The 72,089-nt window shown below is 43.8% G+C and overlaps 1 protein-coding gene across 1 annotated transcript; it reads left to right on the top strand.

Moving 5' to 3' along the window:
• Positions 1-28,145: 28,145 nt before the first annotated feature.
• On the top strand, positions 28,146-66,103 carry GC (GC vitamin D binding protein). The gene is made up of 13 exons (XM_081876999.1): positions 28,146-28,305; positions 45,969-46,038; positions 47,519-47,651; positions 48,881-49,092; positions 50,142-50,274; positions 53,080-53,174; positions 54,625-54,754; positions 57,690-57,898; positions 60,589-60,721; positions 62,974-63,065; positions 64,627-64,759; positions 65,070-65,170; positions 65,951-66,103. Exons 1-12 carry the CDS (start codon positions 28,242-28,244, stop codon positions 65,124-65,126), a joined length of 1,461 nt encoding a protein of 486 aa, XP_081733125.1. The 5' UTR covers positions 28,146-28,241; the 3' UTR covers positions 65,127-65,170; positions 65,951-66,103.
• The last annotated feature ends 5,986 nt before the right edge of the window (positions 66,104-72,089 follow it).

Raw genomic sequence — 72,089 nt, 5'->3', positions numbered from 1 at the left:
ATCACTACCCGAAGGAGTCTCAAAGCGGCTAACATTCTCCTTTCCCTTCCTCCCCCACAACAAACACTCTGTGAGGTGAGTGGGGCTGAGAGACTTCAGAGAAGTGTGACTGGCCCAAGGTCACCCAGCAGCTGCATGTGGAAGAGCGGAGACGCGAACCCGGTTCCCCAGATTGCAAGACTACCGCTCTTAACCACTACACCACACTGGCTCCCACTGGCTCCTTAAGGTTAAGGTTAAGGTTAAGGTTAAGGTTAAGGTTAGGGTATGAGATTTTAGTAATCAATTTTTGCATTCTTGGTGATGCCACTCTGTTCGCCAGACCAGAGACACTGGAAAATTAATACTGTCTCTGAAATATAACATCCAGGGAGCTATTTGCTTTGCTCCAGATGCCTGAGAGAGAAATACAATATCATGCACATGGACTATACATTTAGCCCTGTGTATAGGAGAGGGTAGACGATAACATGAGCAGAACCACAACACTATAAGGCACCAAAGCACAGTCCTTGTGCATGATTCTACCATTCCCACCTTCATGCCTGCATTACCAGAATGGCATGGGAAATGGCTGTCGAGAAGAGACCTTCACATGACTGCCAAAGATTCATATCCCACCATATCAGATGCAGCCTAGAGTGCAAGGCACAGGCTGGCGTGAGAAGCATTCACACTATAAATACCAGGATGCAGTATTTGCCCTGCTGTGAGGAAGCACAGCCACAAAAACATCCAAAGCTCTTACTGATTCATAATATGGAAAACGTACTCCTCAACTATTCCAAGATGACGAACAAAGGGGCATTGTTTGCTTGCAACATCTCTGTTCTTCCACCAAGAAACAAAATGGGCCAAACTTTCCGTATGGTGGTAGATGACTAACATTAGTCCTTCTTCCGCTGTTTCATTCTGTCATTAGGTATTACTTTATTAAATTTCCCAGCATTGTCCTGTCATTGGTTTCTTTAAAACTGCTTGAGTAATTGGAGCAAATGATGCATGCACTAATTAGAACGGTTTTCGTGACTCGGTTAACAGAGAGAGAAAACGCCAGGTTCTATGGGGAGGCATTCTGCCTCTCAAGGCACTCAGCGAATCATCCGTGGTACAGCACTAGCAGCTGCTGTAGCAGATTTGGCCACCCTCCTCAAGAAGATAAGAGAGAGAAGCTTAAGAAGGCAAGGAAGTATATAGCCACTGACAGGCTCCTCAAGGTAATCTTTGCTTTAGCTTAGCACAATTTCACCTGCAAGAGTTGTTACGTTCCATTGCTTCCACGTGTATTGGAACAGTGACACAATGTCTTCCTCCATATTCTGTCAGCCTGTGAAAGCTGCAGTCTATAAACTCCCCCCCCCCCCCCCGCTTGTTTGCAGCTTGCCTTTCTTGTCCCAAACAATTATTCAATTATCCCCGATGGATGAGCAATTGCAAGAAATCGTCTGCTCAGGGTCACCTCCAGGCTGTCAGTATTTTGCAGGTTAGATTCAGGTTCATCTCAGACCTTGAGGTTTGTGCAATGAAAGTGGATGACAGGTCCATGTTGCTCCTGTGCAACAGATCCATTTTTACAGTGGTACCTCGGGTTAAGTACTTAATTCGTTCCAGAGGTCCGTTCTTAACCTGAAAGTGTTCTTAACCTGAAGCACCACTTTAGCTAATGGGGCCGCCTGCTGCCGCCACGCCGCCAGAGCATGATTTCTGCATAAAGAAGTCAGTATCTTTGTGGTTTGGAAAGCGATGGGGAAACACGTTGAAAAATACGGGGTACATGATTAATGGGAGGGTGTATGTATACCCCACTAGCACATGGAGATTAATGCAAGATGAATGTGCATTGTTATATAATCATCCTACAAACAAATCATTGTGAATGCTCAATAAGACCCAATATAATCTATCATCCACACAGATGTGGGGGGATAAATTCAATACAGTCCTAACTTAAAGGCAAACCTACCTAATTCACTCCTGGCATCACATGGGGGACCCATGAAATTTGAGGTGCCAAGATCTGCCATTGCCTTTACCCACCAGCTCCTATGCAAGCTTCCATCTTGAGTTGTTCCACTGATGCAGCAACAGCTCTCTCCTAATCTCTCTCCTTCCTGATAAAAGAGACAAGAGGTGAACTCATAATCCATACTTATTATGCACTGTGCTAAGAAAAAAATGAGGCATAGCAATGCCCTTTGTGCCACAGTGTGCAAATTTTGTGTAATTATTTCTATTTCTGCAGTCATACGGAGCTATCCAAGGTGCTTAAAAAGCCTTGCCCGCTAGGAATCTTGCTCATTTCCCTTTCCGCCTTTGAAAGTTGAAATTAGCATCGTCTGCATAGGTTCATGCCTATTTTCGCAGCCCAATTTTCCCAAACAAAATAAAGAAGTTTTGTGACAGGTATGTGGCGTCAGAGTGCAGTCATTTCAAGTTGGGTATAGTCATACATTCATTACAATTAAAAGGAAAAGGAAAAAAAGATCTGTGTTCCACCTTGTCACTGATGCCCTCCAGACAGCTTAAGATAACAAACTAAAATACATAAAATATATAATAAGAAAGCCATGAAAGTTGCAGATGAAACAATTTTTGTCAAAATCCACTTGGTAAAAATTAATCAAACATCAGCAAGCAGCAGGAAGTATATTAAAGGACACTGCTAAGAGCAGTAAGGATGATGCCCAATGAGGAAATGTAGAAATAAGCTTTATATTGAGCAGGGCTGCATTTTGGTCTTTTGAATTTCTGCATCACCCTGTGGGAAGGCAAAATTTGCAAACCCTCCCACCTCTTGGCTTCTCTTCTGCACATTCACTACATCATATTTGTGCCACCCTGCAGCACCCCCCCCTTTAGCTCAGTGCTCACTGCATGGGAACCTGTCACGCTGCCCTAAGTCCGCTTCTGTACTGAGTCAAGCTATTGGTCCATCTAGTTGAATATTATCTGCAGTGACTGGCAGCTGCTCCCCGTGGATTTAGGCAGGAGTCCCTCCCAGCCCTACCTAGAGATGCCAGGAACTGAACCTGAGACCTTCTTCATTCAGAGTCAATAGTCTACCGTCTAGGGATGGAGCTTCATAGTTGAACACCATCCCCACTGAAAAGTCCACCTTGCTAGTAATGAGCTGGGACACTGAGAAAGGCATTGCTAAAGCAGATGTCAGCTGTTGGACAAGTTTATGTCCACTAAAGAGGTCCTTTAGATATTAAGAGCCAAATCTTCTTCTTCTTTTTTAAGATAACCAGCCCATTTCTACTTTAGCCACAACCCACAATCCACTTCCAATAGTATATTCTTCTTCCCTGCAGATTTCTTTACACAACTCTTCTCTACCTTTTAGGAACATAGGAAGCTGCCTTATACTAACCCTAAATTTTTTTTTTTTTTGCCTGTGCAGCATATTCTTTACCACTAAGCTATGGCCCCTCTCCTTTCAAGCAATCCATATTTAAGCTGCAGGACAGGGTTTTCACATCACACTAAGCCTTGTTTATGAAACTACAGTCCATTACCGCCTGCCAAATCCATCCACCAGCAAGTCCATTACTCACAATTCCTTCTTGCCAATGACTACCAGGCTAGATGCTAAATACAAGGCTGCCTTTGGGTCTTCTGCTAGACCAGCCACCCTTATCAATCCCCCAAATTCACATTTGGCACTCATATGCTGCCATCCATCCTACCTTTCATATCCCTCTTCTTTAATCTCCTTCCTCAACATAATATTGTGACATTCCCCACTCCATCCCTCAGAACAGGGATGGGAAACCACTGGTGCTCCAGATGTTGCTGGACTCCAACTCTGATTAGCCCAGATTTTTGGCTGCGTTTGGTGGGAGTTGGAGTCCTGCAACATCTAGACAGCTACAATCTCCACAACATAATCTAGATGAATGGGCTTTCCTGCTCATTATGGTACCTTGGAATATACTTGTTAACCACCACAGCAATGTAGAATGACACAATATGCAGGAGGAAGGTCAACCCATTTATAGTAAAGATCTGCTGAATTCACAGGCAAGGCTCCAGCTGCTCTATACATTTAAAGCTGTATCATATCACTTTTAACAGTCATCGCTTCCCCCAAAGAATCCTGGAATTTGTAGTTTCTTAAGGGTGGCGCTGTGGGTTAAACCACAGAGCCTAGGTCTTGCCAATCAGAAGGTCGGTGGTTCGAATCCCCGTGACAGGGTGAGCTCCCGTTGCTCAGACTCAGCTCCTGCCAACCTAGCAGTTCGAAAGCACCTCAAAGTGCAAGTAGATAGATAGGTACTGCTCCAGTGGGAAGGTAAACGGCGTTTCCCTGCGCTGCTCTGGTTCGCCAGAAGCGGCTTAGTCATGCTGGCCACATGACCCAGAAGCTGTACGCTGGCTCCCTCGGCCAATAAAGCGAGATGAGCGCCGAAACCCCAGAGTCAGTCACAACTGGACCTAATGGTCAGGGGTCCCTTTACCCTTTACCTTTAAGGGTGCTGGGAGATGTTAGGAGACTCCTATTCTCCTCACAGAGCTACAATTAACAGAGTGGTTTAACAGTCAGAGGGAACTCTGGCTATTGTAGCTCTGTGAGGGGATGGGAGGTGTGTCCTATGAATTCTTAGCACTCTTGACAAAGCACCATTCCCACGATTCCTTGCAGGATCTCATGACTACTAAAGGTTTTGTGCAGGTGTGGCCTTTGTTTGGTTGCCATTTCAGGGGGGAAATCTGAACATAGTATCATATCAGTCTCCCTTCATTCAAAGCAAGGGACAGCCTAGTTAGTACCACTGATTATGTCCACAGTTTGAAAGTTGGCTTGCACTCCTAACCTGCAGGGGAAGGTAAGAAAATGCCACTCTCAACAGCTGATGGGTGAAGAAATAACTGCATATAATGAAGCCTATTGTGCCCTGTCCTACTGAGATGTCTTAACGATTGCCGCCAAGGCAGGAAAGAAAATCTGTTCCACAAGTTTACTCTCTATTTCCGACTTGTAAGGATATGATGCTCCCTCTCTGTGATGAGGGAAAATTATATAACAATCGGAAATAGTCAAAATTGCAATTTATTTATTTATAATGTTTATTTTTTCCCAGGGGGCAGGAAGATGGGGGGGGAGGGAAATAATAGCCTATCTAAGCCAATACCTGGCCATTTCGCACCTTAGAAAAGTTACACCAGTACTAGCAGCTGAGCTGTAATGACCCTGCTATAATGAAGATTGCTTTCACTAGGGGAAATAGCTGGAATAAAAAATAAAAGAAAACAACCTCACGTATTCTTTTTCTTCTTAGGGAGCAGGGTGCGAAATTGTGTTCTTTTTTTCCTAGAACAAAACGAGCAAAATGAATCATGTGTAATGGAGGCTTAAGAAAGGAGAGGCTGTGAGCTTTTGTAACATGGCATCAGAGACAACACCAAAAAAGGCTTTCAGTAGATTATAATGTTAGCCAAGAAATTGGTCTGAATAAAATGGGCTGCTTGAATAGGTGATATGAGAGTGAGAGGGACAGAAGGATGTGAAGGGGGTGCACCAATATTTGGCCTCCTGGGCCAGTGGGCGGACAGATGGACACACACACACACACACACACACACACACACACACACACTGATTAGGTACTCCAGGCAACACCTTTTAAATTACCCACAATTCCCCTGAGAAGCATTGCTTGGATCTTTGCGGGAATTTTAAAGGGCGGTAGATATCTGCCCATTTCAGTTTCCTATTTCATAAATTCAGTTCTCCACATTTCTGCATCAATTTTGCAATTTTTTATTTCATGAAAATTTGCCAACATTTCACTGCAATTTTATCTTATTTGTATGCAGTTTTGACCAATGTGCACATTTTTCCCCTGATGTGATGCATTTCAGCTCCTTTTTTAAAAAAATAATAATATTTATTCAAATTTTAAAGATTACAAAGAGAAAATTAGAAAAAACAAAAAAGGAAAATAAAAAAATACAGAAAATACAATACAAAAATACAAACAATTCGAAAAAAGAAAAAAGAGGGAAAAAACAGCTCAAACTTTTACATAACTTTCTTTCCTTTGCTTATTTCCTTGACCTCCTCACACCTCCCTTTTTTGTATTCTAGTTCAATTAGATATTTCAGCAAGTCCTTTCCAGCTTTGTTTTTAACCTAATAATTTATCTTAATATACTGTAATTTTACATTCTCGTCTTTCTCCAATTAGAAAATCAATTTTTACCTAATCCTTTATATCATTTCCGCTAAAACCGCATTACTTCATTCCAACATCTTTCTAAACATTCCTTAATTTTGCAATGTTTCTGTAAATAAACTTTAAATTTTTTCCAATCTTCTTCCACCAACTCTTCACCTTGGTCTCGGATTCTGCCAGTCATTTCCGCCAGTTCCATATAGTCCATCACTTTCATCTGCCATTCTTCCTGAGTGGGTAAATCTTGTGTCTTCCAATACTTTGCGATGAGTATTCTTGCTGCTGTTGTTGCATACATTAAAAAGTTCTATCCTTCTTTGGCACCAATTGGCCAACCATGCCCAGGAGAAAGGCCTCTGGTTTCTTCAGAAAGGTATATTAGTTTTAGGATCTAACAATTCTGTTTCCAATTTTGATTTCTCCACCTGGAAACCAATTTTTTTATCCAAATTATAAGCCTCCATTATTTGATAATAAGCCAATCCCGTACTTTGTTTTTTAGTTTTTCAAAACTCTGCAGCTTTAATCTGTCTCCTTCTTGTTCCAATATTTCCCAATATTTCGGCCAATTGGCCTCCACATTGAGCTTTTTCAGAGCCGCATTTCGGCTCCTTTGAGAGAAACAGAGGAACAGAAATTTTATTAATATTAAAATGGAATAATTTTTGCATGTTCGTTTTCACTAACAGCTGCATATCTATGCATGTCTTTCTCAAATATATGCAGATTTTTTCCCTACACATTGATCGGGGAACGACATTGCAAAATTTGGAGACGTGTATGAGGACACTTGTGTTTCAGGTCTAATAATGGTTTATGAAGTGGGAATTAGGTAGATTCTCCTTGAAATGTGAACAAAATCAAATTTCTCCCCCATCCCTTGTTGCTAGTCCCACTCACATGGTTTGGAGCACTGCCACTGCAACCAGATAATCCTGCCAGGGACACCTGACAGAATGGGCCCATCAAGAGACATTTTGTCCTGGAAACATACCATAAAACCTGAAGCCAGTTCTAGAAACCTTGGTTCACACACATTGTTTATAATATAAACCACTCTGTGATCCTCAGGTGAAGAATGGTATATAAATATAATAAATAATTATTATCAAACCATGGCTTAGTGTTACATGGAGACCTTACCCAGCAGCTTAACTATGGTTTGTTTACTGCAAAGAAACCACAATCTGTAAACATGGTTTCTTGTTGGTTTATGGACCTTGGCTTGTTTTAACTATGACTTGGTGTTATGTGTGAACTGAAGACCATTCCTTAATCATGGTTTGTTTGGCCACCCCACTAAGTTACAAAGCCACAAGGCAGAAAAAAACCCCGAGAAATAAGCCATGGTTTGTTTAAACTTCATAGACTGCTAAATAAACCATGGTTTTAACAACTATGGCTAAGTGCTATGTATGGACCAGACCAAAGCAAGCACACCTTCCATAGCTGAGAACAGCAGAGGTTATTAGAACTATTAGTGTCCTGTCTGGAACATTTCCACAGTGAAATATCATGTATAGTCAATGTGATTTAATACATTTTCCAATGACATTTTTTGTCTTGGCCCTGGATGACAAAACCAGTGAACATGCTAGCAAAAATCTAGTGTTAATTCACAACAGAGATGGGGAACCTCAGGACCACAGGTCTAATAAGTCACTTCTCATTTAGCCCACAAGGCCGTTTTGGCCAAACCACACCTACCTGCCCTACCCCAGATATCAAATATGATGTAAAGTGCAGGGCAAGACCTGGCTCAGCAAAAAAGAGATCTGCAGGCATTGACAATCAGCTAATCAGGCCAAGGGGCTTCACATAGCCACCTTGGTTTATAATAGTGTTCCATTATTCTTTTAACAATTTTGTATATTTCAGTTTTGCTCCTTCGGATAAGTACCCTTAAGCAGTTCAAGCTGTTCATAATGTTCTCTGAAAACAAAAATTGCTACTGTTTCTCGGGAATTATAAATTAGCTCTGGAACTAGAAGCAACAGGAAGGACAGATATAAATAGGAAGAATAATTACAGAGAAAACCACCTATAAATTAATGACCTCTGTTAGAGACAGGGAGACGGGCAGTTTTTTAGGCCCTGAACCACTCAGGGACCCACCTACCAGGAGCTAGTATCATTGTCCTGGTTCTTAGTTGTTGCCAGGCCCACCTGCCTGATTAGAGTACTGCTCTGTTTTGAGCAATGGATTCAGCAGTACAGTACCTGGGACAGCTCTATGTAGAGTTCAGGCTGGACTAGAGTGTTGTTTCAGCAGCAGTCATCCTTGGACTGAGCCTTAAATAGGAGCTGTAGCTGTATCTCAGTAGCTGGCTCTGCCTTCCATGAAAGGAACCTCTTCATTGAAAGGGGATCAAGCCTGCTTTAGCAGTACAGTGGTACCTCAGGTTAAGTACTTAATTCGTTCCGGAGGTCCGTTCTTAACCTGAAACTGTTCTTAACCTGAAGCACCACTTTAGCTAATGGGGCCTCTTGCTGCCACTGCGCTGCCGCTGCACGATTTCTGTTCTCATCCTGAAGCCAAGTTCTTAACCTGAAGCACTATTTCTGGGTTAGCGGAGTCTGTAACCTGAAGCGTATGTAACCTGAAGCGTATGTAACCCGAGGTACCACTGTAATTGACTCTGATGGAGTGTGGGTGACTGAGGTTCCACTAGGGCTTCTGATGTGTATTCAGAGGAGGGCAATGCGACCATCCTGGGCCAAGGAAATGGCACAATGGCTTGCACAAATGCTTCCAATCTGCTATGTACCTCTGGGACCGATCCTGAGGGCAATTCCCTTTCACAGTCTGAATTCCCAGCCTCATCCCCTAAAGAAGAGGAGTCTTACCTCAGGGTCATGATGGCTCTGTTCTGCCTCCACTGTTGGAGAGAGTACTATTGTGCTCACATCCTTCTTGTGGGCTTCCCATAGGCATGGGTAGCCTATGATGGGCCACTGGTCTGATATAGCAGTTTCTTCTTATGTTCTTGATTTATCTGTGTGATTCAGCTCAGCATGCATCTCATTCTAGAAACCCTTTGAATCAACGTCCTTTGAGCCCGGTGATCCGGGATGCTGAGCCAAGTTTCCCTCATTGTTTGTGATGTGTTTTTGCAACAGGTGGCAGTCCCACACTCTCAAAACTAGCATGTTTGCTCCCTTCCTTGACCAACTGGTCATTAACTTTATGCCCAGCTGTGTCTTCTGGCAATTTAAAGACCATTTCAAACATGGCTTTTTGTTTGCACCTCCAGGCTCCCTGGAGCACCATTTCCCTAACATCATCGTTTAAAGCTGGATGTGGTGTCAGCGGGTTCAAGCAGACCCAGCCGCTGGGGAGTACCTTTTGAAAGGATGTTTATTAATGATTAGATCTAATGCTGTGTACTCACTGTGAAAACAGCCCAAAGGAGACCACAGGGAGAGAGAACGAGAGCCAGAAGTACATTGACCTCCTCCCTGTTTGCTGAATGGCGCTCTTACGGGATTTGAGCAAAGTGTCAGAGGAATGAGAAAATATTTAACCAGCTCTGCAAAAGCGCCACTGAAATGTTAACTTAGCAATGGAACTCCCCAGAGCTGCTAATGGTGCAAAGTGATGAACATAACCCTAGCTGGTTAAAAGGCTGTTATTATAAAGGTCCCTTGCATCTGTTAAGCACTTTTGCAGCTCAACATTTTGCAACACAATTCTCCTTCTTTCTTTAGGTGGGGAAAGAGTAGCCTGGAAAGCCTCAGTTGTCCCAAAGCTCTTCAGGAAGCTAATGGTTGAACCCACACGGAGGCCGCTCCCATCACAACCTCTCTGTGCAGGCACTGGCTGCACAGAAGAAGATGAAACCGTAAGACGTGTTGGGAGGCTCACAAAGTAGGTGAAGTGCTATTATAGTGGAACCTCGGTTGTGGAATGTAATCCGTTCTGGAAGACCATCCGACTTCCAAAATGTTCAGTAACTGAGGCTCAATTGCCAGTCAGCAAATTCCTTTCAAAAAATGGAGAAACATGCCTCGGAAGCCGTTTTACTTCCAAGGTGCATTTGAAAACGGAAGCATTCACTTCTGGGTTGTCAGCATTCGGGTTCCGAATTGTTCAGCTTCCGAAGCATGCGGCAACCGAGGTTCCGTTGTACAGTGGTACCTCGGGTTAAGATCTTAATTCGTTCTGGAAGCCCATTCTTAACCTGAGGTACCACTTTAGCTAATGGGGCCTCCCACTGCCAGTGAACGATTTCTGTTCTCATCCTGAAGCAAAGTTCTTAACCCGAGGTACTATTTCTGGGTTAGCGGAGTCTGTAACCTGAAGCGTCTGTAACCAGAAGTGTCTATAACCCGAGGTACCACTGTATTGTTGTTGTTTAGTCGTTTAGTCGTTTAGTCGTGTCTGACTCTTTGTGACCCCATGGACCAGAGCACGCCAGGCACTCCTGTCTTCCACTGCCTCCCGCCGTTTGGTCAGACTCATGTTTGTAGCCTCGAGAACACTGTCCAACCATCTCGTCCTCTGTTATTCTCTTCTTCTTGTGCCCTCAATCTTTCCCAACATCAGGGTCTTTTCCAGGGAGTCTTCTCTTCTCATGAGGTGGCCAAAGTATTGGAGCCTCAGCTTCAGGATCTGTCCTTCCAGTGAGCACTCAGGGCTGATTTCCTTCACAATGGATGTGTTTTATCTTCTTGCAGTCCATGGGACTCTCAAGAGTCTCCTCCAGCACCATAATTCAAAAGCATCAATTCTTCAGTTATCAGCCTTCTTTATGGTCCAGCTCTCACTTGCCTACATCACTACTGGGAAAACCATAGCTTTAACTATATGGACCTTTGTCGGAAAGGTGATGTCTCTGCTTTTTAAGGTGCTGTCTAGGTTTGTCATTGCTTTTCTCCCAAGAAATGGAGCCCAAGAAAGTAAAATATAGCAAAAGTCATTTTGCACTGAGCCACATCACCGACCTGTGCCCTCAGAAACTCTGTAAAAGGAGCACACTTTCTGTTAGGCATACTAGCATGCCAGAAAGAGGATTCTAGCCTAGCCTTCTTCCAAAGAGGCTAGGTTTCTACATGCAGTGAGTTTAAAAAAGGAGCATTTCCATACCTACACTCTGTACCAAATCTGCAGTCCTAAATCATGCAAAATACTAGAAGTTAGTTTCAAGTATATCAAATGCATGTGTCAGATGGCTCATGGCATGCAAGAAATTAGACTAATCCCATCAAGGCTTGGAGCACATAGTTACTGAAATGATTTGACAAGTGAAACTTTATGTAAGAGAAGGAACAGGTTGAGCCGTGAAACACAGGTGATAAAAATGGGCTAGAGGTGCTTGCCTTGGAAAGGCTTAGCGTAATGGGAAAGCTGCTCTGCAGGGGAAGAAGGGAGATAATTAAAAATAGCCAAGAAGGGGGGGGGGAATACAAGCAGTTATATTCGTGGGAAAGGAGCAGTAATTGACAGCAACGTTAACACAATTATAGCCACTGTGATAATTAGATGTATAATTTCCCTGCAATTCTTACAGCTAATGGCAGGATGTGTACAACACAGTATAAGAGGAAACCTGGCTGGTGTACAGAACACAGTGGTCAAGGGAAACTTAGGTGAAGTTCTTCAGATGTTGTTGAACTCCATCAGCCCCAGGAAGCATGGCCAAATGTCACAGGCGATAGGAGCTAGAGTCTAACAACATCGGGAGGATTCCCCATTGCCTATTCCTACATTTAGGATGAGCAGAACAGCCGTAGGTCTGCAACTATAAATGGCAAATCAATCAGCAACTTAAAAATTGAGTCCTAGTCAGCTAAGGCTACACTACTAAGCAAGTTTACTAGGAAGCAGGGATGAATGATTATTTTACCTATGAAGTTAATCAACTGAAGGTTTAGTTTATTAAGAGGTGGAGGCTAATTTTGATGGGGATGGGACTGTGAATTATAAGCTGTCAGTGACTGGACTGAACAGGAGGAATGGGAAATGAGCCCTTGGTCTGATCAGCTCCTCTCAAAAGAGGAGGAAGAGTGGGAAGTTTCACCCTCCCAGTCTCCAGCAGTTTCAGGAAAAGAGGGAGACAGGGATGATGTAGAGCTGAATGAGGAAATGCCTAGTTATGCGATAGTGGAGGATGATGAGGGGGAAGTTAGAGAGCAGACAGCAGAAACATCCCTGGAGAGCATGGGAGACCCTCCTAGTCCAAGGACTCACTGGTCCCTCCGCATTCAAGAACAGAGAATGCAGAGGAATGTGACTCCTGTGACTTCCTGTCAGTGTGGTATAGTGGTTAAGAGTGGTAGTCTCATAATCTGGTGAACCGGGTTCGCTTCCGAGCTCCTCCACATGCAGCTGCTGGGTGACCTTGGGCTAGTTACACTTCTCTGAAGTCTCTCAGCCCCACTCACCTCACAGAGTGTTTGTTGTGAGGGAGGAAGGGAAAGGAGATTGTTAGCTGCTTTGAGACTCCTTCAGGTAGTGATAAAGCGGGATATCAAATCCAAACTACTACTACTACTACTACTACTACTACTGCTGCTACTCCTCTTCTTCTTCTTCTTCTTCTTCTTCTTCTTCTTCTTCTTCTTCTTCTTCTTCTTCTTCTTCTTCTTCCTGTAGGTTTCCAGGATGTTGTGGGAGATGGAAGAGGAGGGACTCAGAGTAGCCAATGTCTCCTATGCATGGAGAAATGGATCTTTTATCTTGCAACCAGATGTCTGAGTAAAAAGCCATTAAATACAAACTGTTTGTTCTGCTTACTTCTGAGGCTACCGGGGGAAGAGAGGATACTCCATGCCTGACCTAAGCACACTCACTTATTTTCGTTCTTTTGTTTTACTGTGCCACAAAAAAGACTTGCCCTGGGGCTCTCGCTGGCTTCTCTGGGATTGCTCGTGTTACCACATTGCAGTGCCCGCCTCTGCCACTCCAGATTCAGGGATCTGAATCTTTCGATTCTTTCAATTGACCGAGGGCAATGGAGCCCATCGCCCATCTCTTTGGAACAATATACGCCTATCCTGAAGAAACGACTGGTCCATGTTCAACTGCTGTTCACATGGAACCCTTCTCTACTTCGGCCTTCAAAGTTCTTAAAAATAAAAACGTTATTAGAGTTTTTATTTAAAACAATAGAGTTTTAAAAATAAAAGGTCAAAGGTGTTCTTCCTTTCATATAACATATATTTTGTTTCGTATCTAAGATATTTCTCACCTTGCATCTGTGGTAGAATTGTTTTTTTTAAAAAAAAAATATGTCTTTATAGTTTGATCAATTGCTATTTGCTACCCTGTGCTCATTTTAGAGGAAGGATAGAAGTTTAATAAAAAGTACATATTTATGCCAACTTTGCTTTGTTTTGTTTTCAGTGGCTTTACCATATCCCAATCATGTGGGATAAAATGGTCCAAGAATCTCTCTTGCTACTATGATTTTGCTAAAAGTAGCTGTACATTTAGACTACTACTTAAACACCCAGGAAAGGCTTGTTTTCACTTTACTTTAGTTTAAGCTTTGCCCTTGACTGCCCTTTCTGTGCTTGCCATATGCACCAGTTTCACATCAGGACATTTATTCTGAAATGGACCGAGCCAATATCCCACAAGGATTGCTGATCTTTACCAACAAGTGTCCTGAGCATCCGGTTTGGCCTTTTGAAATGTCTTCGGGGGATTCCGTTCCATCTCTTCAAAGGTAAAGAGCTGATATATCACATGCCATCATCCATAATGCACCTAATCTTTCCCAAAGGAGGTCCCAGGCAAATGCAGGGGGGGGGGGAGAGAACGGGACTCAAGGGTTTTGACAACAATTCACTGTTATTGGTTAACTATCCAGAGCAACAGAAGAAATGGCAGGTACCTAATGTGCTCCAAGTGCTAAAGAATGTAGCTCAGTGGTAGAGATTCTGCCTTACATGCAGAAGCTTCCAGGTTCAGACCCTGAAGTCTGCAGGTAGAGCTCCAGAGATTCCTTCCTGAATCTCTGGAGAGCTACTGCCCATCAGTGTAGACAATAGTGAGCCAGGTGAAACAATGGACTGACTGAATATAAGGCAGCTTCCGATGTTCCAATTATCCCTCTTATTTACAAGGGACAGCCTAAGAACATAGTGGCACCTGTATTGCTTTGGGTTTGATCAGTGACATGCAGTCAGTGAACTAGGAGGACTAGCTAAGGTTACCAGACTTTTTTTTCAATGAATCCGGGGACACTTTTCAACTTCAATGGATTTTGTATGGGGACTGATTTGTAAATCCGGGGACTGTCTCCAGGAAACGGGGATGTCTGGTAACCTTAGACTGGGCTAGTCCCCTAAATGTGCCCAGTAAATTGAAGTATTAAAACCTGGTGCCTTCTTCTGAAAACCTGGTAAGGTACTATACTCTTTATTATCATTGTCCCATACAGAACAGAGAAATTGAAAAATCTATATAAGACATTCAAAAACCAACAAACCTGCTATCCCAGCTATCCCAACCTGGTTAGCCCCCTAAAAACTCTGATACCCCATTTTTTAAATACAATATACTCCCATACAAACTCCTTACAATGGGTTTAAAACCAAAATCGCATTTGGATAGAAACTGTTTCTCAGGCGGCTATTCCTAGTCTTTATAACCCTGTACCTTCTTCCAGAAGGCAGAAGCTGAAAGAGATAATTTCCGGGGTGCACACTATCTTGCGCTATCTCTGCAGCTTTCTTATGGCACCTGGAAGCATAGATTTGATCCAAGGTGGGAAGAATGCACCCAATTATTCTCTCCGCAGTCTTTACAACCCTGGACAGCATTGTTTTTTCCCTGGCCATGCAGCTCCCAAACCACACGCACAGACCATAAGTTAATACACTCTCAACAGTACAATGGTAAAATGCCATCAACAGGTCCTTTGAGAGATTGTTTTTCCGGAGGATTCTCAGAAAATATAACCTCTACTGTGCTCTGTTTATCAGGTCTTTGATGACTTGGTGGGTTGACGGACCTAATGAGCACAGCAGCTTATCCCTGTTAGGTCTTGCAGATCACACACTCAGATCCGATGGGATCCAGGATCCCTCCCACCACCTGCCCAGCTTTGAGAAGGAGGCAGGAGGACTCCAGTATCCTATCAGGTGCCTGGTGCCTCCTTCCCAAAGCCTGGCAAGTTTCTGTCTGGCTTAGGGAGGGAGGCAAGATGCTCACAAGCATGACGTCAGGAAGTCAACATCAGCCTTCCCCCAATCGCCCTTGTAAACTGGTGCCTCTGACCCTAAGTGTTCCCCTAAGAAAAAAATCACCACACGACACTGGGTTTGATGTGGATGGGAAGGTGGGAGAGTGACAGTGTGAAGCACAATGCTCTTCGTGTCTGGATACACATGGGAAGCTGTCAGAGACTTGTCAGACCATTGGTAAAACTGGCTGGCAGTAGCTGTCCAGGGTTTTGGGCAGGAGACATTCCCAACCCTACTTGGAGATGCTATCCAACATCCCAGTCTCCCAGTGGCCAACCAGATGGCCACACAAAGCACACAAGCAGAATCTGAGCACAAGTGAACTCTCCCTTCCTGCGCTTTCCATCAACTGGAGTTTGCAAGCATACGCCTCTGCCATTGGTAGTTTCATCCTCCATGAATTTGTCTAATCCTCTTTTACAGCCATCCAAGTTGTTGGTCATCACTGCCTCTTGTGGGAGTGGATTCCATAGTTCAACTGTGTGCTGTGTGAAAGAGTATTTTCTTTTATCTGTCCTGAATTTCCCAATGTCCAGCTTCATTTTCTCCATCCAGTTTTCTCCATGACATGCATTACTATACAGTGGTACCTCGGGTTACATACGCTTCAGGTTACAGACTTCGCTAACCCAGAAATAGTACCTCAGGTTAAGAACTTTGCTTCAGGAGGAGAACAGAAATCACATGGTGGCAGCAGGAGGCCCCATTATCTAAATTGGTACTTCAGGTTAAGAACAGTTTCAGGTTAAGAACAGACCTCCAGAATGAATTAAGTTCTTAACCCGAGGTACCACTGTATACACTTCAGTCGTGTTGCCTCTTGCTCACCTTATCTCTATCCTGAAAAACCCCAAATTTACTGAGATTGGAAAACAGAGGTATTATTATTAATTCAAAAGTTTCAGTCTAAATGAAGATTTCCACAAATGTTACAGTCCTTTGGCTCAAGATACAGAACTTTCTCCAAAGCTATGCTTCAACACATGGGCACTTTGTTTGGCCTGGCAACCTGCCAACTTGCATAAGTCAGGGACAACTTGGCACCAATGACCCTTTTGAAGAATAGGCTATCTCAGGCTCCATTTCTGGGGTCAGAGAGGAGATGACAAAATACAGCTTGTCAAATCCATTTCCTGTGCGGCTAAACATAGGGTGGGAGGAGACAGTGCAGGGGCAGAAGGGACAAGAGTGAAGGATACAACAAAAAAGGATCTCCTGATCAGGGATGAATCCCAAAGCAGTTTACAAACAATAAATAACACTAACATAGTACAGCATATAACATCACAAGTACAGCATAAATAATGTAAAATAATTGACAAATCTTCAGTTGAACAATTACAATCTATAAAACACTATTAACAAAGAAGGTTGCAGGTTCGATCCCCGTGCAGGACACTGCATAATTCTATAATTCTATGAAGGCAGTAACTAAAAAATCAGCTAATTACAGCAAAAGTCATATAATATGTTTAACAATTCAATACAGCATTTATAATCTATAAAACAATATTATCAACGTTAGCAAAATAGCAACTAAAAAACCAACAAGCTAAGCGCTGCTAAGTTCATACACACACTCTCCACACCTCCATGTCTTATATTTTTTCACTCTGTTCAGTTCATGAAAATACACACAACCCCTGTTGCTGAGCCAGCTCAGCCAGATGTTCTGTGAGCTGGGGTCCTCAGGTAGTTGGCCATGGTGAAGATGATGGGGCACTCGGGCCTGCTGCTGGAGGTAAAGTGGATGTTGGCTCTGAGTAGCCAACCCAGGTGCCATTGATGAGGAACTCACCCATGTCACCCTCAATAATCAGAAGGTCCATTCCCTCAAGATGAGCCTGTTCCTCCACAGCAACTCCCCTGCTGAGTGCCTGCCTCTCTCCACCTGGCCCAGGGTGGGGCCTGACTGGCCTCATAAGGACTGCAGCTGCTGCCCAGCAAGGACTGGGGTATTTGGGGAAAAGTGGTTTTTTTTGGGGGGGGGAGTTTTTGCTGTTGTTAGTGATATTAACCTTTTGAATCTTTATTTTTATGTGAAAATTGTTCAGTTCGGTTAAGTAGTTTTTAATGTTTTTATTTTTATTTTTATGACTACTTTGCTTTATTTGTAATTGTGTAAATCTTTTCATATTGTAAGCCGCCTTCAGCGTTGTTTTAACTGTAGAAAGGCAGCATACAAATAAAATGATGATGATGATGATGATGATGATGAAGAGTTTGGATTTGATATCCCGCTTTATCACTACCCGAAGGAGTCTCAAAGTGGCTAACATTCTTCTTTCCCTTCCTCCCCCACAACAAATACTCTCTGAGGTGAGTGGGGCTGAGAGACTTCAGAGAAGTGTGACTAGCACAGGGTCACCCAGCAGCTGCATGTGGAGGAGCGGGGAAGCGAACCCGGTTCACCAGATTACGAGTCTGCCGCTCTTAACCACTACACCACACTGGCTCCCATGATGATGATGATGATGATGATGATGATGATGATGATGTATCTGAACTTCTTAGTGGCAATATAGGTGATATATAGATGCATTTGTTTTTTGGCAAGGAAACAAAGCAGTTCTGGCATGTTTCGGCGACTGTCATCACTCAGTTATTGAGTTGGCATTTGAGAACGTTGGGTGCAGTGTGCCTCTGAATATCAATTCTTGGGAAGCTCTAGTGAGGAGAATGCTTAAGGACTTCCCATAGGCATCTGGTTGGCCTCTGTGAGAACAGAGTGATGGTCTAAGATCGACCTTTGACCTGCTTACATCACTGCTTACCTTACTGGTATTGCCGGTCTCCTTTCAGGGCCCTTCATTTGGCAGGAGGTGGATATTGCTGTACAGCCTGGATTCTTGTCCAGCCAATTCTGGTTGCCAGTTTGGGATTTTCTGTAGAGCTGAGATCCAAAAGTGTTTGAAGCTTATTTTAAGAAAGTAGCATGAAAGGTCCGATTCCACTGTATTTATTTATCCCGCAGTTCCAGCAGTTTTCTTCTAGAAATAAAGTTTGCTTCAAAAGTTTGGGATCCACCACCCCCTTTAAAAACTTGTGCAAATTTTCATTAAAACTTCATTTATTCCTCTTACCTTCATGGACTGACCCACAAACTTTCTTTCTTTTATTTGTTCAGGGCTGAGTCCTCTCTCTTGCTAATAGGGGTCATCATTTCTCACTTCAACTGTTGGAATCTGAAGTGGGAGAATTGATCTTTCTCTTTCTTCAAGGACTTCCTGGGGTCCATCAAGATTATAATATTATAAAAGCCAGCCAGCTTCATTAGACGTCTTTGGAGCTTGTGGAGAAGTTACCTTTTATCAAATGCTTTAGAAATGTTAATCCTTATTAGATGGCGATTAAAACCCTCTTTCCTTAAAATGAGAATGACCGCTCCCCGCTTAAAACGGGGGGCGCCCTTTGCGTGGACGCGTGCAGCCCTAGATCTGGAGCGGCTCCAACAGCATAGGCTTGGCTTTGCCTTCCCTCAGGTGGGATATCTGGAGGTCTCCGCCTACCTCAGTCAGTTGTCCAATCCCACCTGGGGGAAGCGTTGCCAAGGAGACCAGGCCAGGTAGGGGAGGGATTACCTGCCCACACAACAGAGGGAGGATCTTACCTGGGAATCCTCTCTTGGCTCCATCTTCCTCTTTGCGGCGGCGATACCAGGGTTCCCCATTAAAGGGGTTTTCTGAAGGGAGGCTTTGACCGTACGCCGAAAGGTCGTCATTGCTCTCCCCTGCGGCGGCGGCATTACGGGGGCGGCTATCTCTGCTTTAACATATGTTCTCCAGAGCCGGCCCATCCCCCACACACATACTGGATAACCCTGATGCTCCCTAGGTCCCCGGCTGGGGACTGGGGAGGGAGAACGCCCAATGCCTGAGCCAAGGTCTACCCACATTTGAAATTTAATAAAGTTGTGGCCAATTTAATCCCATAGCACGTTGTCTTGAGTCGTTATTCCACATGATGTGGGGACCACGCGGGATCTGGGGACTCCGCCTGTCCACGCACAGTATTACAGACAAATGCATTGCCTTTGTGTCAACCCTTTTCTCATTGTTAGTATTCCCTTTCTCCCATTTACAGCTGTTATAAATGAACGGGACCCTTGTCCCACTATGCCTCACCTGACACAGTGACAGCCTGCTCTTCATAAAGAAATTGTATACAGGAGCATCATGGGTTGTCCCCTGATGGTGAAGCTCAAGTATCATTGGTCCAGTCCTTGGAATACTCAGCCAATAGAGATACACCAGGAACGTTTTCTTTCAACCTTTCAACCTTTAAATGTAAAACTTTACTGTTCTGCCCAACATACACTGGCAATTAAAAGTACATATTTGTATAATGGTTAGTTGATGGCTTCTGGTTTTAAATTTGCACACGCCTTTCTTATTTACATGTATCATTGTAAGCTGTTTTGATCATTTTTTTTTATGATACAGCTGATAGGTTTAAAAATAAATAAAAAATACCATCAGGCCCAGCAAAGGAATACATTCAAGGTCATTTAATGCAGACATCCTAGCCCATAACATGAGTTGCAGTAGGCTGTCTCACTGCCTTTCTCCTCCCCATAGCCTTGCAAACAAAACAAATCCTCATTCCTCCAAGGAAGATATGAATAATTACTGATAAACTCCAGGACAGATTGCACCATGCTTTGGAATGCAGTAAATAAATCAGAGGACAAGACAGTGATATTGAGAAAATTGACTGAGCTGGAAAATTGCATCCATTCCAAAAGCTCATGCAAGTGCAATGGAAAGGAAGAAAAATGGAAGCTGTTTCCACTGAGTGGAGTTCCTTAGTCTTCATTGAGTCACAATGCTGAAAGAGAGTCATTGTCATCACACAATGTTCAAATCCAAGAGCCTTCTTCATAAGCATTGCTTATGAAGTTGCTTCTGGGAAATAACATGAATTAGCTGGGCTTTTTAGTCTTCATACTGTGGTTTTTTTAATGTGGTTTTAATTGATCTACTTTGTAGGCAGAGGATGCTCTGCAATCCAATCCCACTCACTCAAAGTTAAGCCCAACTGAGTTCAACAGGAACTTCCATGAAATAGGCTTAGGACTGGGGACTTAACATTCTTGATGCCTACAAGGCTCAATGGTTGATCATTTGGCTTTGCATGCAGAAGGTCCCAAATTCAGCATCTCCAGAAAGGGCTGGAATAAGGCTCCCTGCCAGAAACCTTGGGGAGCCACTGCTAGTCAGTGTTGACCACTCAGAGCTAGATGGACCAATTGTCTGTCTCAGAATAAGGCAGCTTCCTATGTTCCCAAGGCTTTGGAACACTTCTTTATTTGCTGGGCTTCCCTTGAAATTCCCCATGTCTAAGGGCTATCATTGCTCAGCCTAGGTCCCATCCGGAAGAGGAAGACTTAGTTGCCCTTTCCTTTGTGAAAGTGATGAAATGATAAAATAACAAACACTCAGAACAACAAATGGTCAGCTTGGCTAAGTAGATTCACTCCTGTAGCTGGGACACCTTTTCTAGCTAGGAAGATGCTTCACCACATGTGGCAGCTGTATACAAAACCGTGAGTTCCCAGTCTGATCTCCCAACTGCAAGCTTATCTGAGCATCTAGGTTATTCTGCTCTTCCCTATAAGTCATGGGTGGCCTAGGGGTGGCCCACTTTTGGCCAAGGGAGTCAGACCTTTGCCTCCCTGCACTGACCAGCTTTGATGGGTAGGTGGGTCGTGATGGTGTCAGCTGTCATGTTGGCATCAGCTGACTGATAGCAGACCCCTACAGTCTTCCCACCCAACACTCTGACAGTCCTGGATCATTCTGGGTGGCCCAAAGTAACCCAGGATGATCTAGAGTTATCTTGACCCAACTCAGGTCAAGCACCAATTTCCTTGAATCAGCCCTATTTTAAAGGGCCATCCTTACCATCATTGACCCTTGCCCAGTATACCCATAATACCTCGTCGTGTCTCATAAGGGTTTTTTTTTTAAAAGACCTTTTGACCTGTGAAAAGAAGAAAAGAGATTGTTTAAGAGCTATGGGAGATGTCTTGCGATGAAAGTTTTTAATAGCCTCGACCTGCTAAGTTTTATTGGAAAAGGTTAAGTGGTGGCTTGACCGAGGGGTGAGCTCTTACATAAAGGATGAACACAAAAGGTCCCATTTGCTCTGATAAAAGCGAAATCCTGGCACTTTCCCCAACTAAGCTTGTTCAGTCAATGCTGGATGTAAGGAGAATGCATAGAGTGCACAGACTGTGATGGAGGTTTGAAATCCCATGGATGAATGACTGGGTTGGGAAACAAAGTGCAGCAATCTCCCTCTTTGAAACAGGTGAGAAGCAGTCCTGTCTCAGAATGCAGAGTGAAGATTTGAAGCCCCCCTCTCATTTTCTTTGGTTGTTTACATTTATATCCTACCTTTCCTCCAGAGCTCGATACTTCCCCTCCTGTCCATTGTATCATCACAACGACCCTGTGAGGTGGGTTCATCTGAGAGCAAGGGGCTGGCCCAAGGTCACCCAATGAGCTGAGTGGGGATTTGAACCCTGGTCTCCCTGGTGCTAGTCCAGCACTCTAACAACTACACCACACTGGCAGAATGGGGAACCTCAGGCTCAGAGGCCAACTGAGGTCCCCCTGGCCTGTTCTGTTTGGCCCTTGGAAATGTCCTCAGACCACACACCCTGCTCAGCCACATCTTCCTTGAGTGTCATTGTTGTTGTTTGCCTAGCTGGAATATATCCTCGAACACTCTAATAGCTCTTGCCTGCCTGGATAAAGGATAGTGAGAAGCACGCAAATGTGTGTCAAAATTAGCCCACACGAAGAAAAAGCTAAGGCCAGAGCCATATGCTAAGGAAGGGTCAAGTAATGGTAGGGACCAGGGGAGAGGTGAAAATATGAGGGGGTCTTCTAGGGAGTTGAGGCAAAGAAATGGCCGTGATTAGGGGTGAAAGGATGAAAATCGGGGGGGGGGGTCAAGAAATAACAGGCTGTGGTGGAAGAGGAATTAATAAAGCCTTTGGGTGAAGACTTGATTTTTAAAGAAAATAAGAAAAACCCGTATAAAAGGTAAAATTTAGGTTGGTTGCACAGCCCGTTTTGTCTCTGGCCCCACCCACCACTGGCATGTGCCCCTCCCAGAATGTTGTCTAGAAGATAATGCGGACCTTGAGGTGCAAGAGGTCTCCCTCTCCCCCACACCCATTTTACAAGAATGGTTGCTAAAGAAAACCAGACTGTAAAATACTTCTAGAAGTGTCTGGTTCACCCCAGAAAGTATTTTTCATGAAATAGAGCTGAGCGAGGATGAGCTCATCAGTCCCTATTTCTAAAAACATGCGCAAACAAATTCAGCCTCTGTCCCTTGCTCTTCCACATTCACAACACAGGATGGAACAGGAAGGTGTACATTCCAATAGAACACAGCTAGAATGTCCCCTGAAATATATCAAGAGATCTCTATGTCAGGGGACTGAATAGGATATTTGTAATGGGATCAGCCCTCCTTCTGCCTGTCTGGTTATCTGCATTGGATGTTTGCGATGTGTTATATAAGCACCATGATATCTGGCAGACTAGACTTCAACCTTTGTCTCAGGAGGAGATTAGCTCTGCATTGTACATGCAAATGTTTTATTTAAAAAGCTGGGCTCACTCACTCCACTTGCATGTCTTTTGTTAGAAGCTGTGGACCTCTTGGGGGGGGGTGTTTGTGTGTGCATATGCAACCTTATACAGTGTCAAGACCATCTAGTTCAGAACAGCGAGAGTGGGGGACCTGTGGCCCTCCAAATTTTGTCATCCTGCAGCTCCCACCATCTCTACGCATTGGCCATACTGCTTGCACATTCCCACCCCATGCATTCATCTCCCCTGAACCCAGAGCAATTCAACCAAGCCAGCTGGAATCAGAGCACCAAACATTCAATTTTGTTGAAGAAAATGTTTTCTTGTTAGGGATTGTGGGAAAAGACCTGCCAAAGAAATTTAAAAAACATTTTCATGTATGCGACAATGGCGGCAAGAGTATTAATAGCACAAGGATGGAAGAATGAGGAAACCCCGACTAAAGAACTGTGGCTAGAAAAATTGATGGACTATGCGGAATTGGCAAAATTGACACACAAACTACATGACAAGCATAACTGTGACTTTAAAGATGAATGGGAACCTTTTACAAAGTACTTGAAGAAACAACAAAATGAACTGGACTCCCTTGCAGGTTTTGAATAAACATTCACAAACTCTTTGTTGGTAATATACAGACAGATAAATTGAGGATCATTACAATTTTATAACATGCAGACAAAATTATGTACTGAGAAACCAGAGAAAGGAACTGAAGGAAGTCGGGGGGGGGAGGGAGGGTTTTTTCTTTTCTTTTTTAGGGGGGAGCGGGGAAATGAGGGGGGAATAATGTGGATTATGTATGTCTGTTAAAATTGTTATGTTGGAATTTTTAACAAAAACACTCAAAAAAAAACAACACCCACAATTGTATTGTCAGTTATCTTGGTTTATTACTATTTTTGCAGACGCATTTCACAAGGTTTCAGAATAGAGAGCCTGTCACCTAAATTTTTATTTAAAGATGAACATGGAAGAATTTTAGCAATTGAGATACAACATCAAGGAGAGAAGATTTTGATATTAGGAATCTATGCACCAAACGAGGGGAAATCGGAATTTTACAAGAAGTTGCATGAGATTATGCTGGACTATCTGGACTATAACAACATCATTATGATGGGAGATATGAACGGGGTCGTATCAACTAACATGGATAAGTCACAAAGCCAAAACGTTACAAAAGATGGCAGACTACCAAAGACTTTTTTCGAAATGACAGACAATATGGATTGGATTGACATTTGGAGAACAAAGAACCCCCTGGGAAGAGAAGGAACATTTTTCTCTGAAGCCCAGCTGACTTGGACAAGAATCGACCAAATATGGATAACTAGAGGTCTGGCACCCAAGGTCAGAAAGGTGGAAATCTGCCCAAAGACCTGCTCCGACCATAACGCACTGAAGATGGACATGACACTACTACCAACCGGTTCCTTTAGATGGAAGATGAATGACAATTTGTTTAGAGATCAGGAGATTACTAAGAAGGCCCAAAAAGCCTTGAAGGATTATTTTGAGATAAACATGAACACTACGGTGGAAAAAAGAACTATCTGGGATGCAAGCAAAGCTGTGATGAGGGGGTTCTTGATACAACAAAATGCTGTAAAGAAAAGGACACAAAATGAGAGGAAAGATAAGATTTTGGAGAAAATTAAAGAATTAGAGAAGAAGTTAAGATCAAATCCGAAATCACAGCCGATTTTGAGAGAAATTAAACTTCACCAAGCACAATATTCTAAACTGATAAACCAGGAGATAGAGTGGAAGATCAAACTAATGAAACAAAAAACTTTTGAATCGGCAAATAAATGTGGGAAACTGCTAGCTTGGCAGTTGAAGAAGAGACAAAAATTAAACACAGTCACAAATTTAGAAATTGAAGGAAGAAACATTCAGAACCCCGCGGAGATTAGAAAGTGCTTCCAGAGATATTTTTAAAAATTATATACTCAAGGGCCGCAAGATGAGGTTGAGATTAAACAATTTTTGGAAAAAAATGGACTGACAAAATTGTCACAAGAAAACAGATCAATCCTGAATAGCAAAATAACACGACAAGAGATTGAACAAGCCATTCAGAACATGCAATTGGGCAAATCTCCAGGGCCAGATGGCCTGACCTCCAAGTATTATAAGACATTAAAAGACTATTTGATACAACCACTGATGGAGGTCAGCAACGAAATTATGGAGGGGAAGAGGGTGCCGGAATCGTGGAAGGAAGCTTTCATCACATTGATACCAAAATCGGAAACTGAAAAGACACAACTCAAGAACTATCGTCCCATCTCCCTTTTAAATGTGGATTGCAAAATATTTGCAGATGTTTTGGCAAGTAGATTTAAAAGAGTTCTAAATGAAGTAATTCATAAAGACCAGGCAGGCTTTCTCCCAGGTAGACACATGTTTGCTAATACAAGGAACATTATTGACATCTTGGAACTTTTGCAAACAGACATAAACACAAAAGCAGTGTTAATCTTCATAGATGCGGAGAAGGCCTTTGATAATATCTCTTGGAAATTTATGAAGGGAAATCTAAAAGAAATGGGAGTGGGACGGGGTTTTGAGAATGGGATTGATGCAATATACTCAGAACAAAAGGCTAAATTGATAGTTAACAGTGTGGTTACAGAAGAGTTCAAAATTGAAAAAGGAACACGACAAGGCTGCCCGATTTCCCCTTTGTTATTTATTTCGGTTCTGGAGGTGCTCTTGAATATGATCAGAGGGGACCGGTTGGTGGAAGGGATTCAGGTCGGAGCAAAACAATATAAACTTAAAGCCTTTGCAGATGACCTAGTTTTGACTCTGCAGGAGCCAGAATCTAGTACAAAAAGAGTATTACAACTGATTCAAGACTTTGGTCAGGTGGCGGGATTTAAATTAAATAAACAGAAAACTAAGGTGTTGGGGAAAAATTTGACAGATACAGAGTCAGAACGGTTTCAGAGAGAGACAGAACTAACTGTGGTTAAAAAAGTAAAGTACCTAGGGGTAAACATAACAGCAAAAAATCTGAGTCTATTTAAGGATAACTATGAAAAATGTTGGTCTGAAATTAAGAGAGACTTGGACAGTTGGACAAAATTGAAGCTTTCTTTGCTAGGCCGAATTGCTGCTATTAAGATGAATGTATTGCCAAAAATGTTGTTTTTGTTTCAAACATTACAGATTGTGGACAAGACGGAGTGCTTCCGGAAGTGGCAGACAGATATCTCTAAATTTGTCTGGCAGGGCAAAAAGCCCAGAATTAAGTTTAAGATATTAACTGATGCGAAAGAAGGAGGGGGCTTTGCCCTGCCAGACCTAAAGCTGTACTATGAAGCCGCAGCTTTCTGCTGGCTAAAAGACTGGCTACTTCTCGAAGACACCGACGTATTGGACTTGGAAGGTTTTAACAATGCTTTTGGTTGGCATGCATACTTATGGTATGATAAGGTTAAGATCAATAAGGCCTTTAAGAATCATATTGTCAGGAAAGCAGTGTTTAATGTCTGGACAAAATACAAAGACTTATTGGAAAACAAAACTCCAAGGTGGCTTTCACCTCTGGAAGCTAAGGCCCGAAAAAGACCCAATATGGAGGCCAAATGGCCAAAATATTGGGAAATATTAGAAAAAGATGGAGACAATTGGAAATTGCAGAGTTTGGAGAAAATGAAGGATAAAGTGCGAGACTGGTTACATTATGCTCAGATTAAAGAAGTTTTTAAAAACGACAAAAAGTTAGGGTTCCAGGTGGAGAAATCGAAGTTGGAAACAGAATTGCTAGAACCAAAGACTAAGGTACTTTCAAGAATGTATAACTTGCTGTTAAAATGGAATACACAAGATGAAATGGTTAAATCAGCTATGATAAAGTGGGCACAGGACATTGGGTATAATATCATGTTTGAGGACTGGGAAAGGTTGTGGACCACTGGGTTGAACTTCACTGCATGTAATGCTTTGAAGGAAAATGTAATGAAAATGATATATAGATGGTACATGACCCCAGTCAAACTTGCCAAGATATACCATTTGTCTGATAATAAATGTTGGAAATGTAAAGAAAATGAAGGAACATTCTTTCACCTCTGGTGGACTTGCCCTAGGGTGAAGGCCTTCTGGGAAATGATATATAATGAGCTGAAAAAGGTATTTAAGTATACCTTCACCAAGAAACCAGAGGCCTTCCTTTTGGGCATTGTCGGCCAGAAGGTATTAAAGAAGGACCGAACATTTTTCATGTACGCAACAACGGCAGCAAGGATACTCATCGCTAAGAATTGGAAAACTCAAGATCTACCCACACTGGAAGAGTGGCAGATGCAACTGATGGACTATATGGAACTAGCCGAGATGACTGGCAGAATCCGAGACCTGGGAGAAGAGAGGGTCGAAGAAGATTGGAAGAAATTCAAGATTTATTTAAAAAAACACTGTAATTTGGTTGAATGTTAAGAAAGGATGCTAGATCATAAATAATTGTCCACCACTAAATTAGATGGAATTAAGATGATAAGTAAGTTTGAGGAAAAATTATAAACCTATTGGAGAATTAATAGATTATAATTAAATGAATCTGACACAAGAGTGTAAATAAGATGATAAATTGCGGGCAAGAATTGACAAGGATGCAAATGGGAGCGGGAGGTGTGAGGGAGTCCAAAGATGTTAAGAAAGTATGTTATGATATATGTTATACTGTTTTTTATCTTTGCATTTATGTTTAAAAATCCTAATAAAATATATTTAAAAAAAACAAAACAAACTGACCCACGGAGATCTGTGGCTGTCTCAGCCCAAGTTGTGTGAGGCCCAGTTCCCTCCAAATAGGCCTGATTTGCATTGGGATTCAGGACACGGTGCTTGTCTACTCTTTTATTAGATAAATGTGCCACATTTGATGTGGAGAGTACTGTCAGAAACAAGATGATACAGCAGAGGGACCACATAGGTCCTCTCTCTTTTATGTGCCAAAACCGAGCATTCTTAAGTTAATGTTTAAAATGGAATATGGTCTGGAGTCTGTCAGCACCCACCAGTGTCTGTTTGCCTGCCAAAGAAGCTTTGGTTTATCTCAGCCAGGCCAAGGATGCATGCCCCCTGCCCCACCCCAAAATTAATGATTGATCAAAAAAAAATTGGGAGTAAATAGATATAAGTGGCATGGCAAACTTTTCCGCCGCCTTTGTGAAGCAGCCTCTGGGAAGCAAACCGTGATCGTATCATCTTCCCTTTAAACTTGTGCAATTGTCACGGGACAAAAATGAAGGCCGTCATCATAACCGCCTTGCTGCTCATGTTAACGTATAGCCATGCAATCGAGAGAGGTAAGGATTTTTTTAAAAATATACATATGTATGCAGTTTCCACTGTGCGTTGCTGCTGTGGAAACTTCCATTGGAAATTTTGGGTTGCCTCCAATGGCAAAGAAAAAGGGTTCAATTTCGTTCTTTCTAAGACCCTGTCAAGAGCTTCATAATACGAGTAGAAATGTTTGAGAGGATTTGCTTGCGCTTGAACAAGAAATTGCTGTTTCAATGGGTTCGTAAACTACACTGATTGCTTCTGGTCCTTGCTTGGCAGTGAGAAAGAAACTCATTATCACTTGCTTGGGAAAAATGTGTTAAGCAAGTGAATTTGTAAGAGTGTTGAGAAGAGAAATATTGTGTGTGTGTGTGTGTGTGTGTGTGTGTGTGTGTGAATTGCTTGGGCATTATATGAACTCCTAGATTGTGTGTCCCCGTCTTCCACATGTATGTTAAAAGGTCTGAAAGAGACCCGTCCCAGGTCACAATTTGTGAAAATGATTTTGCTCACCTACATGTATCACTGACACCCCTGCTTGCTCGGAACTTAGAGGATGGAGACCTTTGAACCTCTATGAACCTTTGGGTCCATTTAATTAATAAATAAAACAATTTATAAATATTAATAAATATATAACATACAGTGGTACCTCAGGTTAAGTACTTAATTCGTTCCGGAGGTCCGTACTTAACCTGAAACTGTTCTTAACCTGAAGCACCACTTTAGCTAATGGGGCTTCATAATTGAAATGAATAAAATTTGACGCTCACTCCCATTAGCCCTGGCTAGCAAGACCAATCATTATTTAGCTTCGAATGTTTATTAAATTTGTTAGTCACTTTATCTTGCCCAAGGCAAATTAAAGCGCCGCACAAACAAAACAAAAAAACCACACATAGATTCATTAAAACAGAGTGTTGGGAGTAAAAACATTCCACCCACTTCTAATAAGCCACAGACAGTTAGAGTCCTGGTTACAGAGAAATGTTTTGGCCATAGATACTGGAATTTGAATTCCAGCAACATCTGAAAGGCCACTGGTTCCTCATCCTCATATTATATAAATGTCCAGAGTCCAGGCAAGCATGACCATCCTCTATATGTTCATATGGGATTCACCTATCAAACCCATAAACAGAACTCCCTTGCAAATACTTCCATTTGTACAATGGGGCTCACACCCACACACCCGAATCCTCTCTCTGAGGAATTCACCGTCACACTAGGTATCAGTTTACCAGATTAAATGAGCCCACTCTCCTCCCATCCTAAGCACCTTGTACACCCCCAAATTGGCTCTGTGGCAGTTGAGAGAACCCCCCAGAAAAGCACATGGGAAGGATAGCTCCATCCAGAAAGCTGATGTGCTTGTGCAGGCAGAACATTCATCTCTGGATGACATCAAATTCCACCCAATGTCTGGAACAACACCTCCCATCTTCCTTGCCCATTTGCCATTCCAGCTGAGGATGATAGGTATTGTCGTTCAGCAATATCTTGAGGGCACCAGGTTGGGGAAGTCTGAATTTGATATCCCCTCTAAAGATGAAATAACAGTTTCCTAATTCATCCTAAAAAGAATTCAACAAAGCTGTTTCACTGAAACCTGAACCTCTACATGCACACAATCCCCAATTATGCTCACTGGTGGGTATAATATTTTTTTGTTTGTTGCTAATATAGAATTGAATTTAACAAGTGGCAAAGATTTCAACTGTAGAACTAGAGTTAAGCAAAGAGATTTTTTTTCCCACTATCTCCTGCTTTACAAAGCCAGCCACCTACTCAATTCCTCTACCCAACCCATATTTCCCAGTAAATACCAGTTCTGAAAAAGGATTTCTTTTAAAGCATTTTGACACAAAGGGAAAATGTTAATTAAATATGAGAAGTAGTGGGAGAGGGAAAGGGGAAGGTGGAAGGCTCCTTGCAAAAGGGTGAGATTCCAGTAGAAAATTAATGTTGGATTAGAGAGCAATTCTAAAAAGTTCAGCCAGGAAAGAAGTCTAAATGTGACCTCAACCTTGCTACATTTGTAAAAGAACACCCCTCCTGCAATGCCTAATTTGTTCTTAATATGCAAGTCTATCTTTAATGGACAAATCTAAGATGGCTGTCTGGAGGACCCAACATTGGCCAAGGCTGCTCTAAGACACCTTGAACTCCAATATTTATTTATATGCTTAGAAAATCAGAATAAGTATTGGTATCAATATAATTGTAGGCATGTCCAACAGGTAGATCGTGATCTACCAGTAGATCACTGGACGTCTGCAGTAGATCACAGGTAGATCATTGGCTCCCCCCAAAGAAGCTGAACAACTGTGGCTCCTCTAAAAAAACTCAACATTTTACTTCCTTCCTGAAAAAACTCAACTTTAACCTGAACCCCCCAAAAGGGGATAGATCACAGCCAGTTTTTAACTGTGAGCAGATCACAGTCTCTTGGGAGTTGACCACCCTGATATAGTGGATATCAACAATCCTTGAATTCAAGAGATAAATCATAGAATCATAGAATTGCAGTAAGAGACCCTGACGATCATCTGGTCCAACCCCCATTCAATGCAGCTATCCCATAGAGGGATTGAACCTGCAACCTTGGCATTATCAGCACCACACTCTAACCAACTGAGCTATCCAAGCAGGCAGCCTTCTAGCAACTGATCAGATATAGCCTTCTAGCATTTGAACATTCCAGTTGGCCTATCCCAGTATGCCAGTTGATGCAAAATTGTCCTCCTGTTTGCCCTTCACCTCACCACTCACCTGTGTTAGAACACTCTGCACCTCCAGGCATATCCTCAGAAATTTTGTGAGCAAGTTCTGTTGGGGCAAGAGGCTGCCTGATACTGAGTCCATCTTGCTCAGAATCATCTACAGTGTCTGTCCATGGTTCTCCAGAGTTTCAAGCACAAGTTTCTCCCAGTCTTACCTGGAGATGCCAGGGATTGAACCTGGGACCTTCTGCATGGACCTTCTCCCCAAGCACGGAGCCAAGCTCAGACATTGAGTCAAGGAATAGAAGTCCTTGGAATATAATAAGATGCTTTGGTCCCTCTAGCCCAGTAACTGGCAATGACTATCCAAGGGGTCTCTCCCAACACTAACTGGACATGCCAGGGATTGAATTTAGGACCTTCTGAAGACAAAAAATGCTCTACCACAGAGCTGTGCCCCCTTCTTCAGTTGCTAAAAGCACATTTTATTTCTAGGAGTTCCCAGGGTAAATGCATTATCTGGTGGAATTCCAATCACAAAAGGATGAACCCACCTTTGCCATGAGAATATTGTGCATTCCCTCTCCTTTTGATCTGCGTTCAGACACCGACAAGCTCTTTCTCTTAAGACCTTTTCAGCCATAGAACAATACAACTCCCCAAGGCAAACGAAGGTGACATTTTCACGTTGCAAGTAGCTAACAAACAGGAACAGGGAAAACACAGGGAGCGGATTAGATGATAAAGAGCTAAATATGCACACTGAAGAATTAAGTATTGAAGCTATTCATACTTTTAAAAAAATGTGTTTTGGAACAAAAGAAAGAAAAATGCTGCAGAGTCTGCTTAGAATACTTCCTTTGCTTCAGCAGCACATATATTAAAATTGGAACAAAACAATACAAATAAGTTCTACCTCCGCTGTCGGATACAGTGACTGGAAACTGCAGGAAGGGAGACCATTACTGCCCTCACGTCATAGCCAGGCCTGCCAGCTTCCCATAAGCATCTGACTGGCCACTGTGAGAACACAATGCTGGGTGAGATTTGCCTTTGGCCAGATTCAGCAGAGCTCTTCTTATGTTCACAGTGTGAGTCCCTCTTTTCTATTATTATTCTGCAATGTTACTTTCACAGTTGGCTGGAGAGATGAAGCTGCCATACTCTGAGTCAAAACTTTGGTCCATCTAGATCAGTATAGCTCTCTGTGACAGAGGCTCTTGGGCTCTTACACTGGAGGACCTTCATTAGGCCTTCTCCCAGAGGTGGTCAGGGGTGAGGAACTCCCAGTCTGTGGAGCAGATGAGGCCTGTGATCCCTTAGAATGCAGCTCACCTCTTCCCAGACTCTGCAGGTGGAACGTTCCACAGGCAAGGCATCAGGTCTTCCGCCGGACTATGAAAGAGCAGCTTCCACCAGCCTGGCAACAGGAGAGCCTTTTAAGGATGCATGAGATTGTACAGTGTGTCCTATGGTTTGGGTGGCACTGTGGGAACAGTGTGTCCTATGGTTTGGGTGGCACAGTGATCTAAACCACTGAGCCTCTTGGGCTTGTCAATCAGAAGGCTGGCGGTTTGAATCCCCATGATGGGGTGAGCTCCCGTTGCTCTGTCCCAGCTCCTGCCAAACTACCAGTTTGAAAGCACGCTGGTGCAAGTAGATAAATAGGTACCGCTGTGGCTGGAAGGTAAATGGTCCAGTGCCGAGGGCCTTCTGACAGTTTCCTCACTGTGAGAAGACAAATTACAGGGAACCAGGCAGAGGGCCTTCTCGGTAGTGGCACCCGCCCTATGGAACGCCCTCCCACCAGATGTCAAAGACTTTTAGAAGACATCTGAAGGCAGCCCTGTTTACGGAAGCTTTTAATGTTTAATAGACTATTGTATTTTAATATTGTGTTGGAAGCCGCTCAGCCATTATTATTATTATAATTATTATTATTATTATTTTCCGTGAGTTCTGGTTTCCGTCATGGTGTTCCGTTGCGCCAGAAGCGGTTTAGTCCTGCTGGCCATATGACCTGGAAAGCTGTCTGTGGACAAAGGCTGGCTCCCTCAGCCTGCAAGATGAGCGCCACAACCCCATAGTCGCCTTTGACGGGACTTAACTGTCCAGGGGTCCTTTACCTTTTCTTTTTTACCTTTCCCTTTGTTTCTCTCACAGTTGCAAGACAAAGATATCCTTGCACTGTTTTGCATGTGCGTTTCAAAATGCACAGTTATCCTGCCATATAGTATGAGGGCGGCATTAGCACAGCTAAGCCCATGCTATTTAGGCAAGCTAGGCTAGGGATAGGGAATACAGTGGTACCTCGGGTTACAGACGCTTCAGGTTACAGACTCCACTAACCCAGAAATAGTACCTTGGGTTAAGAACTTTGCTTCTGGATAAGAACAGAAATCATGCTCTGGCGGCAGCAGGAGGCCCCATTAGCTAAAGTGGTGCTTCAGGTTAAGAACAGTTTCAGGTTAAGAACGGATCTCCAGAACGAATTAAGTACTTAGCCCGAGGTACCACTGTAATCAGCCCTCCAGATATTGCTGAACTTCAACTCCCATCATCCTTAAACATGCTTGCTGAGGCTGATGGCAGCTGTAGTCCAGCAACATTTGGTGGGTCGAAGATTCCCCCATAGCTGAGCTAGGCAGTTATTGAGGGAGTTCCCCACCCCACCCCACCCCACAACTATGCTACAGATTGTTCCCCCTTACCAGGAGCTGCCAGTGGGGAGGGGCTATTTGCAGCTGTGTTGCTGCCACCTAGTAGAATGGGCAGGGGGTGGCAAGGTCAGGGCAGTTTGAGCACACAAGTCAATTGGGCACTCCCACTGGGATGCCCAAACTGCATCAAGGGCTCCACAGCCCTGCCTCATCACTGTTGCAGGACATGGTAGCAATGCCATTGCCAGACCAGGTGCACTGCACTGCCTCTGCCAACTGAGAACTGGGGGGCCAGAGTTGTGTGCATGATGTCAGGACATCGAAGGAGCCAGGGGGTGGAGCTGGACATGGCTCCTCCTGCTGCTGCCACTGGCTAGGGGCTGCTTCCCCACACCAGCTCCTCGGAAGCAGCAAGGTGAAAAGGAGCCGCCCACTGCCCCCCTCATTGAACATGGGGGTGCCCCTCCCCCAAAATATTGGGGGTCCCCAAAAGGGCTCGGCCCCCAGGAGATGACACCCCGGCCTCTGCCCACTGCTCACCCCCTGACTCTTGCCCTTACAGGCATTTCTCAAGAGAAGCAAATAAATTATTTGCAATAGCTACATAACCCTAGGCGGGGATCTTCATCCCCTGTGGATCCAAACAGGCTATGGACAAGCACACATCTCCTTTGTTAAAGGAGGAGATTGTCTGTCTACTTTGGAGAGGCTTCTTGTGTCATTGCAAGTGCACCTCTCTGGTTATTTGGCAAACACATGTGTTCATTTGTTCCTGGGACAGAAGGCGTTCTCTCTATCGCTCTCATGCCCTCCCTCATTAAGCCTCAGAGTATTTTCCTGAGCCTAAAGACTACAAATTACATGGTAATTAATGCTTCAATTGCTCTGGAAAGGCAGTTGAAGTGATGCTCTGTTTTTATCAACGCTCTAATTGGATTTTCTTGATGTGATAAATGGAGAGGCCTCCACGTTAAGCAGCCAAATGTGTTTTCAAAGCCAGTAAAAGTTCTGGGAGCTTCTTCATCTGCAGCCCTCTTTGACTAAGCTGTGTCCCAGGCCTAAACAACTTATTATTATTATTATTATTATTATTATTATTATTATTATTATTACTTATACACCACTCCGCATCCAAAGAGCTTAGGGCATTTCACAAGGTAAAATAAGCCCACAGTGTCTATAACTCCAATGGCTCAATTTGCCATATTTTTGTCTGGGGTCCAAAAATTATTTGCTTTTTGACCAGGTTGTCATGTCCCAAAAATGGTGAGGCAGAAGTGGCTAAGAGCTAAGCCACATTTTATCAGCATATATTTTTTAGAGAAATGTTCTGAGATTTCTTTCTTTTTCTCACCCCTCCACCCACCCCAGCCCCGACTTCTAAACAACACTGACTTCTGGCCTTTTGTTCTTGTGTTATCGCCAGTGACCTCACTTCCTGCCAGGGAAGTGAAGGAAGACCTGCCTTCTCAAAGCATCTTTAGCTAGTAGCTTCTGCGCTCTTCAGCCATGCAAAGAGATACTTAACGAAATTGGCTAGAGCCATTAACTCAATAAATGGATTAGTTTGAGCACTTAAAGATACCCTTCAGCTGCAGAAGCCCATCTTACAGATATAAAGCCACAGGCTTGAAGACAACATCACACCTAAGCCTTTCCCATCCTGCCCCCAAGCCTATGACAATATTGTAAAATTGGTCATCCCTAGCCTAAATCGAGATTATCACCTTCGCAAAAATTACTCTTCAGCTTAAGAAAGGAAAACTCCATACCCTCCAACATTTCTTTGAGGAAAATATGGATGTCCTATTAAATAATAATCATTATTTTATTATTTATACCTCACCCATCTGACTGGCTTGCCCCAGCCACTCTAGGTGGCTTCCAAAATATGTAAAAACATAATTAAACCTTTAAAAATTTCCCTACACAGGGATGCCTTTGAATGCTTATCTAGTTGCTTATCTCCTTGACTTGGGGGGTCGCATAACTCCATACCCTCCGATGAAAATAGGGATGTCCTAAGGAAAAGCAGGACATTCTGGAATAAAATCAGAAACCAGGATGGCTTCTGTAAATCCAGGACTGTCCCTGGAACACAGGGATGCTTAAAGGGTCTGGAATTCTCAGAGTGGTTTAAGAATCAATCCCACTTCCCAGAGAATTCAGAGAATTGTAGCTCTGGGAGGCAACTCCTACAGCCAAGCTGGTATCAAATGTATTGTTTTCCTTTCATTTGGACCACAAAAGCGAGGCCCTGTCGTCTGGGCAGCCCACGACCTCCATCCACACTGCCCAAGCTTGTGTCCCAAGGAGATCACTTTGGTGCTGCCAACATCACACATGATTATTTGAGGGATACCATGACTGTTTAAAGTGGTATGGTACTGCTTAAAATGTAGAGTGCAAACGGGACCTGAGACGTTCTCCACAGCCCTGGCTAGCCACCCAAAGCAAGCTCCTCCCCGATTATCCTGTGGCTGCAGCAACTGTTTTTGTAGGCAAAGGTCATTAGAGCAGGATAATGACCCTGAGATAACTGTCCTTCTCAGTTGCACAAGACGGCCTTGACCAAACAGAAAATACGTGTGCAGAGTGTACTAGTCCTATGCTAGATTGAGAAATCCTTGCAGGAATTTACCAGAAATAAAAGGCATTTCAGTGCCGGAGTGATGCTCGCTTATTAAGCTGCAGATAAAAACAGGCTGTTGTTGTTGTTGCTGCAGGATAGCATTTGTTCCAATTGCTGCCACTGCTACGCTATAAGATCTGTAAAGTCTCAATAATCTGTGTCTCCCAGTCCTTACTGGTATTGTAAAATAATATATATATATTACTGGTATTGTAAAATAATAATATCAACATATAAAAGTTAAACAGAAATCCATTCAACATTTACAATAAATAATTTCTAAACTATAATCAATAAAACAACGGCAAGCCACAGTACATAAAACAATACAATACACATTGAGAAGCAGAGGGTAGAGCAAGGCAGGTGGAAAGAGGCCTTGCCTGATGGAGTCTCTCCCCTCACAGTTCTTCCTCCAGGAACAGCTCCCTTATGATGATCTGAAGATGATCGCAGGGTGGAGGTCAGGGTGGAGACAGGTGGTCCTTGAAGTATTGTGATCCTGAGCCATTTAAGTCTTCATAGGTCAAAACCAGCACTGTGAATGCTCTGATTCTGTGATTCCTCCTCTACAAAAAGTCCCAGAGTTGTGCTCCTTTCTGCAGCACCACCGTCTCTCCCATGGCTACAATTCCAGAACCCAGTTAACCCAAAACCTTGTGGAAGAGTCATAGCTCAGTGGCAGAACATCAGCTTTGTGTGCCAAAAGTTCAATCCCCGGCATCTTCAGGTTAGCTGCGGTTTTCAACCTGTGGGTCCCCAGATGTTTTTGGACTACAACTCCCATCATCCCTGAGCTCTGGCCTTGGTAGCTAGGGATGATGGGAGTTGTAGTCCAACAACATCTGGGGACTCAGAGGTGTGTATTCCTGCATTGCAAGGGGGTTGAACTAAGTGATCCTCATGTTTCCTTCCAACTGTATGATTCTATGACTGATCTTCACAAAAGGAGAAGAAACTTTTGAAAACTTGGAACTTGAAAGCAAAAAAAAAAAAAAAATACTTGCGGGTGTGTTGGTTGGATGGGGAGGACTAGCATACAAATCAAAACACGGTATGTATCTGCAAATATCTGCAAACAAACCTAGACAGCACCTTAAAAAGCAGAGACATCACCTTCCCGACAAAGGTCCATATAGTTAAAGCTATGGTTTTCCCAGTAGTGATGTAGGCAAGTGAGAGCTGGACCATAAAGAAGGATGATCGCCGAAAAATTGATGCTTTTGAATTCTGGTGCTGGAGGAGACTCTTGAGAGTCCCATGGACTGCAAGAAGATCAAACCTATCCATTCTGAAGGAAATCAGCCCTGCGTGCTCACTGGAAGGACAGATCGTGAAGCTGAGGCTCCAATACTTTGGCCACCTCATGAGAAGAGAAGACTCCCTGGAAAAGACCCTGATGTTGGGAAAGATAGAGGGCATGAGGAGAAGGGGACGAGAGAGGACGAGATGGCTGGACAGTGTTCTCGAAGCTACCAGCATGAGTTTGACCAAACTGCGGGAGGCAGTGGAAGACAGGAATGCCTGGCGTGCTCTGGTTCATGGGGTCACAAAGAGTTGGACACGACTAAATGACTTGTTGTTAGCCGCCCTGAGCCTGGCTTCGGCTGGGGAGGGCGGGATATAAATTATTATTATTATTATTATTATTATTATTATTATTATTATTAAACACCACATCTGCAAATATAGCCCAGGTTTCGATTCAAACAGTCTTTTCAGGAGAGAAATACTCCATGGAATTGAATGTAAAAGTGGATGCAAAAGCCACCACCGTTTTCCCCCAGATTCCCCACTTGCATTTAAACCGATGGCCGTCTCTCCGGAGGCCAAGCTGGCACACTTATGCAGCTACTCGGTGAGATTAGCTATTCATTAATAAGCCCTTCAGCACAAATGGAAGCTACGTGAGTTGCAATATTCTCTTTTGAGGTTTCATAATGGAGATGCAGTATGTTATTTCATTGGAATCATATTGACTTCTGTATGTTTCTCCGGGATATTTCCAGCCAGAACAATATCCGCTAGCAAATCCTCGCTCTTTCGACAATGTGCATCACAATAGTGCCCTCTTCGGGTTCTTACCGGAACAGAAATCTCCTTCTTCCTTTTGTTAACAGGCAAGGGGCAAGAGAAGCAACAGGATAGTCTACACCCCAAACCAGGCTGATAAGGCACATCTGTTAAGTGCGGGGTTCTCAAAGTGGGCAGTACCACGCCCCTGTGGGGCAGTGCAATTACCTGGGAGGGGGCACTAAGAGGCAGGGGGCACTGAAGGTGTAAATGACTATGAGACTTCAAAAAGCTGGTATTACTGAATCAAGTTCATCAGTTTTGTTGAATGAATTACCGTATTTTTTGCTCTATAAGACGCACCAGACCACAAGACACACCTAGTTTTTGGAGGAGAAAAACAAGAAAACAAATACTCTGAATCTCAGAAGCCAGAACAGCAAGAGGGATCGCTGCGCAGTGAAAGCAGCAATCCCTCTTGCTGTTCTGGCTTCTGGGATAGCTGCGCAGCCTGCATTTGCACCATAAGACGCACACACATTTCCCCTTACTTTTTAGGAGGGAAAAAGTGAGTCTTATAAAGCAAAAAATATGGTAAACTAAATAGTTTTAACTGGATTTTCAATCAATGTGCACCCAATTGTTACTGTCTTGAATTTCATTGTGTTGTTGTCTTCCTTAGTGGGTTGTGCAAAGCGCTATTTTGAATAATGGTAGGAGGCATATGGTAGGAGGCATGCAAACATGCGCTGGATTATGGAGAAAGCTAGAGAGTTCCAGAAAGACATCTACTTCTGCTTCATTGACTATGCAAAAGCCTTTGACTGTGTCGACCACAGCAAACTATGGCAAGTTCTTAAAGAAATGGGAGTGCCTGATCACCTCATCTGTCTCCTGAGAAATCTCTATGTGGGACAAGAAGCTACAGTTAAAACTGGATATGGAACAACTGATTGGTTCAAAATTGGGAAAGGAGTACGGCAAGGCTGTATATTGTCTCCCTGCTTATTTAACTTATATGCAGAATTCATCATGCGAAAGGCTGGGCTGGATGAATCCCTAGCCGGAATTAAGATTGCCGGAATAAATATCAACAACCTCAGATATGCAGATGACACAACCTTGATGGCAGAAAGTGAAGAGGAATTAAAGAACCTTTTAATGAGGGTGAAAGAGGAGAGCGCAAAATATGGTCTGAAGCTCAACATCAAAAAAACAAAGATCATGGCCACTGGGCCCATCACCTCCTGGCAAATAGAAGGGGAAGAAATGGAGGCAGTGAGAGATTTCACTTTCTTGGGCTCCATTATCACTGCAGATGGTGACAGCAGCCATGAAATTAAAAGACGCCTGCTCCTTGGGAGAAAGGCGATGGCAAACCTAAACAGCATCTTAAAAAGCAGAGACATCACCTTGCCGACAAAGGTCCATATAGTTAAGGGCCATGGTTTTCCCAGTAGTGATGTATGGAAGTGAGAGCTGGACCATAGAGAAGGCTGATAACTGAAGAATTGATGCTTTTGAATTATGGTGCTGGAGGAGACTCTTGAGAGTCCCATGGACTGCAAGAAGATCAAACCTCTCCATTCTGAAGGAAATCAGCCCTGAGTGCTCACTGGAAGGACAGATCGTGAAGCTGAGGCTCCAATACTTTGGCCACCTCATGAGAAGAGAAGACTCCCTGGAAAAGACCCTGATGTTGGGAAAAATTGAGGGCACAAGAAGAAGGGAATAACAGAGGACGAGACAGTGTTCTCGAGGCTACAAACATGAGTCTGACCAAACGGTGGGAGGCAGTGGAAGACAGGAGTGCCTGGCGTGCTCTGGTCCATGGGGTCACGAAGAGTCGGACATGACTAAACGACTAAACAAAACAACAGGAGGCATAGGGGATGAGTTTATGGGATGGAGGGATTCACCTCCTGTGACCCCTCTACCACCCCCTTGCCTCTTAGGAGTAGTGTGGAGGGGGCGACATGAACAGTTGCCCTGGATGCAAAATTGTTAGGGGCACAAAATTTTAATACCCTGTGCAGTCTCAATGTGCTTCTGTTGTTGGCCTTGGTCTAGTATACCTGAAGGAGCATCTCTACCCCCATCATTCATCCCGGACACTGAGATCCAGTGCCGAGGGCCTTCTGGCGGTTCCCTCATTGCGATAAGTGAGGTTATAGGGAACCAGACAGAGGACTTTCTTGGTAGTGGCGCCTGCCTTGTGGAACACCCTCCCTTCAGATGTCAAGGAAATAAGCAGCTATCTTATTTTTAAAAGACATCTGAAGGCAGCCCTGTTTAGGGAAGTTTTTAATATTTAATGCTGTATTGTTTTTAACACACAATTGGGAGCTGCCCAGAGTGGCTGGGGAAACTCAGCCAGATGGGCGGGGTATAAATATATTATTATTATTATTATTATTATTATTATTATTATTATTATTATTATTGAAAACAGCTTCTCCATGCAAACCAGGAAGTGATCTTTCCCGACAACAGAACAACTCTTCTTTTCCTATCTCTGCACCTGCTATCTCCTGGGCAGGCGTCAGAAACCTAAGGCCCATGGGCCACAAGCAGTCCACGGGGGTCGTTTAACTGGCCCACAAGCCACCCCCAAACCAAGCTGCCCACTCGGTGAGTCCCCGCGCGCTGCGCTAAACCAGCACAGCGTGGCGCAGGGACTCGCTTTCGCGGCACTGGGAATCACGTCTGCGCAGACACAGACACCGGAAATCACAGGGGCGCGCGTGATCCGGCCCATGGAGGGATCTCCGCTGGAGTGAAATGGCCCAGGCAAGGTAAACTTTGCCAACCCCTGCTCCTGGGTGACATGGACACCTTTAGGCAGTTGAATGCATGTACATACTCAGCACGCTTCCCTCCTTCCCACCCTGCTCTCCAAGCTGCCTTGGGCACTGGCAGCCCACGCTATGCCACTGCTCTTAGTGCTCCCTTTAGTTAATCCCACCTCCTCACACAGGAACCATTGCTCTAAAAGAAGGTGGGTACCACCACTCAGGAAGTGGAACGCACAACAAAAAAATTGTAAAACAGGGTCTGAGTAAAACACTTTGAATTTTTCTCTACTGTCAAGCACTGTATAAATTTTATAAAATTCACAGGTATTCACTGTTGGACTGTCTCCTTTCCACTCTAATACCATCTTCAGCAGAACCTATATCCATTGTGAAACAATTTCAAATGTTCAATTTGGTACAGGAATGGAGCAGGGATGAGGAGCTAGGAGCCTTCTAGTTATCTGTTGGACTACAACTCCCATGTTCCCTGACCGCTGGCTGTGCAGGCTGGGACTGATGAGAGACAGAGTCTAACAACTTCCAAAGAATCACTGATTCCACATCCCTGCCTGTAGAACTGACTTGCTTTGCAAGATCTTGCACTCATTCTAACTTTTTCTCAAATGTTGCTTCAAAAAGACAAAGAATCCAGCCTGCATCTTGCAGCTTTTGGCACTTCATGGATTGCCTCTGTTTATTTATTTATAGACTAGAGTAATGCACCTTCAAAGTGAATATTATGTATGCTGCATTCTCTAACACTCCCATACTTTCTTATTTTCTTTTTATACTGCATTTAATGAACCTCTCTTTTTTCCTCTGCATCCTCCTCCATTTCTTTTCAAGGAGCCGAGTCTACTTTTCACTCATTTGTTTCCCTTTGAAAATACTGCTGGGAGCATCTGGATGGCGCCAATATTGTTGCTTTTAGTTTTACTTATTTTATTATTTCCCTCAAATACCATCTTTGCATTCTCTCCTCTTTCTCTATTCTCCACTTCTGTAGACTAACCTGCATTTTTAAGAATGCATATGTATTTTATCAGTCTTTTTTTCTAAGATGCTTGCTTTCCAAACTTATACAGGCCAACTCAGTATCGATTATTCTTCTGTTCCTGTCTGTTTCTCTATCTCTTTGCTAGTTTCTACTCTCCAATGCCCTTGGCCTCTGTGCTGTAATCTTTCTGTTTTCTCATGATTATTGCTCTAAGGCAATGGTAGCAGAGGGTCATTCCCAGGGTCAAAAGTGGCCCTCCAGACCTCTCTATCTGGCCCTCTCGGAATGCATCCTAGACTAAACTCCTCACTGGTCCTGCTTCACAGACAGCCTCTGGCAGATTGCGTGGATGAGACTAAGAGTGGGTTCAATTTTCAAGAGAAGGCTGTTTCTGTATATGCTGTAGAGGGAACTGAGTGGCAGATGGGGCTCGTCAACCTGGGTAGGTAGCCCATCTAGGAGAAAAACTCTGACCCTAAAAGAAAAGGCTATGGAGTAAACCCTACACACATCAGGAGTAGAGTCCCTAAGATCTTTGTGTTAGAATTCCTACTCCATGATTGCAGACATGGGATTTTTGTCTTTCACATGACGGTGTATGTTTTGACTCCACAGAGTGGGATGTGACGGAGACAGGATGTTTGTGTTACTGTGTTCCGTGAAGTGGGACTATTGTCCTTTGTTCTTTTTCTCTTTGCTGTCTGATGCTTGAGAGAGAGGGAGCCATGTTGCAGTGCTCCGTGTGTGTTTATGTGTAAATAAAGTAGATTAGTCAAAATGCTGAGTTTCTGAGGTCTGTCACGCAAAGTTGCGCAAACTCTGCAGATCCCTAAGTGTGCCGGTGTCGGTTGGTACCAGCCGCTGTGATGTTCGGGCAGAAGAAAGCTTTTGAAGCTCCCAAACGAAAGACCAGGAGGGAGAGAACATGCCAGTCAGGCATGTATCTCTGCCAGGGTCCTACTTGAGTGTAGGCTGAACTCCTGACACGTTGGATGGCGCCTTCCAGCAGCTCCTGGAGCCAAGCTGGTGCCAAACATATTGCTCTGCTTTCCTTTGAGCCTCACTGGCGAGGGCAAGAGAAGGGTCTTGTTGTCTGGGCAGCCCAGCACCTCTAGACACACTGCCCAGCCTTGCACCCCAGGAAGGTCACTTCAGTGCTGCTAATGCAGCTGTTTGACTTCACTCCATTGTCTTTCAAAACAGAGAGATGTCAACGATTCACGAGCATGCAGCTTGATTTGCATGTGGGGTGTTTATACATCTTCCCATTCATCATTCGTTCGCCCGACACTTTTCTAGGCATTTTTCTTTTCACTCACCAGGTAGCAAACAAATTCCATTGTTTAAAGTGGATTTAAACTGCCAGAGTATTTTCACCCACTCTTAACTGCACAAAACTTCCTTGAATCCCACCACTCTTCTGAATAATACCCTTCCCCACTCTATAAGGGTCTGGTGACTTCTGTTTCAGTGTATCTGAAGAAGTGTGCATGCACACGAAAGCTCATACCCAGAACAAACTTAGTTGATCTCTAAGGTGCTACTGGAATGAATTTTTATTTTATTTTATTTTATTTTTCTTTTGCCTGCGAAGAATGACAGTCTGAAGGCTCCCAGAGGAAAGCACAAATCCTTCCTTCATTGTTGCATGGGTTTCCATGCTCGCTCCCTCTACACGAAGCCTTCGCCTGGAATTAATGAGCAGAAACAGCAATTTCCCTTAGAAATTCTCAGCTTTTGCTTCTAGAACATAACATACCCATTTCCAAAATGTGCACTGAGGATGAAAGAAGCAGCGGTAAAAAGGATGCTGGGATTTTTTTGTTTTATTACATTTTGCAGCCCTATTAGCCTTAATGAATCAAGAGGAGACGAAAGAGGAATTGTGGAAATTGGGCCCCTGGAGGGGAGGAAACGAGAGAGGTGGGTTTAGGATAAAATGTCTTCCCCTTGGTGATTGTCAAGACTCATTTCAGTGCCGTAAGCACTCAGTGGCAATTGCTGAAACAGTGAGCTGCCTTTAAGTTGTGACTTACGCCTCTCCAAAGGTGTAAGCCATCTTCCAGAAACTGTTCCTAACCTGGAGTTATTGAAGAATAAACAGCAGCATGCTTTCAGGATCTTTAAGCTCAGCCATTATCAAGCAAGCAACCTCCGCCCCGCCACCCCATTTTTATTAATTTTCCTGTTTTACATTTTTGAATATTCATTTAAACAACCTTAAAATATCAATGACTTCCCTTCTTCTTCCCTTCCCATGGTTCATTTTGCATAACATAAATCCCTGCATATTTTATATAAGCTAAACCATTGGGTATTCCATTATTGCATCCATGAAAACTTATTTACACGGTTGAATTTATCTTAATGCTGCCCACGTTTTCAAATATACACAATTTCCCCCCATATATTCAATAAGCATTTCCCAATCTTCTTCAAACATATGTTCTTGTTATCAAGCGGGCAACCTTGCAGGAATCTGGAGAAGGGCACATCTTTGAAAGATGGACAAATGTTTTCAATTGTGTTGTGGGCCACCCCACCTACATCAGGTGTGATGTAAAAAAGAAAAAACAGAGAACACAGTTGAAGTATGGAACTTCCTCACAATGGTGGTCCCCAGCTTAGATTGCATTAAAGGAAGATTAGACAAATTCATGGAGGGGAAGACTTTAAAAAAAAAAATTATTAGCAATTTCAACATAACAAATTATCAAACCATATAGTCACATACATTATTTTCCCTCTCCCCACCCTTCCATCCCTCCCTTCCCCCCCCCACCAAAGACTTCTCTCAGCTCCTCTCTCTGATTTCTCAGCACATATTATTCTCTGCATGTTATAAAATTATACATATCCTTACGTTATCTATCTATCATGTTATCAACCAATAAATTTGTGTATGTTTATTCAAAACCTGCTAAGGAGTCCAGTTCATTTTGTTGTCTTTTTAGATAATTTGTTAAAAAAAAGAAGAAAAAAAAGCTCCCATTCTTCCTCAAAGTCACAGTTGTCCTTGTCCCGCAATTTGTATGTCAATTTAGCCAGCTCTGGGTAGCTCATCAATTTTTCCTGCCACTGCTCTTTCGTTGGGGTTTCCTCATTCTTCCATCCTTGTGCTATCAAGACTCTTGCCGCTGTTGTAGCAAACATAAATAGATTCTTTGTTTTTCTTGGCAGGTCTTGTCCTACAATCCCTAACAGAAATGCTTCTGGGTGTTTTTTTTTTTTTACAAATGTCATTTTAAACATATATATTTTTTCAGTTCATTATACAGTGGTACCTCGGGTTAAGAACTTAATTCATTCTGGAGGTCTGTTCTTAACCTGAAACTGTTTTTAACCTGAAGACCACTTTAGCTAATGGGGCCTCCCACCACCGCCGCACGATTTCTGTTCTCATCCTGAAGCAAAGTTCTTAACCCGAGGTACTATTTCTGGATTAGCAGAGTCTGTAACTTGAAGCGTCTGTAACCTGAGGGACCACTGTATATCACTTTCCAAAAAAATTTAACTTCTCTACTTTCCCACCACATATGAGGGGAAGACTATTGATGGCTACAAAGCCATGATGGCTATGCCCTGCCTCCACAACTGGAGAAAGCAAATGTTTCTGAATACCAGTTGCTAGCCAGACATCTCGTTGACTACTGCAAGAACAGGATACTGGACTAGATGGGCCATTGGCCTGATCCAGCAAGCTCGTATTATGTTCTTATTATCAAACTCCACCATGGCTCCAGAGAATTCAATCCTCATATTATTGATGACTGGTGACAATGATGATAAAAGTAGCTCTTTGGTAGCTCTTTGAAATGCAAACGGGCTTTCAAATTAATTGCTCTTCCTCCTGTTTGGTTTTTCAGGACGGGATTACATGAGAGACAAAATCTGTCAAGAATTCAACCACTTGGGGAAAGACAAATTCCGTTCTCTGTACGTATTTTTGAAGGCGACGCCTATTCAGAGCCGCACACCTGCTGTCCTTCAGACCAGCCAAAATGGGGTAGCTCTGGTCGTAAAAGGGAAATATCAAATATCTGTTTCTGAACAGGGCTGCCCCAGTTTGGTTTCGAAAATACTGAGCTAAGCCGGGGGGGGGGGGGAGCCAGATCAGAACCCAATAACTTAAGGAGAGAGTTTGGTGGATCACACATTTGGTAAGGCAGGCTGAATCTGAGGGAGAAATAATAATAATAATAATAATAATAATAATAATAATAATAATTTATTTACCGTATATCCCGCCCTCTCCAGCCGAAACCAGGCTCAGAGCAGCTAACAACAATAAAAGTAACACAGTTTACATAAAATCACAATCAATTAATTGAAATATATTCTAAAATCAATTCATTCTAAAATCAATTCAGAATCAAATTAATGACAACCATTGGGCTAGAGTTCTATGAGGATTACCAAAAGAGGGGGTCAGACTGTGCCTTGGCCAAAGGCCTGGTGGAACAGCTCTGTCTTGCAGGCCCTGCGGAAAGATGACAAGTCCCACGGGGCCCTTGTCTCTTGTGACAGAGCGTTCCACCAGATTGGAGCCACAGCCGAAAAAGCCCTGGCTCTGGTTGAGGCCAGCCTAACCTCCCTGTGGCCCGGGACCTCCAAGATGTTTTTGTTTGAAGACCGTAAGGTCCTCCGTGGGACATACCAGGAGAGGCGGTCCCGTAGCTCCGAGGGTCCTAGGCCTACTGCATTGTGGGTGGAGACTGCCAGAATGTGGAATTGAATGGCTTTTCGTGTCTAGGGTTTTGCTGGCTGCTGGTGGTGGAAACAGTATAGCATGGAAATGTTTATTTTATTTTTACCGTTATTAAACAAAATTGATATATTGCTTGATTACAACAAAGCCCTTGGGATCTGTCCCAACTCCACAATTCCATCACTGTCTGTATGTCTGCCTGCCTGCCTGTCTGTCTGTCTGTTTGTTTTGCATTCCGCCCTTCATCCATTGATCTCAGGGCGGTTCACAACATAAAAATGCAAGACAAAAAACACAAAGTACATGATATAAAAAATAAGAAGAAAAGTAAACCAATGAGCCCCACCCCCTTCCCACAACACATTTTAAAAGGTATCAAATGTTAACCAGCCAAAGCCTGGTTGAAGAGGGAAATGTTCGCCAGGCTCATAAAGGTATATAATGAAGGTGCCAGGCAAACCACCCTGGGGAGAGCATTCCACAAGTGGGGAGCCACCACAGAAAAGGCCCATTCTCATGTTGCCACCATCTGGACCTCTCGAGGAGGAGGCACATGAAAGAAGGGCCTCAGAGGATGCTCTCAGGGTCCGTGTAGGTTCATATGGAGAGAGGTGGTCCTTGAGCCATTTAAGGCTCCATAGGGCAAAACCAGCACTTTGAATTATACTAAGATTATTATAATACCCTTTCCCTCCTGTTGGTTCGCAGAGCAATTATCATGAACAGCAGGAAGTATACCAACAGCACCTTTGAGGAAGTCAAGAGTATCGCGGTGGAGATTGTCGCCCTTGCGGAAAAATGCTGCGTTGAGGGAGCCGACCCGGAATGCTACACAACAGAGGTACACTTCCACAAACATATATGTGCACCCAACCCTTCTCAGTGCTAAGTGGTACCAACTTGAGGAGACCATTGGGGGGTATGGCAGGTGACGGGGGGGTTCCCCTGCCCCCTCCATGCCCCCTCATCATGCCATGCTCCTTCCAAGTCGAGGTCAGGCCAGCGTGCACTCAGGCAGGCTCAGTGAGCAACAGTTGGTGGCAGCGTGGACGTCAGCATCATGGCCGGGGCACTTGCTGTCCTTCCTCCCTTCCCCCCCCCCCAGTCAGCTGGCCAGACGTGCTTGTCAGAGCTTGGACTGCCACCATGGAAGTTCGGGGTAGCTCCCAAGGGGGCCGCTGTCCCTGCCGTGGGATAGGGCTGCCTCTGCTGGTTCACCCATGTGCTCCTGCTGGGCTGCTCCATTCTAAACTGTCAGAGATTGGCGAGACGGATGAGGAATGGTGGAGATCACACACACCTCTTCTTCTGACACTGCAGGAGAAGAGGGATGCAGCACTGATTTATAGCAGGGGTTTGAGGAGTTTGAGGAAGGTCATGTGGGAATGTTCAGGGATGCAGGAGAGCATCTATTGTTTGATTATATCCTTTCCAACTTGTGTTAACTAGTTCTACAATTTAGCAGAGTAACATTCCCCTTTTTAAACTCAGCGGATGCGTTTGCTCAGGCTCACCAAAGCCTCTAGAATAACTGTTCTGGTATTTTCCCCTTATTCCCTCATTAAAGATAAGACACGACACAGTCTTCCATAAAAGTATAAAAAGAGTTTACTCACATTCTGTTCACAATTGGATCCCAGAAGGCAGACTTAGCTTAGAAAAGTAACACACACTTGGAAATTATCACATAAAGAGACAGTCCCTTTGTCCTCTCTTGGCTGGAAGCATCTTTGGCTAAGCAGATGTTGCTTTTTCCATGCATGTAGTCAAAGAGAGAGAGATGGCTGCCCTGCCCTGTGCTTTTGTCATTACCTGCACAGGTGAGGCCACGCTCACTTCTAGTCACATGCAGAGGTAATCTGTCCCCAAATTCAATGTATTTTTCAAAACGTTTTTCAAAAAAACATTTTCACAGTGTTTTTTGTGTGTGTGTAGATTCCACCTAGATTTCCCTTTGCTTTGATCAGACAGTGCTTTTTCTTGTGATCTTATCTATCAGAGGCTGTAATACTTAGGCAAACCTGCAACCTTTCCCTCTTTTTTCCTTCCCTCTCTCTTCCTCCCACCCAGTCTTTAGCACTCTCGGCCAAATCCTGTGACCCAAATAACCCTTTCCCGAAGCATCCAGGGACAGCTGCCTGTTGCCGCGAGGAAGGCCTTGAACGAAAGCTGTGCTTGGCAGCCTTGAAGCACCCACCCAAGGAGTTCCATACATATGTGGAGCCATCCAATGAGGAACTATGTGGGGCCTTCAGAAAGGACCCCCAGGAATTTGCAGACAGGTGAGTCATGTGTGCAATTCAATTGTGCCACTTACCTGTCCCATTCAGGCACCAGAGTCCATCTCTGATGGCTGTGCCACTTACCTGTCCTGTTTAGGCACCAGAGTCCACACTCTGATGGCTGGTCCAGGTCTCATGGGCTCATGGAGACAGATCCCTGCAGTTGGAGAGAATGCTAAAGGTCCTAACTCCTCTATCTACTGATTATCCTATCATAATATAGTCATACCTCATGTTACATTTGCTTCAGGTTGAATATTTTCAGGTTGCGTCCCACAGCGACCCGGAAGTACTAGAAAGGGTTACTTACGGGTTTTGCCCCTCAGACATGCTCAGATACGCATAAGTGGCGAATCGCGACCCACAGATGCGGGTTGCGTTCTGCCCATGTTGCAAACGGGCCTCCCGAACGGATCCCGTTCGCAACCAGAGGTACCACTGTAGTTCTTACAAATCTCACCCTATGAAGCTGCCTTCTGCTGAGTCAAGATCATTGATCCAGCTAGCTCACTCCTGTCCACCAACAGTAGTCTGTGAGGTGGGGATTTTTCAGCCTAGAATTAGTTTTCTACTCTCAACAACAGAGAGGAAAAGCTGGGGCCTTCTGCACTCAAACCACGTGATGTGCTCCACCCACTGAGCTATGGCTCCTTCCTGGGTCTGTTATAATGCAAATATACCACCCCATATATTTTCCTTCTAAAAACTTATTTTTTCTCCAGTTTGCCCAAAGTTCTTTCCAGTGAGGTGTCTGTGAAGCGAGAAAGAGCTTTAAAACCACAAACAGGTTTTCATCTTGTTGTTTTGCACAGCTGGGGATTTAATATTGGAGGTTGGATAGGATATTATTTATTATTTATCCTTCCTCTTATCACTTCTATGAGTTAACATCCAGTTAGTAGAGTTTAAAATTTACCATCCCTTTGCAGCATAAAATGTGGAAACTCAGCACTTGGAGAAGTCTGACAGTGGAAATAGCTGCAAAGATTTCGCTAACCTCACTTGTAATATGCAATCACTTATGTTCTACTTTGTGGTCCATTTTCTAGGTTTCTGTATGAGTTTTCCATTGACCATAGCCATACACCTTTGCCACTCTTGATCGCCTCCACAACGACCTACTTGTCCATCGTCGGAACGTGTTGTACCCATGCGCAACCCACAGTCTGCTTCTTAAAAGAGGTCGGTGCTTTCTTTTCTCAGGACTAAACGCATTGCATTTCCAATTCAGCTGCAGCCCGATTCCGGCAGCCATTTCCCTGACAAATGAACTTTAAGCACCAAGCACATCAAATGCCTTCTCAGTGATGCGTTACAATTTGTTCCACTTATGTAGCATTGCCAGCCACCTAAGGGCGCCATGTTGTGCATATTTGCAATGGGTTTTTTAAAGAAGAAGAAGAAGAAGAAGAAGAAGAAGAAGAAGGAGGAGGAGGAGGAGGAGGAGGAGGAGGAGGAGGAGGAGGAGGAGGAGGAGGAGAAGTGCCAGAACTCACACTTCCCTGCCATTGTGCATTCCTTGGAGTCTGGATCTGCTGCCCGTGTGGATCTTGCCACCTGAGGCAGTTGCCTCACCTTGTCTCATGGGTGGGCTGGGCCTGCTCCCAACCTCAGTATCTGTCAAAAGCTTAAACCCACAGAGTTAGGAACATAAGATACTGTCTTATACTGAGCCAGACCATTGGTCCATCTAGCTCAGGCTTCCTCAACCTCGGCCCTCCAGATGTTTTTGGCCTACAAATCCCATGATCCCTTGCTAGCAGGACCAGTGATCAGGGATGATGGAAACTGTAGTCTCAAAACATCTGGAGGTTCAAGGTTGAGGAAGCCTGATCTAGCTCTATATTGTCTACACTGACTAGCAATGGCTCTCCAGGGTTTCAGCCCAGGAATCTTCCCAGACTTATCTGGAGATGTTGGGGCTTGAACCTGGGACCTCCTGCATGCAATCAGATATTCTTCTACTAGGCTACAGACCTTCTCCATTGGAGAAGTTGGGTGGAACTCACTCTTTGCTGTCCTTGACTGATGTGCAGAACTATTCAAAGTACAGGCAACTCCCAATTTACACGGCGGTTATGTTCCAAGGCACCACACGGTTACGTGAAATTGCATATATTGGAAATGCCATTGGGAAAGCCTGCAAACACGCTCTAAATCTCTAGAAGCCCTCAAAAAACCCAGCAGAACTTACCAGATGCCCACCTCTCACTACAATCGCTCCCTCCGAACCTCCTAGCTCAAACTCCAACTCTCCACAGGCCTCAAAGGTCGGTGCAAAGGCTCCTGGGATTGCTAGGATTTTGCAAATTTTGCCCTTTCTGGGTGCTTTTGCCATTTTTAAAGTCGCCAATGGGTTCAGCACAATGCGCATGTTCACAGTCACGTGCCCATTGGATGTGTGTAAATTGGCCGTTGCCTGTAATGCAGTTGATGGAGAGTCACCACAGAGATTCTCACATCTCTGTGAGGTAAACATTTGATTCTCACTGTCAGGATTTACAATCTCCCTCTCACACCAAGAGACGGCAGGCCGGCGTTTTCATAATTTTCAGATTTATTGGTATTTACATAATAGTTCATTCCGAGCACGCAGCTCAGTCTTCCACCCTCAATGGGTCAGATGAACCCAATGGGGGGTGAGCTCTTTTCCAACAGGAAATACGCCATCTGCTCCTCCTTTTGTGGGCTTGACACCAAGCCTGAACTCTGGCCATCCTTCTAGTACGAGGAGATTCATGAGCAACTTGTGCCTCCTTCCCTGAAAGCATGTCTGAGAGTTGCGGCCCCTCTGCCTGCCTGACACTGTCCTGAAAATTTACGACTTGCCTTCTGGGATGGGAGTGTTAGGATATAGTTCCATTCCCCCTTGAGAACAGATGTGTGGATTGTTGTATGGCACATGTCTGTTTACTTCCAGCACAGTCTGCTGGGAACTTCCATTGTATATTGCTTTTGCTATACTGCTCTTTGCTTGGGCACAAAAGGGAAGCAGACATGTTTTTCCCTTTGTTCCTGATGCTGAATAAATGCCTGTAAATATGCTTACACATGTCTCTGTCTGCCGCTTCCGTTGCAAAGAGTTCTTATCTCTTCTGGCTTGGGTGCTTAAGCTTCTGAAGGCTTCTGAGGCTTGGATCGCTGTTCTGAGAACAGGAGTTCGCCCGGCTGCCGGTCGGTGGCTGGAGCCAGTTGGCGGCTTGCCAAATAATAATAATAATAATAATAATAATAATAATAATAACAACAACAACAAGAAGAAGAAGAAGAAGAAGAAGAAGAAGAAGAAGAATTTATTATTTATACTCCGCCCATCTGGCTGGGTTTCCCCAGCCACTCTGGGCAGCTTCCAACAAAACACTAAAATACAATGACCTATTAAACATTAAAAGCTTCCCTAAACAGGGCTGCCTTCAGATGTCTTCTAAAAGTTTGGTAGTTATTTTTCTCTTTGACATCTGGTGGGAGCACGTTCCACAGGGCGGGTGCCACTACTGAGAAGGCCCTCTGCCTGGTTCCCTGTAACTTGGCTTCTTGCAGCGAGGGAACCAACAGCAGGTCCTCGGCTGGACCTCAGTGTCCGGGCAGAACGATGGAGGTGGAGACGCTCCTTCAGATATACTGGACCGACTCCCCGGACTCATCCCAACAAGGAGGGGCTCGCTTCACTCTCCGCATGTGAAGGAAGCAACCCTCTGTCTCCTCCTTCCTGCCACTCCCCTTGTTCCTCAGAGCTCTCTCTTTCGCTCTGGGAAGGAATGTTCCTAGCACCCATTTTACGGGTTGGTATTCTATGACAGAGTTCTAGGACTTCCTCGTGACCACTCGCCTCACATCCCTGACAACTAAATTGAGTGAAAATGTGTGATTGCAAAGCACTGTTATATTTCGGATTCCTGTTAACAGGCACTTCCAGATCTGCTAGAAGCAGATCCCTTCGCTAAGTGTGTCAAGTGTTTGATCTCACCTCTTTCTTTTATGCTGCAGAAGCTGGAGAGGAAGTCTCTCATGATGCTCACTGATCTGTCCAACAAAGCGTGCTCCCGCTATTCCGTGTTTGGGAAAGAGAAAACAAAACTCAGGTACAAAGCAAACCTTCTGCATCCTATGTATTTATGGCAAGTCAGAACTTTACCTGTTGGATCTCTGAATTTTTGGTAGTTCCTGTTCATTGTGAAAGCTTGGATAGATCTATCTGGGTTGGAAGAAGCAAACTGCAATGGAATTTCACGGGATAGTACCAAATTTGCTACCATATCCAAATGTGTCTTTCAAGTCGTGTTTTTCAAATGCAGCAGTGCATAAGAATTCTGTCTAGGGCACACAAAAAATGATTCACTTCATATCTAAAGGTAAACCTACCTAATTCACATGTTGCAAAACAATATGAGAACTGAAACACAACCATCGTTCCAAAAAATAAATAAATCACACTTTACTGAATTTTGCAATGCAATTTTCAACTAGACAATAATATAAGGGGGAGTTTGCATAAAAATGAATGTATTAGCGAAAATAACATGCAAACATGCATTATGTTAAGGGAAATGGTTTGCTAAAACTTGAACATTAGCCCAAACTGCATACTAAAATGTGTTTGTCTGGCAAAATTCACACTAAATTGCTAATGAATTTTCATGAGGATTTAAGCAAAAAAATCACAAATTGCTGGAGAAATGTGGAGAACTGAATTTAAGAATGGAAAAATGAGAAACTGGGAGAGCCACAGTCTCCCTTTTGTGAGATGCCAGCTTCACTCAGGAGCTCCCAAATTGGGCCAGAGGTTCCCTATACTATAGATCCTCTATAAACATTTTGGTACTCCCATCCACTGTGTCCAGGTCACTGCCTGAAGCCAGATCACAACAATAGACCTATTATTGCCTGGACACATATTAGGGACTGGGATTCTTCACACATTTAGCTTAGCATTGTTAGAATACACCACACTAAATGTGGGAAGGTCAGAGAGTATCAGAGGATTTAGGAAATGGAGCCAATCACTGCCCCCTTTCCTTCACTGCTTCAGACAAGAATGCCATATAGGGCTAATAGGCATGTTGCAGCAATTCTGTGAACTGCCCTGAGACGTCTGGGTATAGGGCAGTATATAATAATAATAATAATAATAATAATAATAATAATAATAATAGGAGCTGCACGGCCAGGGGAAAAACAATGCTGTCGAGGGTTGTAAAGACTGTAGAGAGAATAATTGGCTGCACTCTTCCCACCTTGGATCAAATCTATGCTTCCAGGTGCCATAAGAAAGCTGCAGAGTTAGTGCAGGATAGTGCGCACCCCGGAAATGATCTCTTTCAGCTTCTGCCTCTACAAAGACTAGGACTAGCTGCCTGAGAAACAGTTTCTACCCAAATGCAATTCTGGTTTTAAACTCAGTATAAGGAGTCTCTATAGGAGTATATTGTATTTTAAAATAGGGTTTCAGAGTTTTTAGGGGTTTTTGAACGGACCATTTTGGGATAGCTACACTAATTTAAATTCCCACTTATTTTCCCTGCCCATGTCTAGCTACTTCATAACATATACTCAGAAAAGTCCAAACGCTTCTGTTGAGGATATCTTATCCCTCGCTGAAGATGCTTCTGAAGTGCTTGCCAAGTGCTGCGATTCATTGGAAGAAGACTGCGTCCAGAAGGAGGTGAGCATTCAGGAGCAAAAGGCCATTTCACATTGATGGCCGTTGTCATTCTGTTGAAAATAGTAGAGCATTCTGTGTCCGACAGGAATGGCTGAGTCCTCTTATCTGCAGAATCAGGTGCTGTAGCTCTTGCTGGGTTGTACCGCTTCCAGCTCCACATAGAAAAGGAGCAAATCAGAGAGATGGGCTTTAACTGGGCCTTCTCAACTAGTCTTCTATGTGCTGGTTTTCCATCTGCAGAACAATTTTTATACAGTGGTGCCTCGCAAGACGAAAAGAATCTGTTCCGCGATTCTCTTCGTATAGCGTTTTTTTCGTCTTGCGAAGCAAGCCCATTGACAGCTTAGCGGACTAGCGCTATTAGCGGTCTAGCGGCTTTTAGCGATCAGCTGAGAAGCGGTTTATCAGCAGATCAGCTGTTAAGCGGCTTAGCAGCTTAGGAAAAGCGGGGAAAAAGCGGAAAAAACCCCGCGGGAACTCGCAAGATTTTTTCGTCTTGCGAAGCAACCCCATAGAGAAATTCGTTTAGCGAAGCGCCTCCAAAACAGAAAACCCTTTCGTCTAGCGGCTTTTCCGTCTTGCGAGGCGTTCGTCTTGCGGGGCACCACTGTATGGGGTATTCAGAACTGTGATCCTGCCCTCCACTGGTTCCAAAATGGCACAAGACAGGAAGAACTGTGTCATGTGATCATGCCGACTACGTAACACAGATTGAGCCATATACTTGGAAGCAAGTTCTACATATTTCAATACTTACTTCCAAGGAAGTGTGGATTTAGTGCAATGAGTCTATGAATTCCAAAAAAGAATATCCAAAAGTTTACCTATAGGAAGGTAGGCATGCTTCAATCAGTTCATTTTTGGTTTGGACCACGTACAGTGGTACCTCAGTTTTCGAACATAATCCATTCCGGAAGACCATTCGAGTTCCGAATTGTTCGAAAATGGAAAACTCAATATGGAAAACCATGTGGCATGTTCGACTTCCGAGGCGCATTTGAAAACCAAAGCGTTTACTTCCCGGTTTTTGGCGTTCGAGTTCTGAAATGTTCTTCAATGGAGACTTTCAAAAACCGAGGTACCACTGTATATGTCAGGGCTGGTTCAGATGTAAGTCAGCACTCAAGACGTAGAGACAAGCAGAAAAGTTAGCTCTTTATTCAAGAAAACAGCATCCCAAGAACCAAGGACTGGCCCCCATGGAATAGTTGCCAGGAATGAAGGTCCTTGTCTAATAATAATCATAATCATAATCATAATCATAATCATAATAATCATAATAATCATAATAATAATTTATTATTTGTACCCGGCCCATCTGGCTGGGTTTCCCCAGCCACTCTGGGCGGCTTCCAACAAAGATTAAAAATACATTAAAATGTCACACATTAAAAACTTCCCTGAACAGGCCTGCCTTCAGATGTCTCCTAAATGTCAGGTAGTTGTTTATCTCTTTGACATCTGATGGGAGGGCGTTCCACAGGGCGGGTGCCACTACCGAGAAGGCCCTCTGTCTGGTTCCCTGTAGCTTTGCTTCTCGTAATGAGGGAACCGCCAGAAGGCCCTCAGCGCTGGACCTCAGCGTCCGGAGGTGGAGACGCTCCTTCAGGTATACTGGGGCGAGGCCATTTAGGGCTTTAAAGGTCAACACCAACACATTGAATTGTCAAAACCAAAAATTCCTTTCAGTAGCACCTTAAAGACCAACTAAGTTAGTTCTAGGTATGAGCTTTCGTGTGCATGCACACTTCTTCAGATACCTATCTGAAGAATATCTGAAGAATATTCTTCAATATTCTTATCTTCAATATTCTTATCGTATCGTTTTTTTTGTTTTGACTATGGCAGACCAACACGGCTACCTATCTGTAACTGAAACATTGAATTGTGCTCGGAAACATACTGGGAGCCAATGTAGGTCTTTCAAGACTGGTGTTATGTGGTCTCGGTGGCTGCTCCCAGTCACCAGTCTAGCTGCTGCATTCTGGATTAATTGTAGTTCTAGTTGAAGGGTCACCTTCAAAGGTAGCCCCACATAGAGTAGATTGCAGTAGTCCAAGCGGGAGATAACTAGAGCACTTCCCACTAACTCCCCTCCCCAGCTGGATGCCTCCAAAGCAGCCTTAAACATGGAGGCAAGGGAGGAGGGGAGTAGGAAAGGCAAGCTCGGCAGTAGGAAAGGCAAGCTCGGCAGATGCTTCTGCTGCCTCTAGCCCCTCCTTCTCTGCTTCATGTTCTGAGTCTGCCTTGCTTTCTGCATCTGGCTCTTCTCTCTCACTCAAGCCTGCTGCTTCTTCAGCCTCCAATCATTCTGCCCCCGCTTCATCCTCTGACTTGTTCTCAGTGTCCCACCACCACTCCCAGGCTCTGAGCCTTTCTTCCCTGAGATCGCCCTAGGGCAGGTATAGGCAAACTCGGCCTTCCAGATGTTTTGGGACTACAACTCCCATCATCCCTGACCACTGGTCCTGTTAGCTAGGGATGATGGGAGTTGTAGTCCCAAAACATCTGGAGGGCCAAATTTCCCTGTGCCTGCCCTAGGGGGTTCTGCCACTACTCTTCAGCCAGTCCTTGATGGTATATTTTTCCCCTGGGACATTTCAGGTGAAGCAGGGACATATGGCTCTTTTTTATCTTGAGTAAAGTCACTGGTTTATCTACTTTAGTATTGTCTACACTAACCGGCAGTTAAGTCTCTGGGGTTTCAAACAGTGGACATTTCTAGTCCTGCAAAGCAGATGCTCTACTACTGAGCTATGGCCCTTTCCCAGAAGGTGGATTTTAAAAACGTCGAGTTAGTTAATTACTTTGAAATTGGCCTCTGTGGCTGGACACGCCACATGAAATTGGTCCCTTGGTGCCCGCATCCTTCCACACGAACCATCGCATGTGGTTCAGTTTTGTTGCGAAATCACTGGCTGCCTTTCCTCCCCAGGTGTCGAACCACACTGCCAAAACCTGCAATAAACTCTCAACCCAAGATAAAAGAATTAACGACTGTTGCCTAGACAATTCTGGCTCCTTGCAGAAATACGTATGCATATACTCCCTGCCATGGGACAAGAATACCGACAGTTCAAATGTTGCACGTCCGACTCCTGAATGCCTGTGTAATGTGGACTGTAGACAGCGGGAAATTTATAAGTAAGTGTCCCCCTACACACACACACACTTTCCTAGAGATAAGCTTTTTAATTAGCTGTAATTTAAATGTGCTTATTCATTATTGGCAACACCTGCTGGTTCCAAACTCAAAATTCCAAACTGACCTTAATTCCCACTTCAACATAAACCTGCGTCAAAAAGGTGGGGGAACCCACTTATATGCTTTTTTTCCCACCCGACTTGAAGGTAACAGGACATTTCTTAATTCATCAGTGGTAGGACTTGTGGAAGAGACTGGGGCCTTAGGCACCAAGGAATAACATTTAAGTTCTCCCAGACAAGCTATGATGTGTTGTAATATGCAGGACTGAAACTGAATGTGTTTATTTTGAAGAAAAAAGTAGCCACGCAGCCCTAATTATCATTATTATATATTTATTTTTCACGGGGGCCACTAGGTGGCGCATCGGAAGATGGCTGACAATAACATCTCTCCGACCCACACGAGGTAATTTGGAGGCTATGATGGGGGTAATTAGCCTCCTTAACCCCCCCAGGATTATGGGGGGGACGGCCCTTGCCTGCTGTGCCCTATACCACCCCCGAATTTGTGGGGGTGTTGGCACTAGGCACAAAGCCCTCCTGTGGGATTTTCGGCACTCCTCGACGCCGTCCCCGATTCGCGCCACTGGTTGCAATGATCTTTAAAAGAAACAATTTGGACGTGATTAATTGCACATACATCAAGGAAAAAGGGGAGTAAATACTGCTGACAGAAGAGATCTCTGATAACAAGACAACAATAAAATACGAGAAGAACGTCAAGATACGGTATGAGAAATGACTGAGGGGGGAGGGGGGGAAAAACCTGCCTTTACCTTTTTATGTGACTTAACAAGAATCCCCCTCCCCTAATGAGTCAGAAATTAAGGACTTAAGCTGTGGATTTAAGGCTGTGTGGAGATAAACTTTCGATCCAAAGCAATGTTTCAAGATGAAGTTGGAAAGCTAAGAGTTTTGGAGTGTCGCACTCAGGAAAAATACCGTCACCATTTTGTGAGGCGTTGTGGGAGCTCTTGGGTCTGGGAGGAGAAAGAGAGAAACAGAGTTGTTTACATATCGTGAATCAATTTCTCGGTGGGACTTAAGAGCGACAAATGCCAAAATTTACGATGGAAAAAGTGATGTTATCTACGAAGGAGATATATGGAAACGATCTGGACTTAGTGGAGGAACGGGAAATCCACACAGGATTATTACACTTGCTATCGGCTTAAGGAGACTAACAGAAGAGATCGTAAAGGAAAAAGAGAAATTCTACGAACAAGATATGATGTGGCAACACCAAGATAAGACTGGATAGAATTATGAACTTTGTTTGGACTGATTGGGACTGATTTGGACATTAACGCAGTAATAAGAAGATGATCTGAATCCCCCTTTGGATCTTGAAGTATGGGTTCCCCCAACAAAATTTTAAAAATTTGGCTTTGTAATTCGGAATTTATATGATGCGATTTATGTGATTTAATTTGATGTGATTGGCCAGTTAATAAAAATTATTAAAAATATATATATATTTATTTTTCACAACCTGCATTTTCCCCCGGACAGGACTCAAATGCAACTTACAGTTAAAAACAAGAACCGGTACAAACATTTTCTCAAAGAAGCCAATCATTTAAAAACAATTAAACATTGATAAAATTAAAACTCTATACATATGTGAAATCTGTTAAACCCAGTGCTTTTTTTCTGAGGGGACACAGGGGTACGCATACCCCTAAACATTTTTTGTGAATCTAGGTTTGGCCTGATTGAGGAACAGTATTTCAATATGAGTATTTTTATTTATTTTTTAGGAAAAAAGCACTGGTTAAACCCATACCAATAATTAAAATAGAAAGAGAACAGTACAGTGGAACCTCAAGTTGCGTACATGATTCATGCGGGAGGCACGTTCGCAATCCGCAGTACTGCGTCTGCGCATGCATGTGATGCGATTTGGCGCTTCCGCGCATGCGCAAAGTACGATTTAGTGTTTCTGCGCATGTGTGAGTGCTGAAACCTGGAGGTAACCCATTCCGGTACTTCCAGGTTTCGGCACATCCGTAACCTGAAAACATGTAACCCGAAGTGTCTATAACCCAAGGTACCACTGTACCAGCCTTGACCCAGAGCCTTGGGTAGTAATTCATTTGTAAGGTGAGGAATGAACTGGAACTAATTCCTTCCTAAAACAAACTTTTCAAGAACTTATTCATGAAGAATAAAAGTCCTGGTTAGCTGCTTGATATAAGAGCATATGTCGTCATATATATATGATATATGGGGCGCGGGTGGCGCTGGGATACAGGTGGCGCTGTGAGTTAAACCACAGAGCCTAGGACTTGCCAATCAGAAGGTTGCGGTGAGCTCCCGTTGTTTGGTCCCAGCTTCCTGCCAACCCAGCAGTTCGAAAGCACGTCAAAGTGCAAGTAGAGAAATAGGTCACTCCGGCGGGAAGGTAAACGGTGTTTCCGTGCACTGCTCTGGTTCGCCAGAAGCGGCATAGTCATGCTGGCCACATGACCCAGAAGCTGTAGGCCGGGTCCCTCAGCCAATAAAGCAAGAAGAGTGGTCACGACTGGACCTAATGGTCAGGGGTCCCTTTACCTTTATAAGAGCATAGGAAGACCTAGCGCAAACGTTCTGTGAAATGTTCTGAGACGCTTTTCTCTCTGTTGCAGCTATATACACCGCTTTGCCCAGACATTTACGTATGCCCCAGAAGCTCTTCTCGTTGCTCTCTATGACGATAGCCTAACAGTGGCGAACAGTTGTTGTGGCACGGAGGACCCTGCTGCTTGTTTTGCCGGAAAGGTAAGATGCAATATAGTTCTGAAGGCTTCTTTTCATTTCTAAACAGAAGCCCAGCCAGTAATCTAGCAGCTGCATTTTTTTGTTTTTTATTAAATCATTTTTATTGATTTTCCAATAAAAAACATCCAATTAATATATCCAATCATAATGCTCCAATTAAATAAATTAAATAAATTAAAATAAAAAACTAAAATAAAAAGACCAAGTTATGGTCCAAATTATAATTATTAATTTTTTGGAGCTCCCCACAGTCTGGATCTCTGAAGCATATCTCCACATCTCAGTCCTACCTCTCCTCCTTGTTTCCATATTTTTCACATCTCGATTTTGACGCTTTATAATTCTCCGTCCCTGAGTCCACGATTCTCAATCATGTCAAACATCATGTACTTTCATCCGTCGAATACAGCTTCGTTAGTATATATTTTTCCAAATGTCTTTGTATCAGCGCAGCTTCCTCTGTCTCCGTTCCAATCTGGGATGTTGTCCAAGCCTGTTATCTGAAGTTTAATGGCGCAGCAACTTCCAATCATTAATTGCCCAACCTTCCTTTTGAGCTTCATTCAACCAGTACCTTCCAAGTTAAATTGTTAGGCAAAACTGTTTGCAATATTACAATGTAGATAAACCTTATTCCACAGTTATCAGTCATTTGACGATCCATCAGCCTTTGGAGACCGCACTCTCCCCCCTCTGGGCCCTAGAAGGGGGGCTAGCAGCTGCATTTTGGACCAGATGAAGGTTGCATGTCAAGGGCAGCCCCATATATAGTGTGCCCTAGTTTTAAAACCTGAAAGAGCCCGGTCTGAAAGAGACATAGAGTTGGAAGTAATCCACCAAGGGTCATCTAGTCCAACCCCTTGCGTTGCAGCAATCTCAACTAAAGCATCCATGACACATGGCCATCCAACCTCAATCTTAATTTCAGGATAATGGGTTTAATCCCTATGTTGGGCAAAAGAGGGCGGTTGGACTAGATGACCCATGTGGTCGCTTCCAACTCTTGGATTCTATGATGTAATAAATGAACATCTGCCCTTATTCCCTTATGTGGGATACAAGAGCCCTTATAGAGTCCTTTGTAGGTTCTCCATCGGTCGGAGAAAAGAACAGAGGCCAACCAGAGAATATTGAGAAGCAAAGCAGCTCGTAAGCCTGATCTTTATTGAACTGTTGCAACAGGGTGCTCCCTTCACATGCAGGAAAGGAGAAGGACCCCGAACAAAGGTGTGTCTGCCCTTATATAGACATTTTAAATTGCCTGCCTTGGAGTCCAAGACCACCCCCAGAAACATGATACCTACATCACAGAAGAGGTGATCTACAACAGAAATCTGAGTGCGTTGTTTATCTCCTGTCTGGCAAGTTACCTGTTAATGGTTACTTGATTGGATACCCTTGAGAGCCTAGCTAGTCTTTTGTAATGACAAATACTTAGTTCCTGAGCCAGGTCACAGGCTCACCCTATTCATACACAGACAAACCCTTAAGACAGGATTTGTGAAGGAAAAGACAATGGGGAGGCCCCCCCACCTCCTCCCTCCTTGCAGAGAAAACATGTGGTCAGTTTGGGAGTGAAAATGGTTTCAAGGCAGTCCTCCTGTGCTGCTCCAGACATGTGGTCCACACATCTATGTATGCGCCTGCTTGGTACATTTATGAACATTTAAAATATATATATATATATATATATATATATATATATATATATATATAATAAAAGACCTTAATTTTTTTTATTTCAATGATAAACCCCCTCACAACAGTGAATCTCACTGAGTTACCTTGGGCCAGTCATGAGCGATCTTCTGCCTCCATAGGGTCTCCAGAATATGGCATGGCATATTAACATGAAAAACTGCCCTAAACGAAACCCTTTCCGCTCCTCATTTCACATTAAAAATAAAATAAAAAATATGAGGGCAATGTGGGCTTCTAGATGTGGGCTTCTAGATTCTAACCCCCATCAGCCCCAGCCAGCATGGTCAAGGATGATGGTAACTGTAGTCCGACAAATGACTGTATGACCACATGTTCCCCATCCCTGCCCTAAAGGGAATGCTAAAAGAACTAGTACTGCAAATGGAAACCAGTTAGTTTAGACATGGCCTGATTATTATTGACTTGCTGTGACACGGAGACAGGTTTATTCACTGGTGGCATCAGCATCGCAGAATTTCATTATTGTTTAAAAAGCACTTATATACTGCTTAATATGACTGCCGTTCTACATTTTTCCTTATGAACTCCAGAAACCACCGACAAAGTTATTTGAGTTGCTTTCAAAAGGAAATGAAATGTGTGGAGCTTACACAACTCATAATTTCCTGGATTTCAAGAAGAGGTGAGCGCTACCTTCTAGATAAGGAGTGGTTGTACAGTAAGCCCGAAATTTGTGGGCATTCAGTGTTATTCACGTGGCATAAATAAATAAATAAATAAATAAATAAATAAATAAATAGGAGGCAGAAAGCGGTCTGGGTTCTGGGGGAAATGACTTTGGCGATCCCAGCCACCATTGAACCCAGTGTGTTATGACTACAGTAGAACCTTGGTTCTTGAACGGCTTAGTTGACTAACAAATCGGCTCCCGAACGCTGAAAACCCAGAAGTGTTCCTGTTTTCAAACATTTTCGGAAGCCGAACTTCTAGTGCAGCTGTCAGCTATTGTTTCTGCGGTGCCTGCACCAATTGGAAGCCGCGCCTTGGTTTTCAAACGTTTTGGGAGTCAAACAGACTTCCGGAACAGATTAAGTTTGAGAACCAAGGTACCACTGTATAAGCAATATTGGCTTTAGGCATGATCCCCAGAATATACTGTAACCCCCATGTAATTTACAGTGGTACCTCTGGTTGCGAACAGGATCCATTCTGAAGCCCCGTTCGCAACCTGAAAGGAACACAACCCGCATCTGTGCGCCTGCACACACGCGGGTCACGATTTGCCTCTTCTGCATATGCACGTGACGTCATTTTGCGTGTCTGGGCATGCGCGAGTGGCGAAACCCAGAAGTAACCCTTTCAGGTACTTCCGGGTCGCCGCAGGATACAACCTGGGAAAAAAACGTATCATGAAGCAAACGAAACAAGAGGTATGACTGTATAGGCTTAGTTGTATTTCAGCTTGTAGACTGGGGTGGAGAACCTCAATCCCAATTGACAATGGCCACCCTCCAAGTCTCCCTGTCTGGCCCTCATGCCTCTCATCAGCCACACCATTCTGACTCTGTTCTTCACTGTCCTTGAGTATTTTTGCATGGCTGGGGTGTGCCTGATTATGTTTCCTGCTTGTCTGGATGAAGGGTAGAGAGGTGGCATGTTAGAAACTACCCTAGTGCACAAAGGTAAAAATTTATATCCATTGCTCCACCCACTTTACCTGTCTCTTCTGATCAATGGCATGTGCCCCCCCCCCACCCAAAAAATGGTTGGGTTGTAAAATGTTCCCTAACCCGATGTAGATGTTAAGGATTCGATTTGGAGGTGGGGTTCCATACAAAGTGCTAGCGACACAGCTGTATTGCTTTCTCCAGTTTTAATCAAAACTGGAATAATCAAAACATTGTATGATGCAACAAAACCAAGAACCAGTTGGTGACACGCCATTAAAAGGTTCAATCCAAGACCAGTCAAGAAAAAGGGAATCTTGTTTTCATAGATGCAATGTAGGCTAACAGAAGTGAAATTTCACATGTGATCAGAACCAAGTAAAATCAGATTTGGTAGGAACCTGCCAGTCATCTGTTTGGTTTCTAAATATACATTTAAAAAATCCACTATGTAGCAGTATAGTCCATTGGCTTAGTAGTGCCTCATGAAACACATATTGAATGAGTCATCCCCCCCCCCCCCGAAATTGCAATATGCAAGGCCTTCTTAAACCAGATATTATGCCCATTCTGCAGGCTAAGGGAGCACTACCACAAGGCACTTCCCAGGGCCTCTGAAGATACCATTTCTGTGCTGGTCGAGCAAAGGTCTACGTTTGCATCCACCTGCTGCCATTTGAACGCACCTCCATCGTATTGCGGGTTGAAGGTAAGGAGTCGTCTCTCCAGCTCAGCAATTCAAGGAAGCAGCCCTTGGATTTCTGGTTTCTAGGACCTACTAGAGACATTGCTGAAATGTCCAGGAAATGTATGAGCAGATGTATGGCAACTGATGTTGGAAGTCTAAATTTTGGTGAATTTCATAAAAAAATAAAAACTTCATTCTCTTCTGAGATTTCGCAACAACTTTGCCCCCAAAAAGAGCCCAACATCTTTTTGTTTCTGGATTTTCACTTTTAAAAATATGGTAACCCTAGAAAATAGAGTTTTGAAACACACCCCCCCCCCCCTATTTTCAGGTTCAAAGTGAAGTGGCTTACACATGCACCAGTGATGACTGCTTGGCCCAGGACTAATTGTGAGAATATGATTTGTGTCTTCTGGAGCGGGGAAGGCTCAGGTAGGTAGGAAAGCAAAAATAAACTCTGTGTGTGATGCAGGGTACGGTGTTGTGCCTGTGTATGCACTGAGAAGTTTTTATTTCACAAACATCTCTTTGGGATGTGTCAGGAGTCCAGTCCCCGGCTTGATAACACAGTGAGCGTAGTTAATTAAAAAGGATAATTTATTGTCAAAACAAACAGATAGCTTCAGATGGCTTTAACACAGCCTCCTCCATCACTGATCAAGATGACCCTTCTGAAGACCTCTTCCGGTTACAGAAGATATTGAACTTTCTCACTTTGCGCCTTTTGCTTTGTTTTCTGTCTAACAGCCCTTCCCTTAGCCTAGTCTTAAAAGGGATTGGCTCAGCTCCCATCTCATCTCGTTCTGACAAACTGCTTTCTTCTCTGTCCATGCCAATTGGCACTTCCCAAGAGCATTGGTTGGGTCCCGGCTGGCTCCCCACCGGGGCGGGGGAGTTGGTACTAGCCGACGCTCCTCCTGCATGGCAATTAACCCTCTCTGTTCCTGGCTGCTTTCTTCATTTGGCTGCAAACCTTCCCTGGGGACTAGCTGCAAGCCTTCACTGGGGGTTGGCTCATTCATGACAGGAAGCTATACCTGTGCTATTGCAAGTGACTGAGAATTAAAAGTGTAGCATGGCAAATCCTTTAGGCTGATCATGTATTTCTCTGCACAAATGTATCCAGTGCTAACACTGCACAAGTATATCTTTGCTAATTAATTCATCCCTTTCCCATAGCCATGAAAGAAACATTCTTTTTCATATTTGCAGGTGCAGCGAGAAAAGACTTTCTGTGACTTCAGATTGCACACAGACCCTAGATTTTGCTGAGTCAACACTGCTGACCTCTGAACACATCTCTTTGTCTAGTTTTCTAGAACCTGATTAGGGCATATTGGCATCTTAATAAAAGCTGTATTCATATTTCCAGCCTTGTGATTGTTTCAATACAGGTGGGGGGAGGGGAGAGAGAGCCTTTAAAAAAAAAGTTGTCTAAGTGCACACCTAGAAATGATAAGAAAAATAATCCCATTCATTATAATTTACAAATTCTGCTTACGTTGTTTGTATAGCTCTTTTGCTTCAGAGGGTGAAATGCTTTGCAGTTGTGATTCAGCATCACACAAAAAACGCCCATTTTACAGACAAGGGAACTGAGCCAGAAAAGGAGTGGTGGCAAAAGCAGAATCATGCTAGACAACAGATTCGAAACCCTGTCAAAATAAAAATAGAAAATTCATAGGACAGCAAAGCTCAGAAGGCAATGTTGCCAGGCAGACTCAAGGAGAACTGAAGGAGAACACCTCAGATGAAAATAGTGACCATCTTATGTACTTTAGTATCTATTGTTCAGTGCATGTGATATGTCAAAGCTTGCCAGAGGTTCTTTCCCACCCACTCTTCACCATCCTTTCCCTGGCTGGTACTTTTCAGATGTTTTGAACTACAGCTCCCTTCATCCTTGAGTTGTAATAAAAAATACTTGGAGGGCACCAGGTTGGGTAAGGCTGCTTTACACTATATATCCAGCTGTGGCCTAGTAATCCTCCACACACATTTTATATGTGCTAGAGCAGGGGTCAGCAAACTTTTTCAGCAGGGAGACGGTCCACTGTCCCTCAGACCTTGTGGGGAGCTGGACTATATTTTTTGGGGGGGGGGGTAAAATGAATGAATTCCTATGCCCCACAAATAACCCAGAGATGCATTTTAAATAAAAGGACACATTCTACTCATGTAAAAACACGCTGATTCCCGGACCATCCGCGGGCTGGATTTAGAAGGGATTGGGCCGGATCTGGCCCCTGGGCCTTAGTTTGCCTACCCATGTGTTAGAGGTGTGTTCTTCTTGCTACATTTCCAGAGACCTGGGGGAAAGGTTGCGGCCTAATGCATGTGTTCACATTAAATAAAATAAAAAAGACATCCTCAATCTTTTTCTAAAAAACAACAGGGACAGGAGCAGGACTGTCCACAGTACATAGGGGCAATTGAAGCCACCACTGAAAAGGCCCTGCTCCAAGCAGCTACCAATCTAACCTCAAGAGGAAATAGGCATGCTTGCAGAACTTGTTCTTTGTGGATTCTGATTTGAAGAGCTAGTCTGACACACACCTCCTGAGCTAACATACCGTCCAAAACTGAAGTCCCCTTTCACCAGAGGCTGATTTTGGGAGACAATCTTTCTGGTAGCATGTAAATTTCAGAGGTAAGCAAATCCCAAATATCAAACTTCAGAATGCAGGACAGGTTTTGAGACAGGAGATGTATCTCAATATGCCACAAGGAAAATGGAATAGGCCCTCTAAGTTCTGGAAGACTTCCCAACATCTATATAAGGCAAGCTAGAAGACCAGCCAGCAGAAAATGAACCAGGGAGGAAGGAGGGGCAACAGACCTTCCCACTCTCATTGTTTGTATATCTGGGTCCAAAAGGTTAATCAGCTTAGACTAAAGGTACTTAATATGTGTTGACTTGTACCATACAAATCAGCATTGGAAAAGGAGCTCAGCCCTTATTATGAAACACGTCTCTATTTAGCCATTCCCATGGTTTGAGGAATCTGTAAGCTTTTGGGACGCAAGAGGCAGAGCTAAGTTGAGTCAAAGTTGCCGCTGTTGGCAGAAGCTAAGCCCCATGTACTGCATGCAGAGACAGACAGGCCTCAGTCTAGCACCAGGTCCCTATTTGAAGGAATGCCCTGTCTGGAGAACTGTGTGGTCCAAGCCCTATGCGGCCAAGGACCCACGTACCTATGGGACCGCCTCTCCTGGTATGCCCCGCAGAGGACTTAAGCTCCACAAATAACAACACTTTGGAGTTCCCGAGCCTCAAGGTGGTTAGATTGGTCCCAACTAGGGCCAGGGCCTTTTCAGTACTGGCCCCAACTTGGTGAAACGCTCTGTCACAAGAGACTAGGGCGCTGCGGGAACTGACATCTTCCTGCAGGGTCTGCAAGACAGAGCTGTTCCGCCTGGCCTTTGGTTTGGACTCAGTCTGACCCTTATGTTTCCCTCCCTTTATGCTTTTGATGAGGCTGCATTTTAAACTGCATTTTAACCTGTATTTTAAATTGGTATCTCCCCCCCCCCTATTTCCCCTATTATGTTTTTACTGTGATTTTATTGGTGTTAGCCGCCCTGAGCCCGGCTCTGGCTGGGGAGGGTCGAGGTATAAATAAATTATTATTATTATTATTATTATTATTATTATTATTATTATTATTATTATTTTAAAGACAACCATAAAAAGAAGACCCAGTGTGGTCTAGTGTTTTGAGTGCTGGACCAGGACCATGGAGACCAGGGTTTAAATTCTCCTTCAGCCATCAAGCTCACTAGGTCACCTTGGGACAGTCGCTCACCCATCTCACAGGGGTGTTGTGAGCATAAAATGGGTAGGACGATAGGTATGTACACCCCCTAGAGCTCCTTGGAAGAAAGGTGGGATATAGGTTTGTTAGAGAAGGGGAAGGCCATGGAGGTGCTCTTCCACATATCTGGACAGTAGAGAGAGAAGGACACAAATCACCTGGCCACAGTTTCCCCCAGTGTAGTGAAATGTGTTGCAGTGGTTGACAGCCCTAAAACAAAACCTAAGTTTCCAATAAGGAACATGGGTAGCAAACTAAGGCCTAGGGGCCAGATCTGGCCCAATCGCCTTCTCAATCCGGCCCACGGACAGTCTGGGAATCAGCATGTTTTTACATGAGTAAAATGTGTCCTTTTATTTAAAATGCATCTCTGGGTTATTTGTGGGGCCTGCCTAGTGTTTTTACATGAGTAGAATGTGTGCTTTTACTTAAAATGCATTTCTGGGTTATTTGCGGGGCATAGGAATTCATTCATCACCACCCCCCGCAGAAAAAAAATAGTCCGCCCCGCCCCCCAAGGTCTGAGGGGCAGTGGACCAGCCCCCTGCTGAAAAAGTTTGCTGACCCCTGCACTAGAATATCAGGTTCCTAGGATTCTTGAAGAGATCTCTAGTCCACCAAAGCCTGAATAAACCTAGTTTTATTTCATGAAGAAATATGTATTCTTATTGTTTTAGCCTGCAGATGGCAACATTGCACTATCTGTGAAATAACAGCTGCAGGTCACAGCTCTAGTCTTCCTCTGGCCTCCTGTCTCTTCTCTTTGGGGCAAAAGGAAAGCTTAGTAAAAATCTGACCCACTGCTTGAATTCATTATGGAGAGTGTCTGGCTCACCTCTCTCTGCCTAACCGTAGGGCAGGTTTTGTCCTGGATGCTTTGCTTTGCGGTGCTCTGGAGTCTGTTGTTCATAGTCTCAATATATTCCGTTTACCAGCAATGCTCCTTTTTTCGTGGTACCTGCCCCTGGACAAACAATTGCATTGTTTTTATGGTATATAACACTTTATAGAGCAATGTTCTATTGTATCACATGATATGGCATGCACGCACCTTTTGAATGGCAATGCCCATCAACTTTGCCTCCTCCAGCCCACTCAAATGTTTTATGTTGGGGACGAAGAGTCCTTGACGCCTGGGAGTTAGGTCCTATGCAAGAAACTATAAAACCTCTGCAAAATTCCACTCTGGCATCAGTCAATTGCATCAAGAGAGAGGAGGAGGCGGCTAAGAGCTCAGAGGTCGAGATGGAGACCACAAGAGCAAATAGATTAGAAGCTGCCAAAGGGTATGTAGGGGTGAATCTACACACAGGGGGGGGGCACTAAAAATAAGTCATAAATTAAATTGTTATAACAAAAGAAAAAACCTCTACGTAAAATCGCATAGAAATGTTTTGTGCTCTACAGCACCATCTGGTGTTGCATGTCTATAATGCATTTTAAACACTGTTGTTGTTGTTTTGTTTGTTTGTTTTTTGGCTAATGTAGCTGAGTCCTAAGACTGTTGGGGAGTGTTCCAGAGGTCACTGAACATCTGCTTTCGATATGTTGCTGTCCATGGTCAATGTTACCAGCTTGAATAAAGCCAACATTGTGGATAAAGCTCACAGTGGACCATGCTAGCTGTGCATAAGTTATAATTTATGGAAGGAGTGATAGAACAGAGCATGCACAGCAACAATTTGGAGCAGGGCCACTTTCCCCAGTCTTTGAAAGCACTTCCAGACAACCTGTTTATTGAACAATCATCCTGATTTGGTTGCATGGTGCTTAGATGATGTTGCATCAAAGCAAGTGTTGCCTGTCTACATTCCAGTGCATTCCAACTTCACTTTTCTTATGAATGCACAATAAAAAAGACCTTCTAATTTGAAAGCAAGAGGAGTGGAAATGGCAAAGAACCCTTTTTAAAGGCAGAATCCGGATGTTCAACCTATCTGGAATGCTGTAGAAGTGAATTTCCTGTATTGGCAAGTGGGGGCTGACAGGTCCCTCCCAATTCTATGAATCTCAGATATTCAATATAGGAAGAAAGTATTTGAAAAGCGCTACAGGATTATAGCGGGGTGCCAAGGTAATGTTCTACCGAAAACTCATTTCAAGTCCCAGCTGCATGATTCCATTGACCTCATAAACCCAGTCCTCAGGCCAGGAGGCAAACAAATTGCATGGGACATTTCAAAGAAGAGTGAAATCATAAGGAAATCCCTGAGAGACATACAGGATCTCCAGGCACAAGCAGGATCAGCTGGGAGAAGTACAGCATGGTCCCATATATCTTGATAGCCCTGGCCTGGCCTGGTCTAGCAAGTATTTCCCTCTGTTGGGCAAAATTAGGGGTGATATGTTGCCATGGGAACTATAGAGCTGGCCAATTGCTTCTTGGGACAGAACAATCAAAGAGGGGACAGTAAAGGATGGAGAAACCAAGCTGGATCTCTGTGTGAAAAGAATAGTTTGAGGCAGACTGAGAAAAGATGCAGAGAACTATAGTTTAGACTCAGGGGGAAAAACCTTTTGTTTTTTCTCCTTGGAAATCTGATGTGAGAACAGGGGATTGTGAGGGTGTGCTGGGGGGTTTAAGATATGCCTCCAAATTAACTTGTATGGGGGTTTTTTTGCGGGGGGAGGGTGCAAATATTCAAACATAATGTGTCGACTTTTAGAAGCAACTGATTTTTAGAGAACTCATCTCTTCGTCCCTAGTTTATCCCTTTCCCATGGCTGTGGGGGAAAACAGATTTTCTTAATTTGTTCTGAAGTTGGGTGTTTTTTTAAACAAAAAAAAACACCTAGGTGCAGTGTTTCGTATAAGCTTCTGAACAGCATGTTCTCAGAGACCTTGATACTTAATAAGAGCATTTTGATTCCTTTCCTCCAAGCATTCCTGACCACATTTTCTTACTCTTTTAACCTTTTTTCTTTGGGGGCTGACCTTTCTCTGATCCCTACAGATTAATCGTTAAGTGAAAAATGTGAGATTTGGAACCATAGTAGCCAAATCCTAGGGGCCAAGGGGTCTTCGGTCCCCAATAAAATATTTGAGGGGTCCGGGGGCCCCAAAGTTGATGGGCAAATTTATTCAAGTTGGCACCCCTGGTTCCTTGAAGACATCAGTTTTAACTGCTCTAACATCACAGTTCAGGCTAGGCAGTTATGCAAAACAAATTCACATAGGAAGCAGGTGATAAATTCGCAGTTGCATTCAGTGTGATTCCTGCTCATGTATCTTTCAGCTGCCTTTCAAATTCTCATCAATAGCCGCCAGCTGAGTAGGCAAAGACATCTGAATGGAAGCATTTATTGCTGGCATAGAATCTTGACTTGAGATCACGGCCTTTTTACGCAGCGTCCATGTCAGTAGAGTTTCTCAGAGACCAGAAGGCACCACATGGGAAGTGAGGATCGCGTGAACAGAGAGAGGGAGAAAGAGAAAATGCCATTTGTCGTTTCTAAGTAAACAACACTTCCATCATTTATTAAAATAATGTTCTTTCCATCCCAGTCTCATATCACCAAAGGGCGGTTCAAAGTGT

The sequence above is a fragment of the Podarcis erhardii genome, assembly GCF_964252035.2.
Source record: "Podarcis erhardii genome assembly, chromosome: 9".
Classification (NCBI taxonomy): domain Eukaryota; kingdom Metazoa; phylum Chordata; class Lepidosauria; order Squamata; family Lacertidae; genus Podarcis; species Podarcis erhardii.
Note: the sequence above shows the minus strand (reverse complement) of the source record. Positions and strands in the feature narration are given on the sequence as shown.

Excerpts from the sequence above, each read along its gene's own strand:
- GC (XM_081876999.1), top strand. The coding sequence starts at position 28,242 with ATGAAGGCCGTCATCATAACCGCCTTGCTGCTCATGTTAACGTATAGC. Across the intron at positions 46,039-47,518 it reads AAAGACAAATTCCGTTCTCT|AGCAATTATCATGAACAGCA; the intron begins GTACGTATTTTT and ends GTTGGTTCGCAG. Across the intron at positions 47,652-48,880 it reads CGGAATGCTACACAACAGAG|TCTTTAGCACTCTCGGCCAA; the intron begins GTACACTTCCAC and ends CCTCCCACCCAG.